The sequence below is a fragment of the Tamandua tetradactyla genome, chromosome 5 (assembly GCF_023851605.1).
Source record: "Tamandua tetradactyla isolate mTamTet1 chromosome 5, mTamTet1.pri, whole genome shotgun sequence".
NCBI classification, from domain to species: Eukaryota; Metazoa; Chordata; class Mammalia; order Pilosa; family Myrmecophagidae; genus Tamandua; species Tamandua tetradactyla.
In genome coordinates, this window is record NC_135331.1 from 133,091,246 (window position 1) to 133,163,334 (window position 72,089).

Below are 72,089 nucleotides of genomic sequence, written 5' to 3' on the forward strand. Positions count from 1 at the left end.
TGTGGAAGAGCCATCAAAAGTTCTTACACCTGCCAATCACTGAATTTCTTCCTCAGTTTTTTTCGTAACTTACATCTGTGGTTGTTGTTTTGTCTTAAATATATGCAACAGTTTGAGTCTAAATATATTTGAATTTAGAAGTCATGGCACTCCCCTGTGTGTAGTGGGAAAACTTCAATGAATCTGTGAAGCCAATGACTATGTATTGCTTCCTTTATATTTGTTCCTTCTTGCCAGGGCATTTTTCTCATTATGAGGTTTAGAATGCCTTAATGCATTATGATCTCATTTGTACTGCCATCACATCTTCATGGGCTTAGCAAAAAAAGTTAGGATTAAGGCATAAACTGAGTTATACTAGAAAACAATAATATTAGCGGTAAAATCTGGCAACCAAAAATCGATCATTCTTCAAATTTGTGTGCGTTGTTGATGCTGCAAACAGAATTTCAAAGATTTTCATTATGCACTGATGATAAGCCTAAAAGAGACTAAGGTCATCTTTATCTAAACAAAGATAACCCTGCTGTTCTAATTTGCTAGCTGCCAGAATGTAACATACCAGAAACGGAATGGCTTTTAAAAAGAGGGATTTAATAAGTTGATAGTTTATAGTTCTAAGGCTGAGAAAATGTCCCAATCACAACAAGTCTATAGAAATGTCCAATCAAATGCATCCAGGGAAAGATACCTTGGTTCAAGAAGGCCAGTGAAATTCAGGGTTCCTCTCTCAAGTGGAAGGGCACATGGTGAACACAGAGTTTCTATCTCATCTGAAAAGGCACATGGTGAACATGGTCAGGGTTTCTCTGTCATCTCAAAGGGCACATGGTGAACACAGCATCAACTGCTAGCTTCTTCTCCTGGCTTCCTGTTTCATGACGCTCCCTGGGAGGTATTTTTCATTTTTATCTCCAAAGTTCACTGGTGGGCTCTGCTTCGCGTGACTATGCTGTCTCGTGACAGCATAGTATCTCATTTTCCAAAATGTTTCCTCTTTTACAGGACTTCAGAAACTAATCAAGACCCACCCAAATGGGTGGAGACAAGCCTCTACCTAATCCAGTTTAATAACCACTCTTGATTGGGTTACATCTCCAGGGAGATGATCCAATTACATGCAGTATTGAATACGGATTATTCTGCCTTTACAAAATGGGATCTTGATTAAAACTTGACTTTTCTAAAGGACATACATCCTTTCAAACCAGCACACCGACCATTCACAGCTTTAGAGGAAATGTGGAACTATAGCTGATACATTTTGGTAATTCTGGACAGAAAATGAAAATCAAAAGCTGAGACATATATAATTAACTATCTTATGGGATACTAAAAACAGATTTAGCTTTTAGTTCAATTCTTAAAGTAAAGGCCATTTGGTTCATAAGGGTCTGCAAAGAGATTTTTAGAAATCTTAATAACTTGCCAAAATTAAAATGTTAGTATATTTCATATGCAAGCATCAGGCTTCTCTTTGAAAAAAATAGAAAGTTCTGGCAAAATTCATTACAGAGGAAAATTTTTATTTAGGACAATAGATATCCCACCTGTCTGACATACAGCAATGCACCTTCAGTAATTTATCTCACTGCAAAAGTTGTCAATTTGACTTCATCTCTCCAGTATTATTTGGGAAAATAGAGTGAGCCAAGTAAGAGCACCTCTCATATAATGAGATAGAAGATACACAGGGGCTTTTTGTTAAGTCAGAAAGAATGCTTTGAGGACTGTTGGAGGCTATGGTCCTAGGACAGAGATATAGGACTATTGAGTGGAAGTCAGCATTGAAAAGGAGAAGGCAACAGGATATAAGTATGTGGAGGGTAAAAGATGAGGTACTTGGAGTGTCATCACAAACTCAATGGCCAGGAGAGTTGAGAATGAGGGAGGAGGGTGGGTTGAGCTGTTCAGGAATTTAACCAAAAAAGGAAAGCAAGTACTGGTGACAATTTAAGGGATGCTTGGATTGGATTCCAGATGCCCATCTGTATGCTGAGGGACTCTGCCAGTTGAACAGCTGCACGAACAGACTGAAATCAGACCACTCTCTTAGGTAGGCAAGGGGAAATGCAGACAGGATAGGAAATAAGCTGTTAGTTTCTTAACATTCACAGTTATATTTTCAATTCAATACTAAATCAATACAAATATCAACATTTTCACAACCAGTTATAACTTCTCTGAAATGGTAAAAAGAAATCAATATTGATTTTCTCTTTTTTTAAATAAGTGAATACAACCATTTATTTTATATTAGGAATCATTTTATTTTTGAGATTTACAAGAGTAAAGAATTACATTGCATAATGGATATTTACATCTAAGAAAAATATTTTGTCTATGTTGTTTCATTCTAGTAGAGTATACAAAAATGAAGTCTGAAAAAAACAATTATTACTGGTATTGGTAATATTGATAATCACTAATGTAATGAATAAGGCACCAGGCATGCATTGCATCATCTAATCCTTGCAACAAGTCTACAAAGTAAAATGCATTATCCATATTTTATAGCTCAGGAAAGGAAAGCTTAGAGAGATCACAGACCCAGTGAATAGTGAAGCTAGGATCCCAATCAGAGGTGGTCTGATTCCACGACCATACACATTCATTAAGAGCAAAGAGGAAAATCATTGAAAAGGGCAAGTCTGTTGCCGAGACCAGCTCAAGCAATTGTCCAAACAGGGTCAAAAGAGGCAGTGGGAGATTGAGAAAAAACACAACACAGAGTTAAGGGGGGTAAGGTGGTTCATTGCCTGACTGAACACAATGACCCCGAGAAGCCAGCTCAAGTTTATTTTATATTGCTTAACAATAGAATGCTAGATAAGGCAGTCCAATACATGAGAATGTGCTTGACGTAATGAATAGGGATACAGAATTTTCTTGAGAACAGAGTGAACATTAATTAGCCTGTTTGAAACTGCAGAGGCAGGACTTTCTCACAGTAAGGCCGGATTAGATAAGGTGCAGCCCAGGCTGGACCTCATTCCACAGGAGACCAAGGGGCCGTGCCTCCAAGGTCATTCTTATGTGGCCTTCCCTGCAGTCAGAGGCCTGCTTCATGAAAAACCTGACCTGGGCCCCAACAGTCTGTTACATTGCTTTATTTCAAAAGTTACTTCTGATTTTCATGATTTTATTAATATTATCAGTGCACTGACATATGCTTTGGATATTTCATGGAGAAAGAAGTTGTTATGGATTGAATTGTGTCCCCGCAAAAGATATGTCAAGCCTTATTTCCCAGTGCATCATTGTGACACAATTTAAAACTAGGATCTTTGAAGATGTTATTAGTTAGGATGAGGCCAAACTGGATTATGGGGGGGCCCTAATCTATGGCTGGTGTCTTTGTTTCCTGGCAGCTATCACAAATACCACACAAAGGGGTGGCTAAAACAACAGGAATTTATTGTCTCACAGTTTTGAAGGCTGGAAGGCTTGTTGCCTCCCAGCATCGGTAGCATTCTGGCAGGCTGACAATCCTTAGGGTTCCTTGGCTTTTCCATCGCATTGTAATGCCTTCTCCTTTCTCTTCCAAGTTTCAACTGGCTTCCAGCTTCCTCCATTGGCCTTTTCTCTTCTGTGCCTAATTTTCTTTGCTCATAAGGACTTCAACTACATTGGGTTATGACCCACCCCCGTCAGTTGGAGCACACTTTAACTAATCACATTTTCGAAGTCCTATTTTTAAATGAGTTCACACTCATAGGACCACAGGTTAGGACTAAGAATATGTTTTTTTCTGGGATTCATGATTTAACCTACTGCAATTGAGAACCTTCTAGAGGAGCAAATTTGGACCCAGGAAGAGAGACAGAGACAGTGAGAGAGAGGGCAGAGACTGAGTTATGCTACCACAAGCCAAGGAGCACTGTGGATTTAGCAGCCACCTACCAATAGCCAGGGGAGAGGCTTGAGATGGATTTTCCCCTTTAAGAGGAGGCTTCGCCTTGCAAACACCTGGATTTCAGACTTAGCTCCAGAAATATGAGACAGTAAATTTCTATTGTTTAAGCCAACTAGTCTCTGGTAGTTTGTACAGAAATATGTGCAGGGGTATAAAAGATTGCACATACTTCTATGATTTGTTCCATGGTGTAGTTATTTTTTTAAGCCATATGAGAATATCAAGTACAAACTTTGTCTTCCTAAAACAATTTAATAAGTAGCTTATAGTGAAATTGTTATATTTATTTTGAAGTTATGAGTATTTTTATTTGATATTATTGTGCAACATCCTAGAGAACCCCCCAAATCTTTCCCGTAAGCAGCTTCCCTTTGTTAATGACATCATTGCTTGAGCTAAAATAACATAGTAATTCTTAATTCTAGCTTTTCCTTCACTACCTCCTCCCCTACCCATGCTTCCTAGCATACACACAAACTCATTGAAGCACATCCATATCTGATTGCTCACCAAGTACTAATAATTTTAACACCAGTTATTTCCCAATCTTTCCATCAGCCCCACTGCCACCACCACTGGAGCTTAAATCCTCACCATCTATTGACTATTCAAACAGATTGTTAATTGTTCTCTCTGCCTCAATTCTCTCCCAGTTCCAACAGATCTTTTTGTGTTTAGCAGTCTAAAAAGCATGATAATATACCACTCTCTGTTGGAGATAAGTTAACAGATCTTAGTGACTGGCGAAAGAAAGTCCAAATGCTTTATTATGGCAAAAGGCTTTGCACGATACGGCTCTAGCATGGCTTAAAAAAAAGGAATAAATAAACAAGCAATACTGTTTATTTAAAAATCAGCTTTATTGACGTATAATGTACAGTCCAGACAATCAACTAATTATAAGTATAAAATACAATATGACTAGATTTTATATGTATTACATATATACACATACATTACATGTATATGTACATACGCTTGTTAGGTTTTACACACACGTATATTTTACACAGATACCACCACAATCATACCATAAAATATTTTCAACATTCCAAAAAGATTGCTCCTACCATCAGTTTATTCCTCCATCCCTGGACCCTAGAAAATAATAATCCACTTTCTGTGAATACAGTTTTGCTATTTCCAGAATTTCTCATAAATGGAGTCATTTAGCATGCAGTCTCTTGTGACAGGTTTCCTTTACTTAGCATAATACTTTTGAGATTCATCCAAATTGTTGCATATGTCAACAGTTCCTTTTTATTTCTTCGCAACATTCTATTTAGATAAATATACCATACTTTGTTTATCCCTTCATAAGTTGTGGATATTCAAGGTGTTTCTAGATATAAGCTATTGTAAATAAGGATTCTATGAACATTATATACAAGTCTTGTATAGACTTATGATTTTTATTTCTCTTGGATATTTAGGAGTGGGATTGTTGGGTCATATGATAAGTAAATGTTTATGTTTTTAAGAAGTTGCCAAATTGTTTTCCAAAGTCATCTATAACATATCGCATTTCTACAGTAACATTTACAGCTTAATCTTGCTCCAAATTCTTGCCAACACTTTGTTTTGTCAGTCTTTTAAATTTTAGTCATTGTGGTCTCAATTTGCATTTTTTCAATGAATAACGATGTCGAGCAACTTTTTGTGTGTTTGTCACTTATATCTCACCTTTGGTAAGGTTCTGTTTGAATAGTTTGCCGATTTTGTATAAGGTTTTATCTTTTTATTATGAGGTAAAGGAATATATACATTCAGGTCCAATTCCTTCATCACATGCTTTTTGTATATACTTCCTTCCAATCTGTGGGTCTATATTTTTTTCCTCACAAAATAATCTTTTGAGGACCAAAGGATTTTAATTGTAGTGTTATCGAATTCATAGTGTTTTTAAAAAAAATTTTTATGATTCATGCTTTTAGCATCCTAAGATGGCTTTTCCTAAACAAAGTTGCAAAGATTTTGTTCTGTGTTTTCTTTTAGTAGTTAAATAGTTTATCATTTATAATTAGGTCTATGATCAATTTAAAGCTAATTAAATGAGGTAAGGATCAAGATTCATTTTTTTTCTAACATGGATATTCAATTGTTCCAATACCATTTTTAGAAAAGATTATTCCCTGTGGCAACTTTATTGAAAATCTGCTTCTAATTCTGAACCTTAACAAACTTAGTTAGAATATATTCAGGTATTATTTATACAAAAACAAAGTTTTTAAAAATGCTTTCACTGAAAAAGTTTTGTTATCTGCTGTTAACTAATTAGAAGGAGGAAATTTTCATTTCACACAGCTGTGCTTAATTATAATCATTTCATACTTGGCTCTATAAGGAGGCCCTAAACATGCCATCATATTTAAAAAAGTAAAGAATATGCACTTTTCACTCCTGATCATGGTCAGTCTATATAATTAATACAGTTTTTAGAATTGGAATGATTTAACTATTTTCATGATACACATTAAGCTATAGATGTCTTAGATCTCTGTTTTTTCTCATATAATTTTATAGTTTCACAATTCACCTTGAGGTCTTTAAACTCTCTGGGAAGGAATGTGGGTAAAGGACAGAGTAGGAAGATCCAGAACCCAGTCCTTCTATCAAAACAACTATTAAAGAGACAGAAGCTCAAACAACTATTTAGAAACTCCAGAGGTCAAAGAACACTGTACAGCATCCAGGCAAGAGCAAGAGAATGAGGCTGATAAATTACAATTAAGAATAGTAAATTATTCTCTCTGTGTAGCAGCTACTGGTGCCCATTCCCCACTCTTGCTGCAGGTCAACATGGAATCCAATCAATGGCTAGTTGCTGGTGACAGAAAGGAGCACAAAATTCCTGTTCCCCAAGAACACTTGTGGGCACAGTTGATCATTGATCACTGCATTTCATTAGCGAGTTCAGATCTCAGGTGGCCAGCTCTGAGGGCAGTCTTTGTTTCAATAGGGGTGATGATAGTGGAAACTAAAAGATGCTGCAGTTCCTCTGCATTGTGGGGGACAGTTAGATAACTGGCAGCATTTGTGGGCAGGCCAGGAATATTTGTGGGGAGTCATTAGAGAAGTTTTAGCACCTTTGCTGGTTTGAAAGTGTTACCCCAGAAAAGCCATGTCTTTTAATCCTGATTCAATATTGTATGGTGGAAACGTTGATTGGATTGTTTTGATGGAGGTGTGACACACCCAGTTGTGGATGTGGCCTTTTGATTAGGTGGAGGTATAACCCCAACCATTCAAAGTGAGTCTTGATTAGTTTACTGGAGTCCTTTAAAAGGGCAAATATTTTGGAGTTTTCCCAGAGCCACCACAGAGAGAGACATTTGGAGATGCAGAAAGAAAATGCCCCTGGGGAAGCTGTTTGAAACCAAAAGCCAAAGAACCAGCAGATGCCAGCCACATGCCTCACAGCTGACAAAGGTGTTTCATACCTATTGGCCTTTCTTAAGTCAAGGTATCTGGATGCCTTCCTTTGTACATTTTTATGGCCTGAGAGCTGTAAATGTTTACCTTAATAAATTCTCTTTATAAAGGACAATGCATTTCTGATATATTGCATTTCCAGCAGCTTTAAGAAACCAAAAACAGCACCTTTCCAGATCCCCAACTCAGGGAAGTTTGGAGCTGGCCAGCATTCCCTTTGTGGGTCCCTAGTCCTGTTTTAGCTGAGGAAGACTGATGTGGGCAAGTCATTTCCATTGCGTTTCCCTCCCAGACATGATGTGTTGCCCTCCATGAAAAGAAGCTTCAGACAACGAAAGGAGTGTAAAAAATCTATAGAGTGCATCGTCTGGGACAAAGGTCTGCCAATATCAAACACCTGTCTCTTGAAAAACACAGGTGACAACCAAACTCTTAAAAATAAGAGAACTGCAAAAACTAACAAGCAAAAGCCCATGATGAGACAGAGGCCCAGAAAAACAGGGAAAATCCAGCACTCTGCATTCCTCTCAGGCAGACTTTCCTGATAGGAGAGCTGAAGCTCAAGAAAATTTCTGTCTTGTCATTAGCTGGTTACAAAATCAAGAAACAGATATATCAGAGAATAAATCCCAGAATTAACATTTTTAAATATTAAAATGTATGGAGTACAACAATTCAAGACTAAGAAACAGGAAATGATGGCCCAGCCAAAGAAGGAGGATAAGAATCTAAACGACACCAGTGAAGAGGACTAGAATGTGGACATGTCAAACAAAGCTTTTTAAAAAAATGATCTTAAAAATGCTCAAGGAGATGAAGGAAAATACAGAGAAAGAACTTAAGGATACCAGGAAAACAATGAATGAGTAATGTGAGAATCTTGGTGAAGAGATAGAAATTTTAGAAAGAAACCAAGCAGAACTACTGGAGTTGAAGAACACAATAACTGAAATGAAAAATGCTCAAGAGAGTTTCAGGAGCAGGTGGGAACTGGCAGAATAAAGAATCAGTGAACTTGAAGACAAAACACTTGAAATGAGTCAGGAGGGGCAGAAAGTAAAAAGAAACATTAACAGTGAAAATAGCCTAAGATGCCTCTGGGACACCATTGAGTGCACTGATATACACATTATGGGAGTCCCAGAAGAAGAAGGAAGAGAGAAGGGGGCAGAAGAAAACTCAAAGAAATAATGACGTATAACTTCCTAAATTTAACAAAACAACGTGAATATGCATATCAAAGAGAACACCAAACTGGAAAAACTTAAAGAGAATACACCCCACCATATACTGATCACATTGTCAAATGCAAAGAAAAAGGAGAGCGTTCTGAAAGTTGCAAGAGAAAAACATGTTGCCTACGAGACAGTGCCAATTAGACTGTGTGGCAATTTCTCAGCAGAAACAATGGAAGCAAGAAACAATGCATTAAAATGCTTAAAAGTGCTGAAGGAAAACAACTGTCAACAAAAAATTATTTTATTTTATTATTTTATTCATTTTATTTTATTACTTTATTATATTATTTTATTTTATGTCAAACTCGGATAAACAAAAGCTAATAGAGTTCATCCTTAGATTTGCCTTGTGAGAAATGCTAAAGAGATGTCTTCAAAATTAAAGGAAAGATCAATAGACAGTTGTTAAAGAAGCATAAAGAAATAATGACCAGCAGTAAAGGTAACTATTTGGATAATTTTGTATGCCAGTATTATTGTATTGTTTGGTATATAACTCCACTTCTTACTTCCTATGGTGCTAAAATGCAAATGCATAAAAAGTAATGATAAATCTAGATTTTTAGATATACAATATGCAAGGATGTAAGTGGTAGCAAGTATAACAAATAGTGGTGGGACAGATAGGTATAGAAAATTACATGTGCATACTACTAAAGTTAAGTAGACATCAAACAAAATATGAGTGCTATATATTTAAGATGTAAAATTTTAACCACATGATAACCGCAAAGAAAATAGATGGAAAATGCATCCAGATAGAAACACGAGGTTCCCAATACAGTACAATACAGAAAATGTATTTTTTACGTAAAAGTCAGCACTAATGAAAGTAAGGAACAAACAAGTCCAAGACTGTAAAGGTTAAATAGAATATGTCAGGTGAATTAGTCTGTATTATCAGTAGAAATGCTAAATATAAATTAATTCCCAAGTCACAAGACAGAGGCTATAAGAATGTATTTTTAAAAAAGCATTATCCAACTATATGGTGTCTGCAAGACACTCATTTTAAATTCAAATATCCAAGCATGTTTAGGGTGAAAGGATGGAAAAAACAATGCTATGCAAGTAGCAACCAAAAGAGAGGTGGGTGGCTGTATTAATATTGGATAAAATAGAATTTAATCAAAATAGCTACAAAGGAAAAGAGATGGTTGTTTTATATTGATAGGAGGGACAACTCAACAGGAAGACACAGCAAGTATAAATATATATGAATCTAAAAGTAGTGCCCCAAAATAAATACTGACAGATTTGAAGGAAGTAACTGACAGCTCTACATTAATAGTAGAAGAGTTTAATACACCACTCTCAATATTGGATAGAACATCTAGTCAGAAGATCAATAAGGATATACAAGATTTGAATGAAAATCAAACAAACTAGAACCAATAGACATATATAGAACACTTGACCTAACAACAAAAAAAGAATATTCATTCTTCTCAAGTACACATGGATCATTCTCCAGGGATAGACAAAATGTTGGGTCACAAAAAAAGTCTCAATAAATTAAAAATATTGAAATCCATCAGTGTATACTGTATGACCACAAGGAGATGAAACTAGAAATCAATGAGAGGGAGAAGTGGAAAATTCATAAATATGTGGAAATTAATCAACATGATCTTGTACAGCCAATGGGTTAAAGAGGAATTCAGAATTAAAATTATGAAATATCTTGAGGTAAATAAAAATACCACTTATGAAAAGTCATGGGATGCAGAGAAGGCCATGCTGAAAAGGAAATTTACAGCTCTAAATGCTTACATTAAAAAAGAAGAACGCGGGTGCATGGTGGTTCAGTGATGGAATGCTCACCTTTCATGAGGGAGACCCAGGTTCGATTCCTGGACTATGCACCCCCCCCCCCCCCAGAAAAGAAAGACTTCAAACCAGAGAAATAACTTCAAAACTGAAAGAGCTAGAAAAAAGGAGAAATAATCCAAAGTGAGCAGAAGGAAGGAAAAAATATTAGAGCAAAGATAAATGAAATAGAAAGCAAAACGATAGAATCAACAGAACCAAATTTTGTTTCTTTTAAAACAGCAATAAAATCGACAAACCTTTAGTAAGATTGACAGAATAAGCAGAGAGGAGCCAAGTAACAAAAATCAGAAATGAAAGAGGGGGGCATTATTACCATTTGTGCTGAGATAATAAAGAACTAAAAGAGGATACTATAAACAAGTGTAAACCAATAAAATAGATAACAAAGATGGACAAATTCTTAGAAACACACAAACTACCCACCTTGACTTGAGAAGTAGATCTTAACAAACCAGTTCAGTTCTGGAAAACCCCCTAACAAATAAAAGCCCAGAACCAGGTGGCTACATAGGGGAATTCTACCAAATATTTCAAGAAGAGTAAACTACATTTCTGCTGAAAATATTCCAAATAATTGAAGAAGAGGGAACACTTCGTAACTCATTCTATAAGGCTAACATCACCATTATACCAAAGCCTGGTAAAGATACCATACCACAAGGACACTACAGACCAATGTCTCTTGAATGAATGAATGTGGATGCAAAATCCTCAACAAAATACTAGCAAATGAATCCAAAAGCATATTTAAAGAATTATATGTCATGATCCAGTGGGATTTATTCCAGGTATGCAAGAGTGGTTTAGCATAAGGAAATAAATTAAGGTAATACTCCACATTAACAGAATGAAGTGAAAAAAACAACTGGAAAAAAAAAACATGATCATATCAATTGATGCAGAAAAGACATTTGACTAAATACAAATTTAGTATTTATTGATAAGACAATAGTTAGAACACTAAGAATAGAAGGAAATTTCCTCAATCTGATAAAGGGCATAAATGAAAAACACACAACTAACATCCTATATAATGATTAAAATCTGAAAGCTTTCCCTCTAAAACTGGGACAAGACAAGGATGTCCACTATCAACACTGTTATGCTGAAAGTTCTTGTCAGAGAAATTAGGCAAGAAAAAGAAATAAAAAGCATCCACATTGGAAAAGAAGAAATAAAACTTTGCCTATTTGCAGATGATATGATCCTATATGCAGAAAATCTGACAACAAAGCTCTTAGACCTATAAATGAATTCAGCAAATTAAGCAAATTGGCGGGATACAATATCAATACCCATTGCTTTAATACGCAAGCAAAACAAATGGAAGAAGAAATCAAGAAAAAATTCCATTCACAATAGCAATTAAAAGGATCAAACATCTAGGAACGCATCTAATCAAGGATATAAATGGCCTTGTGCACAGAAAACCAACAAATATTGCTTAAATAAGTTAAAGAAGACCTAAATAAAAGGAAGGACATCCCATGTTTCTGGACTGCAAAACTAGATATTAGATATCAGTACTACCCAAAGCATTTTATAAGTTCAATGCAATCCCAATAAAATTTCCAAAACCTTATCTGTAGAAATGAAAAAGTCAATCATCAAATTTATATGGAAGGTGCACTAGAACAACTTTCCAGAAACCTACAACTCCAGATTGGTCCTTGGTTCAGATAAGTCCTGAAACCTAGCCCAGCCTCTCCAGAACTTCAGAAAGTTCAATCTCCCTACCCCATATTAGTGACAGACCCTTCCAATATGAAAAATTTAGAACTGCCATAGCCCAAACACCCCTAAAGAGAGAAATTGAAAGATCAAAGGTGATGGTGGAGTTCTGCAGAGAAGATAGGACTTAACAAATGAATATGAATGCTGAATCATTAAATTGATATCTCTTTTAGTCTCCACTATTTTAGAGCAACTAGAAGTAAAAACCTTTTACTTATGAAATTGCAACCATGTCAAACTCTGAAATATATTCTGCAACTAATTGTGGTGCTGTGCTTTGAAATTCATAGCTTTTTAAAAAATATATGCTGTTTTTCACAAAAAAAGAAGGAAAAAAGTTGATTTTCATGATAAAAAAAATATTTAAACCCTCTAGTCTCCTATATTCTGGAACAGCTAGAAGAAAAAATATGAGAGGATCGTATGGTAGCCCATGACAAACTCTGACATCTGTCCTGTAACTACTTGTTGAAGAGTACTTTGAAAACCATTGTTTTTATTTTTTTGATTTCTTTGCTTTGCATATATGTTATACTATACAATAAAGAAAAGTAAAAAAAATTAAAAATAAAAACAAATAAATAAGTAAAAAGAAAAAGAAGTCAGGGTAAGAGGAAAAAAATTATATGGAAGAGTAGGTGGCTCTTAATAGCTAAAGCCATCTTGAAAAAAGAATGAAACTGGAGGACTCATACTTCCTGATCTTAAATCTTATTTCAAAGTCACAGTAATTAAAACAGAATGATACTGGCACAAGGACAGACATTCTGACTAATGAAATCGAATTGAGAGCTCAGAAATCAATCTTCACATTTATTGCCATAATTTTTGACATTATGGGAAAGATCACTCAATTTTGAAAGAATAGTCTCTTCAACCAATTATGCTGGGAAAACTAGATCTCCATTTGTAAAATAAAAGGGGCACCCCTATCTCAAACCACATACAAAAATAAACTCAAAATGGCTAAAAAAAAACAACAACTAAATATAAGATCTACAACTGTTAAAATATTAGAAGAAAATATAGGGAAAAATTTTCAGAACCTTGTATTCAGCATCGGTTCTAGACTTTATACTCAAAGCACGAGCAACCAAAAAAAAAAAAAAAGATTAGATAGATGGGACTTGATCAAAATAGAAAAACTTTTTTTATTAAAAGGATTTTATTATGAAAGTAAAATGACAGCCTGTACAGTGACAGAAAATATTTTGAAACCATATGTCTGATAAAGGTTTAGTGTCCAGAATTATAGAGAAACTCTCCAACTTAAAAACAAACAAACAAACTTAAAAATGGGCAAAAGACTTGAACAGACATCTCTCCAAAAAAGTTATCCAAATGACCAGAAAGTGCCTGAAAAGATGCTCAATATCATTAACCATCAAGGAAATTCAAATCAAAACCACAATTAGATATCATTTCACATACATCAGAAAATTTGCTATCAAACCATTGGAAAATGACAAGTGCTAGAGAGGATGTGGAAAAATAGGAACATTCTTTCATTGCTGGTGGCAAAATAAAACGGTCTAGTCACTGTGGAAGATGGTTTGGTGGTTTCTCAAAAAACTATAGAATTATTATAGCACCCACCAATCCCACTACTATGTGCATACTCAAAAGAATTGAAAGCAGGAACTTAAGCAGGTATTTGCACACTGATATACATAGTGGCTTTATTCACAATTTCCAAAAGGTGGAAGCAACCCAAATGTCTATCAACCAATGACTGGATAAAAAAAATGTGGTATACGCACATTTTGAATAACCACATAGTTGAATATTACTCAGCCATGAAAAGATATGACGTCCTGATAAATAATGAATGGTGGTGACAGTAACACAACATTGTGAATGCAATTAGCAGCACTGAAATATATATCTGAATATGATTAGAAAAGGGCATGTTACATTGTAAATATCATAAAAAAGAATATTTTTTTAAAAGATCCATGTTCCAACACTACACAGACAGGGAACCCTAAGTTAAATCATGGAATTTAATTAACAGTACAATTATAAAAATGTGCTATCATAATTGTAACAAATACTCGATGTTAATGCAATGCGTTGGTTTCAGGACGCTGTATGGGAATCCTGTATTTTGTGCATGATTGTTCTGTAGACGCACAATTTAGCTAATTAAAAAAATTATCTGGAAGTCATTTTTGAGTATAATGTAATATTGATTTGCCTCATTTTATTCAATATAGATAATCAGTTTTTCCCAACACCCATTATTAATTTTCCCCACTAATGCATAATACAACTCTGTCAGACATCATGGGTTCACATAGGCAACACTACCCTTTCTCTATTGAATTTGGTTTCCATTATTTGTCAAAAATCTATTGGCCATCTCTCTTGAAGCCAACTTGGCAGATAAATTCACTGTTTCCCCCCATATGTGGGACATGACTCCCAGCACTGTAAATCTTGGCAATGTGGGTCATGACTCCCAGGGATGAGCCTGGATTTAGCATTGTGGGACTGAGAAAGTCTTCTTGACCAAAAAGGGGAAAAGAAATGAAGCAAATAAAGTTTCAATGGGTGAGAGATTTCAAATAGAGTCAAGAGTTCATTCTGGAGGTTATTCTTATGCGTTATATAGATAGCCCTTTTTAGTTTTTGGTATAATAGCTAGAAGTAAATACCTGAAACTGATGAACTGTATTCCAACTGATTCTTGAAGATGCTTGCATAACTATATAGCTATAGTTGACCATGTGATTGTGAAAACCTTGTGGCTGACATTCTCTTTAACCAGTATATGGACAGATGACTAAAAAGAATAAGGACAAAATGTATAAATAATAGGAGGGTAAGGGGCATAGGATATTTTGGATATTCTTTTTCATTTTTGTTTTTATTTTTATTCTTATATGTATTTGAGTAATAAAAAGTTTCAGAAAATGATTGTGGTGATGAAGACACAACTATATCCTGATACTGTGAACGACTGTACACTTTGATTATATGGTATGTGAACATATCTCATTAAAATTACATTAAAAAATCCATTGGCTATACTTCTAGGGGGCTTTTTCTGGGTCCTCTATTCTGTTCTATTAATCTATGTGTCTATTCGTTCCCAATCACAACTGTCAGAAGTACCATGGCTTTATGCTAAGTCCTGAAATAGAACTTACCATAAACAACTTTGTTACCATAACAAAGTTCTCTAACTTTGTTTTGTTGCTGTTGTTTTCAAAGTTGTTTGGATCCTTTTCCTTCCTTCCTACATATATTTTAGAAACAACTTGTGACTATGTGAAAAAAATCATTCTGGAATTTTGATTGTGATTGTGTTGAAACTATGGATCATTTCTGGAAGAACTGATATCTTATTGAAAATTCCTATTGATGAATATAATCTCCCTTTATTTAAAACTTCTTTTATTTTTTTGTCAGTGTTTTGCAGTTTTCAGCATACAGACTGATGTATATACCACTGCTCCATGACAATGAAGAATTTCATTTTGGGAGATGAAATTTTTTTAGATGTAATAGAATTTTTAAAATTTTGAATTGCAATTGCTTATTGCTATTATATAGATAGACAATTGAATTTTTATTAAGTATTTTCATCTACAACCTTAATAAACTCATTTCTTCCTTCTCACAGATTTTTCAGAATTTTCTACATGGACAGTCATGCCTTCTGCAAAAAAAATTAGGTTTGTTTACTTTTCTTCTGGTCTCCATGCTTTTATTTCTTTTTCTACATTATTCCACTTCCAGAATTATGTAAATAGTAGAGGTGAGAGAAGATTGCCTTGCCTTAATTCTGATCTTAGAGGGAAGGTATATATTCTGTCATCATTATGTGTAATGTTAACTGCAGGATTTTTGTAGCTGACCTTTATCAGGTTAAGGAAGTGATTGTCACCCCCCTGCACCTCCATTCTTCCACAGGGAAAAAATTCTTTAGGGGAGAGATGAGGAGCATGGGGGAAGTTTCTTCTCTCTTCTGCATGGTTGTTTTACTCCTCTCTTAGGGTTGCACTACAATTAAACTTCTTAGTGTTCTTTCCTTTGCTGATCTTTTATTTAAGTTCCTGGGGGTGGGGGAACTCACTGCGAAAAAGCTTGAAAGATGGTACACAAAACCCCAATTCTGTGCTCCTCTGGGAATTTACTCCCTCTTGCCAATTCAGTCTCATCCTTTACCAGTTTGTTAATTTTCTAGCTTAAATTCTTCTCGTAATTGTTTGCTAACATCTACTCCGGTTAGTACATGCTCACATCCTTCTTGGATTTGGGCCCAATTGGTTGCTCTGTGACCTCAGCTTTCCAGTGGTTTTGAAAAAGCACTGTTCCTTTCAGCACTCTACATCCTGCACAGAAACCAGAAATCTATATTTATTTAATCTGATCTAGTAATTTTGGCTGTTCTCAGAAGGAGGACTGCTGAAGTTATTTAGCCCACTATTACAGCAGAAATCATTGACCTGTGATCCTAATGCTTTGTACATGATCCTTTGATCATGGCACAGCATCTTCATGATAAGCATGTCTCTCCTTATCCAAATTTTGATCAATTTGCACAGCACAAACTAGCATATCACTGTGATAAAAAGTTCCCATAGTAAAAGGATAGCAATTGAGGTGAGAAAAGTCATCCAGGAAAGAAAAATCTTCAACTTGATATATGGACACCATCTAATAAAAAAAAAGTAACTTATAATAATTTCTAAACTAGTGGTTCATTCCTAAAATGTGATTCCTAGAATAGAAGCAGAATCATCACAGAGAACTGTCAAAATACAAATCTTGGGCCCTACTCCAAACATCCACACACAGAAACAGAAATTCTGTGGTGGGACCCAGTAATCTGTGTTTTAACAAGTCCTACAGGGGATTCAGATGAACACGGTAGTTTGAGAACCACTGGTTTAAAACATACCCCCTAAGATTCATAACATGTTTCAATACTTAAAAAAAGTATAGGACATAAGGAAAGCTTATTTTTCAAATTAAGCGTTCATTCTCACCAGCTCTTCATCCAAGTACAGAGGTGAATCAGGTTGTATTGAGGCTCTAGCAACTCTGAACTTAGGCCCCATCTAAAATGAGCATGCAGAAAAGTCAAAGTCAGCTCCATCTCATGGTGCTCTAAATGCTGGCACTTTACAGCTGCCTAGAATTTAGAAGTTACTGACTTTTTTCCCGACATATTATACATACTCACTCTTTAGCACATGGTTTTCCTATGTGAGTTCCTAGTTTCACCTGATATTCACACCTGTTAATAAGATCATTTCTTCTGGCCTTTGGATTTTGGCAGAATAACACATCTCATGAATAAGTTAATAGTGTAGGATGGTGGTTTTTGAAATTTGTGAAGCAGCATAATTACTTCTTCCAAATGAAACCTCACAAGAATTTCAATCTATAAAACTGATATGCTCAGAGCTACTATCAAGGAATGAAGCAGCAGGATAGCAGAAGGGGCAGTGAAGGCATATCCTTGGCCTTCTTTATGATTTTGTTTAACTTATTCTAGATGCACTCTGCAGAATTTTGAGCTTAGAAGAATATGTAATGAAAGCCACTGTGTGAGGGATCACTGAGAACTGGGTGAGCTTGAAAATTGGAAAATCTGAAAAACATGGACACTAATAAAACCCTAAGCCCAGTCTATTTTCAGCCAACCATGCCATTTTTCCTATAAAAAGTATCAGTTAAATGACCTTCTAACTTTACACTAAGGGGGGAAGGTGATGAATTTGCTTGGTCACAAACATTGAACACATTGTCCATGTTGAAGGTAGGATTCTCAACTCATTCTCATTCTCAGGGATGTAATCACTTCTTCAGGTTTGAGTGTTTGGCAGATTTTCCTTACTTTGGCTTATGAGAACGCTCTTGCAAACATGCCATTTGCATACTCACCCTTGTAATATTTTTTACACATTTAATATTCATGCACAGCATCAAAGTGAACTACTAGTACATTCCTAGGTTATATCAAACTAAGGTTAAATAGCCACAGCATTTCATTTTAATTTTCGTCATTATTTTTCTAGAACTCATATGTGGAAGAGAATGATGGTAGAATAAGCCCCGAACCCAAGAAACAAGAATGAATTTGGACAGGGAAATATGATGACATTGATAATGACGAATTCATTGTTCTTGTCTAGGTATTCACTTGAAAAAGATATGCACGGTCCTCCCTCAAGCATTTTGATGAGAGCTACTGTTTACTTTAAAGAAGTGAAAGTGTGTTTTATTACTGGGGAACTTTCATTACTTTCAGCCTGTAAGTGGAATGGTGTGGAAGATATGAATTTTTAAAAATCATAACACAGAGCAAAATGACCAAAACAGCAGATTGGTTATACACTGAAATTTAATTGTACCATCATGTACTCTAAAACTTATTAATTTACCCTGATTCACATACATATTAATATCTATCTACTTCCTCTCTCATTTTCTAGGGGAAAGTACTCAGAAAACCTTACTAATTTTCTGTTCTCCAATAATGTAAACAAAAATTTCTGAGAAATATGCTTACTTCCATAATTACATTCACATGTCACATTCTATTTTAAATTAATGCAAATTTTTAATTGTTGGCTGTAACGTCTCTTATTATTGTGTGAGGCACAACTGTCCAAGCATTATGTCTCAGATATGTATTTAGGGACCTCTATTTTAAATAATACGAAGCATTTATCATTTTACTTGACTCGTATAAGAGAAAAGGGATATATTTTCTAAATCCTTAAGTAATAATCAGAGAGAGATTTTTGTACCATCTCTGTAAAGCATATGTTAACAGCTTTCTCTTAGCAATATGAAAATGCAAGCAGTTCCCAAGAGAGATCAAAGAATCAGTAAGAGACTGAAGGAAAGAATTTTCCAGGCCTCTGCTAAGAACTGCATCATCTTCATTCATTGCAAGTATGTATTTAAGGTATGGACACACTTGGTAATAAAGCTGAATTAAGCATTCTTGTTTTCCTTTCGAAGCTGATGAATTAATTCATTTCTAGGTTATAGAATGGAGTTTGTTTTCTCTGAAAAATGCTATGTTTACTGTATACCCCAGATCTATCACATCAGAACTCAAAACTGTTAGGTATATAAAGACATCACACAGTTACTTGTTGAAATATAGGGAATAGCTGAGACACTGTGAAGAGTTAAAAGGGCTAATGATTACCCCACCTATGAAAACAAACATTTTCATGAAAAAAAAATTTATTTTTTTCTCTTTTAGGGAAAAAAAATAGTACTTTTGAAATTAGCAATTTAAAATTTACTTGGTGAACTGGATTGACTTCTATCAAAATGCAACAAAATATTTTTCTCAACTAATTGACACTTTAGACAAAAAAAAAAAGGGTGAGGTCTAAATTGGCTTTTTTGTGCTTCTCGTTAGTACATCTTTCAGCCCTTGCTATTATGCCAAACTTTAATCCTTTTCTCGCAATTTCTCCTTCCTATTTATTCCTATCATTTTCATTTCATTCACCTGAATGGTTCTCAGATTCAGGCCAAGTGTAGCACATGAGAACACTAACATGCCAGGCCCCAGCTTGTTAGTCCTGGGGCAGGTAACAGGGGCATTGGCAACTGAAGACAGGAAAAAATGAAAGGGAAAAGGACACCTGAATAAGGAACGGTATTCAGCTCAGGAAGGATTAGAATTACATTTCATACATAATACTATAAAAGTGCATAAGCTACATTCTGTTAGAAGAGAAAATGAAAAACAGGTATTACATGCTCATGGACATCTATAGGATTTTTTTTTTTTTTTTGGCATGGGCAGGCACTGGGAACATAAGTTTTTGAAGGGAGCCATACAGTTGAATTTGATTTCCATTGTTCCTATATTTTCTATATTTGTCTAATATTAATATAATGATAGTATTTATGGAGTTCTTACTACATACCATGTACCAGATAGGAATAGCGATATAAATTATAAGACCATGGAAATTGGAAATGAAATATTTGGGCAACAGGAGCAGAAAGTCTATTTTAAAGAATGACATTTGGACCAAATATAGGCGGAAGTCTTTCTGAAATTAACAAAAGACATCCAAGAAGGCATACCTCAGGTAGAACATCAAGGGAGTTTGGCCTAATGAATTCTGTGGTACATTCTGAAGCATGGTACAAGGACTTTGAATACCAACCAATGATCAGGGGTTGGAAGTCAGGAGAAGACTGAGGAGAGAATAAAAAACCAGCAATTATTAGAACTGTATATTTCACTAACATTCATTTAAAAAGAAACTCTGGAAGTAAAATGTATTCCCCACTTACAAATGAGAGCCTGAAGCTTACTTCATATGGGCTAGAATTGGAATTCAAACTTAGTTGGGCCTCATTCCAAAGCCTGTGTTTGACTCTTAGCATTCTCTGCCTCCGGACACCAACCAGAGCAGAGAGGCTGCTCTAGCCATTCCTGAATACTGTCTCCAGCCTGGTACCAGTGAAGACGGATTCTAGTAAACACCTGCACTGTGGTTATTCATGTCACACTGAAATACCAGGAATGTTTTTTTTCTAGTTGCTATTGACTGTCATTTGGGCTTGGGATCGATTACCAAAAAGATTGGATAACTGAAGGGTGAAAACTCTGGAATCAGGTTCTCTAAATTAATCCAAAACTGGATAAAAAGCAAGTAGTGGTCCATGTTAATTATCATCAAAGTAGGGCTGGAAGAAAGTTTAATATCCTTAATTGGAATAACAGTAATTGGGAATCCAGGTGGGTGAAAGTCCATCATGCAAAGACTATCTAGTTATTCATTCCATGAATCTTGGAATCATTGTTGAGACTCCCGTTTCTTTTATACCCTTTATTCTACTTTCAGGCAATTCTTTTGGCTCTCTACCTTCAAAAGGTATCCAGAATCTTACCATTTCTTGCCATCTTCACAGCTACCATCATCTCTCACCTCGATTACTATAGTAGCTTCCCTATAGATCCTCCTCTTTCCATGCTTACCACCTACAGCCTCTTCTCTATGCAGAATCTAATTGATCTTTTTAAAACTCAGTTGCTTCTTAGTTCAACACTCTTCACTGTCAGCCTACCTTACTCAGGGTAAAAGTCAAATCCTCATAATTGTTTACCAGGACCAGCATCATCTCTACCTCTATCCCCTTCACTCTCCAGCCTCATCTCCAATTATTCTCCACCTTGCTTCTTCTATTCCAGCCATACTGACTTCCTCACCATTCCTTAACCCCTTCGGTTAAGGAATTCTTTAACTGCCTTCAGCACATTGCTAGTACAGACATTCACTGTTAACTCCTTCAAATCCTTCAAATTTTGTTCAAACAGCACTGTATTAGTTCCTGTTGCTGCTGTAATAAATTACTACATGCTTGGTGGTTGTTTAAGTTTTCTAGTGTGCTCAAGCAAAAACCATGAAATGGGTTAGGCTATTTATTTGTTTATAGTTTCGAAGCTAAAAGAAAGTCCAAATCAAGATATCCTAACAGCGATGCTTTGTTCCCAAAGACTGTGCTGTTCTGGGGCTGGCTGTGGGCAATCCTTGGTGGGTGGATCCTCTGTCATATGGCAGTGCATATGGTGGCCTCTCCTGGTCTCTTCCTCCTCTTCCAGGTTCTGTTAAATTTGAACTTCTTGCTTCTGTGGCTTACTTTCTCCCCATCTGAATTTCATTCTGTTTATAAAGGACTCCAGTAATAGGATTAAGACCCTTTCTGATTGAAGTGGGTCACACTTGAACTGAAGTAACCTTATCAAGAGGTTCTACTTACAATGTGTTCACACCGATAGGAATATATTAAATTTAAAAACATGTTTTTCTGTGTACATACAGTTTTAAACCACCATGGTGGCTTGAAGCAACAGATATATATATACTCTTACAGTTCTGGAGGCCAGAAGTTTGAAATCAACATGTAAGAAAGACCATACTCTCTCCAAAGACACTGCAGGAAATTTCATTCATTGCCTCTCCCAGTTTCTGGTGACTCCAGCCATTCCTTGGCCTGTGAATGCAAATCTTTCTGCTCATCACATTCCCTTCTTCTCTATGTGTGTGATGATTTCCCTCTGCAGCTTTGTAAATAATACATGTGATTGCATTTAGCTTCTACCCAGAAAATCCAGGATAAACTCCATGTTCCAAGATCTTTAACTCAGTCATATTTTGGCCACATAAGGTCATATTTTCTTTTTTGCCATAAAAGGTGATTTTCACAGCTTCTGGGGATTAGGATGTATACATATGTTTGGGATCACAATTTTCCCATAGAATCAAATACTCAATAAGGTCTACCCTCACCACCCTATTTAAAATTGTGACATCCCTCTCTTCCAATCCTTATTATCATTCCCTACTTTTTTTTTTTTCCTGAAAGCATTTAACACTTTCTGGTATAGTATATAGCTTACTTATTTATATACCTAGAGTTTATTTTTTGCTTCCTCCTGCTCTAATATACACTAAATAAGAACAGATGTCCTTGCCAATTTCTTTACTGGTATTTCCCAAGCCTCTAGAATAGTGCCACACAGAGTATGTATTGAATAAATACACAATAGTCATCATCTGGGACCTTTCACGTGAACTTTAGGACCTCAGATATCAACCTACATTCAAAAGCAGGGCTCTAAAACTCAAAGAAGGTTAACAGTCTGAGAAAAATTAGGCACTAGAACTTATAAGATAAAGGTATTCAAGACACACCACCTAAATTCTAGTTTAAAAAATATCCAAAAGCTTAAAGCAGATGATTGGGGTTGAAGGTCTAGGAGCATTCAGAAAGGAGCATCATGACTGATAAGACAAAGTACCAAGGCCGAATTCTCTGGCATCTTCTAGTACATCAGACAGCCATCATTATCTAAGTTTGTGAATAATTGCAGCTGTATGTATCCCAGAAAAATACGTTCTTAAAGGTAATGCATTCCCGTGGTGTGGACCCATTGTAAGTAGGATCTTTTGGTGAGTAGGGTCTTAACTTAAGATGTGACCCACTTCATTCTGGGTGGGGATTTCCCTGGAATCTTTTTTAGGAGAAAGAAATTCAGAAAGAAGGGAAAAGTCAAGGAAGAAGCTGAAAGCAACAAGACCCAGAAGAGAAGAGAAAGATCAGCAGATGCCCCCATATGCCTTGTCATGTGACAGAGGATTCCAGGATCACCAGCACAGGTCTTCAGGAAGAAAGCGTTATCTTAATGACACCTTGATTTGGACATTTTCACTACTTCAAAACTGTAAGCTTTTAAGCTAACAAATTCCCATAGTTAAAGCCAATGCATTTTATGGTATCTGCTTTCAGCAGCTTAGCCAACTAGAACATGATATCTATTATCAGCTGGCTGTGATAACAACTGTTCAAGGTTTAACAAAGGAAACCCATGTCTGTGTCTAAGAGTCTAAATATTTATATTTTTATAAGTGGAAGAAAGTTACCAAAAACTCCCGGGCCCTGCCAAGATGGACTCCAGGTGATTTGCTGTATACATTTACACTAAGTTAAAAATCATTTATTTTTACTTTATTCCATGGAGTAGGTTCTTTCTTATGAAAATAAGAAAGCAGGAGTTGAGAAGAGAAAGATGAAATGGACTTCTGTGCAGGTGGTGACAATGATTTGTCACTGCATCCTTGGGAGAGAGAAGGGAAGCTGAAGGAAGTAGTCTGGTTCCTTGGGACTGACTTCTTGTGGATCAGGGAAGAGAGCTGAAGAAGCATTGAGCAGGCTGCAGGTGCCAGGTCAGACTGCTCTGCCCTGCTCCAACGTGCTTTAACAGGAAGTTGTATAGTTACAACTGCTATATTGGGGAGGGAGTTTGAAAAATATCCCTTGGATGCAAGTGAATATGTGCTCCTTAGCCATGCCAGGTAAGCAGGTCAGCTTGAGAAAGATTTTATTTTGCTGTTCTTATGTAAAGTATCTGCATCCACATTATTCTCTCTCTCTTGGGCTACACAGGCACTGACAGGTAGGATGCATATGAACATTCTCAAAGAGATCTGAGATAATAATCCACACACTTTAAGGATTTTTAAAGAGGGACTAGAACCAGATCAAAGTACAGTCCCGTTTTGCTGCTCTTTTTGACTACTCCTGGTAAGCATCCCCTTTAAAAATGGTACCCAGAGTGGAACTGTTTCTCATGTTGTCACTGAGAAACCAGTGATTCCATTCCTTATGGAACCCAAATGCCTAACATTACATACATTCATTTTAGTCCAATGTATTCTTGTTTGGAAGTATAAAATGAGATTCTGATAACTAAATATGTTTCAGGAGATCCATTAATATGACAGCAAACCTTGAAAATAGTCTCTCAGAACCATAAAAAAATATATTTTAACTGTCAAGAGTTCTGTAGATGCTGAAATTAGATCATTACTCTATAGATTTGTTCAAAATCCTCTTGGCTGAGAGGGGATTTTTTTTTCATGTGTGAAGAGGCCAAATATCTTATCTGATAATATAAACGAAATAAATACGATTGTTCTGAAGAGTTCTAGAAATTTTGCAATGCAATGTTTAGGGAAAAAGAAGAAATATTTAAAAAATGAAAAGGATCAGGAAGCTTTTATTCAACTGGACTTTATATTCATTCTGTTTAATACTAGGTGGGCATTTATCCATGGGTGCTTTCTAAACAGACATCATCATTGTAAGATAGTTCCACTAATTTTAGGTTTGTGATTATGTGAAAAGCACTGTAAGGGTTGGGTTTCCTTCCTCACTGACTTAAATTTAGATTGCCCTAGATTTGAAGCTAATAGGAAAAAAACTTGTTCACCAAATGTATTTATCAAGTTGCAGCAGCTCCAACCATGCTTTTATAGTAAACTGTAGCATAGCGGATTCCACGACCACACTGGCACTTTGCTTCAGCTGTGTGATAGGTTCTAGGTGGTCACTTCCATTATGGGAAAATCAGAATGACAAATTGAACCCTCATCAGCACAATGAATAGATTTCAGCCAAGTCATGCTATTAATTGGTCTTAACCTCCCACCTTTAATGGTAGGATGAGGCGTCCACCATCATCTGCCCACATGTATTCCAGGCTTGACTGAGGGATTCAGGGGAAAGCTTCCCTCCTTGTGCTCTCATCTCCTTTAGGGATCTGTCCGGATTCTGATCCAGCAGTGCTCTTCTTTCGGATACGTCTTTCTTGTTCAGTAGCTTCACCCTCAGTTTGTCTCCACATACTCGATGCTTCAGACTATCTTGTAATTCTTAAGACAGTCCTCACTGAGACTTTGACTTCAGTTACTCTTTGCTCCAGTGCCTGCAGCTGAAAAATACTCTTGCCTATTCCTAGGAACTTTTTGCAGCTCAGATTAAACCATAGGAAAGGTGAGATGCTTGCATTGTTGAAACTGTTCCTGTAAGGATGCCACACATTTGGGCTTCTGAGCAAAAGAAAACACATTTCTTTAAAAAAAAAAATCTCACCTTATTTATTACATTAGCTAGTTATATTTCTCTTTTGAATTTTAAAATCAGATTTATTGAAATAATTTGGAAGCAACAGTTTATTCTGACTAATCAGCTGTCCATAAGTTGCTGCTGCCATTTGCCATGCTTTTTTAAGTTACAAACTCCGTAAGTAGTATTTAGTAAAGTGTTTTAAAAGTGTTATCAATAAGATTTTTAGTAGATGTTACAATAGGGTAAGTTCTGAGAGAAAAAAAAATGGTTCAGAAGTGCTGGGTGCTGGTTTAAACCAAACCAATGGCTTTACTTCAGTTTTTTTTTTTTTTGTTCATGGAACCCAGGCTTCTTAGGGGAGATGGTAGCATGTGGCAGTCAGTGGAACTGGAGAGAAAAACATTGAGTTACTTGTTTAAATTGTTTGACAATTTTAGTAGCTGCAAATGGATGATAGTTCCCAAATCTCAAAGGATCAGAAAAGTGCTCATGAGAGTAAAAGCCTATCTACTTTCCTGTTTCATCTTCTTTTTCAGCAGCTATTCACACTGATTTTTATTTTCATCTCCATTTATATTCCAGAGTTAAATATGGCATGTAAAAACATATGAAATGGATCTGAGGGTTCATAGTCAGATTTAGGAAAGGCTATGATATCGATGAGCATTAGCTTATTCTTTCCTGCTTGCTGGTTATTTGTTTTATTTTAAAGGTCTGCAGTGACAGTTAACAGTGAACTAGGAAGTACATGAACCTGTCTGCGTGTGACTTTACAACAAGACAAGGGGAAGAATATAAACATCCTCAAGTAGACTGGGTGTAACTCCCAGAGCCATAATTTCTGATGACGATTCTTCACAGTAATGCACATGTGCTAGAATGTACAAATTCACGGTCTGCCTCATTCTCATGTCCGCTCTAGCCCTCTCTATGCTCCTATATTCTCCAGATAAGTAGACTACATCAAAAGACTCCTTGAGTTTGGCCAATGGAAAGCACAGGTATGAATTTGGAAGATGGAAGACGAGGAAGTTAAAGGCATTTATTTCACCAGGTCTCTGCCTTCCAATTTTGGATTGGCTGTTTCTGCATTCCTCTGTCAAAATCTGGAAGCCCAGCTTAGATTGCTCATGTTTCTGAGAAGCACATAGATGACATCTTTGCCAGGGTAGAAATAAGAAAGTGTAGCATGATGTGGCATTACCATTATTCACATCATCACACGTGGTGGCATGATATGGCCTGCAAATAGAAGAAGACATGGATAGATAAAGTAGCTATAATGCTTAGTCACAATCTAACCAAAATAGATTGCAGCGTTGAATGGATGCTCTGAAGGCTCCAGAATTCATGGAGAGGGAAATTGACAAACGGGTGATTTGAATGCTCAGTTCAGGATATGGGTGGATAAACAAAGTCTCTAATTTAGTCATGGAATAGTCCCTTCCTGTAGCTGTAGGGTAGATGTGGCTCTGGACCAAGTTCAGGGTCTAACTGTAAAGATATAGTTTCATCACCAATTATATGAGCAACATTGCCAAGTTTCTTATGGTATGATAATGACATAATGGTAAAATAAGGACCTTAGATGGGGTAGGAGCAGGTATGTAGACACAGGAAATGTTGAGAACTTTGAGCTCTCAAATTCTTCTAAACCTTCCTTGATGTGGAAGCTGCTCCTTGCCTCCTCCCCTCCTCCTTCTCACTTGTCCCCCACTGATCTGAGGAAACAGTCTTCCATTCTCCCCCTGAATAAAAGCCTTTCAGTGATTCACAGTTGCTCCACAAAGGGGTGGTGTTTTTCCTCAGGACCTCATTGCTTCTAGGCCTATAATGAAAGTTAGAGACAGTTCAGCACAGCCCAGTCGGAGAAATACATGGATTGGTTAAGAGACACTGTAAACTGAAAATACATAGAAGTAGATACATATTCCAGATACTGACTTGTCTTTACTCCTCATGACACTTCTGCCGTAAGTCATGGACTTACAGAACTCCTCTTCCCACACCATGTTATACCATTAGCATATTGTCTCTGATGAAATAATTCATTATATGTCAAAGAAAGTGTGTCAAGGACTCAGACCATGAAATAAACACTTGTATGTGTGCCATCACCCAAAGCAGATCCAAATACAACAGCAGGATGACTATGGAATAGGCCCTTAAAGAACCAGCTGGGAGAAAGCATCCTGTACAGTTGGGGTGCCAACCTAGAGTATGTGATGTATGCATTGAAATAGTAATCAATATATGGTCTTGCCTTTCCTATAGATAGTAGCTAATTCAGGGCGTTTTTTAACTTCTGGTTTCTGCAGTTTGTGCTTGGTGACTGGGAGGTTCTAGTGTATAAGAAAGGAATTGCTTCCACCAGGATTATACTCATTCTTTCATTAATTTGGAAGTTAACACTGCCACATGGTCATTTGTGGCTCCTTATTGCACTGAACCAACAGACAGAGAAAAAGGTCACTGGCCAGGAAAATTGATTTGAATTATTAAGGGGAAATTGGGTTACATTTATATAATGGGTGCAAGGGGACAAAGTGTAGAACCCAGAATATTCATTGGGGATTCTTTTAGGACTTCCTTTCTCTATGATCTTGATTAATGGAAAACCATGCCAATACAGTAATATCAAGAGTGGCAAGGACATAGATTAAAAAGAAATAAAACATCAGGTCATTCAAACTTGTCTAGCTATGGTACTAACAAGCAGAGCATAAGGAGAATATGGAATAGGTGTGGAAGGATAAAGCTCTAATTGTTAAGTCAGGCCTTTTGACCACCTATACGAGAGGGACCTATAGCAGCAAGGTATTATATTAAAATCCTCCTAGCCCCCACTTTTTATCAACACCTAAAGTTTCAGGTGTGAATTTGACTGAAATGGCCTAGCCCTGTGATAATACAGTAGCTGATAAAGCCTTGCATGTTCCTATATTTGGGGACTCACATTTTTCATCTGGGCAAAGGACAAGGATGGGTGTTGAGGGACAAAAGTGGCATGCATTGCTCTACCCTTCCAAATCCACTCTTCCTTTGCACATGTTCTATGCCCTACTATAATGCTTACCTTTCTAGAGGTGTCAGTAGGACCCCTTACCCTCTGGCTTCATGTTGAGTTCAGTGTCAGCATATAGAAACCACCAGCAGAAGACTGGAGAATGTGAAGACTGACAGGTGTTTATTTACCCACCTTCTCGCATGATAAGCCTGTTATTGGTAGTAGTTGCACTGAACTACCAAAGGGCATAGCTCTTACACAGCAGGCCCTTCCCAAAGCTAGCTATAGCTACTTTCTCTGAGTCCTTGGAACTGTTCCCCTTTCCTGCGCACTCAGGTTAACAGTAGTAACAGCAACCTACTGCCCCAGGGTGTTTACCATTCCTAACCCTGCCAGAATGTTTTGTTTTGTGTTTTTTTAATTTATCCAATTCTTGTAAATTTCTCAGCCATCCTCATTTGAATGCACCATATTTTTTACTGCAATGGTTAATCATTTTACTTGTACAATACATTTTTAAAAAGAAGATATTGCCTTTAGCTAATGTTCCTAGAGTCAAGAATTTCTGTACAGTTCTTTTATAATTAGAACTATTTCAGTTAGGTTATACCGAATTAATCATCAAAGTTGATGGGAAAAATTAACCTCTTTTGGCAAAGACAGTTTACAGCTTTAAGTGAAAATTTCCTTCAATAACACTTATACAAATGTGGTTTCCTATGACAAACATATTCCAGTTTAAGATTGCAAGTCAAGGGGACTTGAATCTAGTAAAACAAATCATTTAATAGTAAGAGATAGCTCCTTGCTCTGTTTATCAAACAGACTTCAATGGAACCTAACTTATGATAATAATGTAGACAAGTACATTAGTACATATTTACTTTACATTTTATAGTAACAGGTATGTAAATATTTACAAAACTCTTCTCTCTAGCAAGAAGCAATAGCTAATTACACTCTTGTCTTCTCAATGCCCCTGAGTCTATAGGCTCATTCTTTCTTACATTTTTCATTATTGGCTGAGACCTGTGCTCTGTTTCATTATATTCTATTACCAAAACCTAAATTTTAAAAACAAAGGATCATAATTTTCTGTTTCAACAATTGCTGTGCAACCATGGGTAAATTACTTAACAGTTCAGGTCCAGAATACTCATCTACAATACTTATCTTATTATTATACTATAATAAAATTTATCTCACAAAATGTAGGAAAGGAATATTTGATTATTATATGCAAAAGATTTGGGAAATATTATGCAAATAATGGATTAATATTCATAATAGCAAAATTACATACTTTGAAGGAAAACAGGAAGAAACCAGAGTTAAAATCCTAGTCCTTCTACATATTAACCTTCTTTTTCTATAAGACAAGTTACTTAATTTCTCTTCAGCTCTTTCCTCATTTGGAAAGATAGGATGAATAGCACCTTGCTTATAGGAGGTTATGAATAAAAATATTCAGTGCCATTCTTAGTACATAGCAGATGCTCAAGAAATGAGTCTCCCTCCTCGATAGCCCAGGCAGAGATTGTCCCCCTTTCTCTATGTGAGTCCTGGCCTGGGCATATACTTCAGTATGGTACTAAGGTTGCATGTTTCTGAGCCATTTTTTGAGGGGTTGAACTTGTATTAATTGAAGGCAGTGTAATTAGGTAACTGTTTAGGGATATGTTCATAGAGAAAATTAGGCCTGAGTAGAGCTTTATGAATAAGATTCTGTCATAGAATATGGGGCAAAAGTGTTTACGTCAGAGAAAGCAATATATGAAAAGTGAGAGTCATGAAACCACTGGATGTTTGAAGGTGAGCAGATAGTTTTGGGTTTGTTTCTTTCCTCATGGGTAAAATGTGTGCAATGATGACTGTAATGTGCATAGCGAAGCAGTTTCTGAATATGCAGAGCAATGTTCTTAGAACACAGGAGATACACAAGAAAAGTGTGTTTCCTTCCTTCTAGTTCCTCCATCAACTTTTTCCTGTTGGTTACAAAGCTTCACCCTTTATCATTTTCCATCCCAGACCACTTTTTACTTCATTGTTATATTCTTTCCCCAGAACCAGACTCTCTGCTTAGTTTGTCACTTAACCCATGATAATTAATGCCAATGCTTCAGTGTTTAGACCATATCATTGAGATATTTTACTCTTCTATATTGCCATCCACAGACTACTGCCCAAACTAAATAAAAAGCAGAAAAAGAAAGTTCAGAGCTGTTTGCAAGGGAGACACAGACCCATTCAGCTCAGGAAATGGAGTTTTAGTAGCCAGACTTTGGCTTTTCTAAATCTTGCTCCCCAGCAGCTGCCTCCTCCTCCCACTTAGTCAGGTTTGACAATGAACCTCCTCCCATCACTCTCTTCCGTTGTTCCCTAGGAGAGGTGTGGAGAATATACACTACTGAGATTAAATAAATGTTGTCCTTTCCAATATCCACATTTTATTTCCAATTCTGACTCATCTTTCTCTTGTTTTCTCTTTGTAATTATGGAAGTTGTCACCTCCTCTTCTCCTTTATTTAGTTGTTCTGTACTATTTTATTCTCTTCCTTGAATTTCCTGCTTTTTTCTTTTTGCTCTCAAGATCTAGTAAAGCTCATTTGGTACATATTTAGACTTCCCTCTTTCTGTAGACATTGACTATACCTGTTCTAGTTTGCTAGCTGCTAGAATGCAACATACCAGAAATGAAATGGCATTTAAAAAGGGGAATTTAATAAGTTACAAGTTTACAATTTTTAGGCCATGGAAATGTCCCAATTAAGGCAAGTCTATAGAAGTGTCCAATCTAAGGCATCCAGGGAAAGATACCTTGGTAAGAAGGCCAGTGAGGTTCAGGTTTCTCTCTCAGCTGGAAGGGCACATCGCAAACATGGTGGCATCTGCTGGCTTTGTCTCCAGGCCTCTTGTTTCATGAAGCTCCCCGGGAGGCATTTTCCTTCTTTATATTCAAAAGTCGTTGGCTGGTGGACTCTCTGCTTCACATGGCTATGTTGTTCTCTGCTCTCTCAGAATCTCCTAGCTTTCTCTCTTGTTGTTCTCTAGCTTTTTATAAAGTGCTTCTTCTTTTAAAGGATTCCAGTAAAAACAATCAAGACCCACCTGGAATGGGTAGAGACATGTCTCCACCTAATCAAGATGTGACACTTGATTGAGTCACATCTCCATGGAGATAAGATAATAAGTTTCCAACATACAGTACTGAATAGGGATTAGAAGAAATGGCTGTCTTTACAAAATGGGATTAAGATTAAAACATGGCTTTTCTAGGGTACACAAACCCTTCCAAACTGGCACATTACTTTAGAGCTTGACTTTGAAATAGTAAGAAAGCTTTTAAGATACTTTCAAAGTACTTTTTAATCACCCATTCATTTGGGTTGTATTCTCCTCTTCATAAAACTCTCAAACTCTATGGCAAATTTAAATTAATTATTCTCAGATTGTAGAGCCTTCATTAAATTGCTTTGCCTCTATGATATTGAGAAATTACATGATTTTCCCCCTCTTTTGTTTAAGTTTCACCAATCAAAATTTTGCCTGTAGCTACTTTTCCTCTCTCCTACTCTTCTCCATGGGCCCCCTAGAAAGCCCATTTTTCAGTTCTGTTCATAGCTGTCTCCTTCCACATTCATGAAGCCAATTCCACCCTCTCTTACACTTCCAGTTGCCAAACTTACATGAGATGGATATAACTCTGGAAATTACCTTATGCCAGCAAACAAATGAACCAATCTATGTATGGAATGTGCAAATATATTTGTCAGCTTCATGCAACTAATTTGAAAATGAGAAAAGGGATTTATATAATGTCTCTGCCTCACTGAGATGAAAATCCCCTAATGGCAAAAGCAAATTGTTTTTTTGCTATATCATATCCAATATGACATTAAGGGCAGTGTGGGTGTTAGAGCAAATGCTATTGTTAACAGGCATTATGAACTTTTCTGAAATATAATTTTTAAAATTTAGAGGAAAACTTTTCACTTTCATTTTAAAGCATCCAGCCTCTTATAAAATTGTACTGCCCACATATTTATGAATGTGACTGTTTTCTATGTGCAAATTACAGATTATCAGAGATTTGTCAATCACAAGTGCAAATCATTATCACCTATGATATTAATTACATTTATTCGCTAGTTTCAAAAGCCTAGAAATAGGATACAATATTAAATCTATAGCAAAGTGCTCACTAGGATTAAACTTGGGAAAAACAGCCATCGAGACTGAATTTTGCATGTCAGACCTACATTTAGACACACTGCACTGCCTCTTCCAAAACAGAAGATTCCCATGCATTATATCATTTATTTTCAGAATATTTCTGAAATTTTAAAACATCCTAAATGTTCCTTTTATTGAACCACTTAGGTTCTGGGGAGTGAGAAATCTCCTTTAAGACTTTCTTTAGAACATTCCACTCCTCCTTTCTTAACTCATCCTATATTGTGCTGGTTTGAAAGGGTGTATATACCCTAGAAAAGCCATGTTTTAATCAAAATCCCATTTTGTAGAGACAGAATAATCCTTGTTCAATATTGTATGCAATTAGATCATCTCCTTGGAGATGTAACCCAATCAAAAGTGATTGTTAAACTGGATTAAGGGAGATATGTTTCCATCGATTTGGGTGGGTCTTGATTGGTTTACTGGAGTGCTATGAAAAAGGAAACATTTTGGAGAATAAGTGATTCAGAGAGAGCAGAGCAGAACGACATAGCAATGAGAAGAAGAGAGTCCACTAGCCAGTGACCTTTGGAGATGAAGAAGGAAAATGCCTCCCGGGGAGCTTCAGGAAACAGGAAACAGGAAGGAAAGCCAGCAGATGATGCCGTGTTTGCTACGTGCCTTTCCAAATGAGTGAGAAACCCTGACCATGCTTCCCATGTGCCTTTCCACTTGAGAGAGAAACCCGAATGTCACTGGCCTTCTTGAACCAAGGTATCTTTCCCTGGATGCCTTATATTGGAACTAAGAACTGTACACTAGCAACTTACTAAATTCTCCTTTTTAAAAGCCATTCCATTTCTGGTATATTGCATTCTGGCAGCTAGCAAGCTAGAACATATATGTTAGCCCAAATCATGAAAATTAAAGACAGATGCTTAAATGGTTCTTAATATGTATCTATTGTCCACTACACTAAGTTTTTAGAAGGCAGGGATATTTTCTGCATTACTGAGTCTCCCTACTTGTCCAAAATCCATGTTTAATAAATATTTGTGGAACTCAACCAAAAATAAATGTATGATCCCATAGCAGTGTCTCAAATCCATTTTGGATGATCATGGTCATTCTAAGTCAATATACAGAAGAACATAATCATATTATAAAGATTATCTAAACAGAAACTGGTGAAATTTAAATTATGAGTAAAGGTCACAAAGAAATGAATGTAGTATGAGAAGGCTTTGTGGATAAGGCAAATCCTCTGAGGATAATTATTAGGAGAGTAGTTCTGTAGCAGACAGGTCTCCATGATATCCTAACTCCATCGTAAATTAATTGAGTGGCCTTGGATATGTTACCTCTTGATATGTCTGTTCTCACCTGAAAAATGTGAACCACAATGATGCTCCATAAAAATTAAATGAGATAGCATAGAAAATGCACTTAACATTTAGCTGTGAACAATTAGTAAGTAATGAAAATGGAGAATCACCAGACACGTATGCAATAGAATTTCTAACTGGAAAAATATAATGGGAGACACCGAGCTGGCATGGTAAAGTTTCTAGAATAGTTACAAAAGGACATGAATTGCTGTCATAAAGATATCATGGGGCCAGATTATAAAGGGTCTTGATTTTTAGGTGAAAATTTTGACTTTGCTTTCATAAAAGCTAGGGTTGAATATCAAGTAGCAATAGGTAATAGTAAATAAGATTTGGAGATGAATCATACAATGTGCCAGCTGACTGATAGACCCAGGAAAAAAAGTTTTTGAAGACAGCAGGATGTTCCAGGAAGTCCCTGCAGACAGCTATGGGCAAATGATGAAAGTCTCATGAATTTTGAAGGCTGCAAAAATGGCAAAACAAAATTGTATTCCAAGAGCATTTCTGAGGAAGATTTAAGATAGTTTAATAGGCGTTGAGGAATCTGTGCTCTATTCAAGCACCATGTATCTCTCAGTCTGATTGCAGCCGTTGTAAGTTGCGCTAACTTACACTAATACCAAAGGTCGATGTTGTCTCCAGAAAATAGAAGACCACTGATGGATGTAAATAATCCCAAAGTTGAATGTCTTTATACGTGGCGCTGTGATGTCCATGTCTGACTATGGAGATTAAACCACTCACTCACTTATTCCCCCAATAAGGTTGAATTTGCAGAAGAAAGAACAGACCACAGACACATTAAGTATTCCCAAACCTTTACTTTTCCAAGGAAATAAATATAAGTAAAAGAATGTAACTCTTTTTGCCTGTAATCTGAAGTATATTCTCAGTTTGATATTCACGGCTGTATTAGAAAAGGGCAGTTACAGGAAAGTGACCACTCTCTAAGTGAAAATTTGCATTAGATAAGACTAGATCAAAATAAAAGTCCAAAGAGAAAAGGAAATGTGAATAAATTCCACTACGTCATTAATATTAGAGAAGTTCAATTGAAGAGCTTTAAATAGAAGCAAATTGCTTGGTTTGCCAATCTAACACAGGCCTCCACATTTGTTTTCCTTATGAATGTTACAGTGTCAGAATATATATATCTAGACACATATTGGTAAAAAGATTAGGAACCATGTTCTTATTAGTTACCAAGGCTTGGTTCTCCAAGGTCTGTAGATTGGGTGCAAACTCCTAGAAAGGGCGGACGAGATATTCCTACCTTACCCTCATCTCCTGCTATGATTCCCAAGCATATCATGCTCTTCCCACTCTGGGTATCTTAATAGTCTTCTGGAAAATTGAAATTTGGTGTTCTGTTGTATATTTGGGATATAGAGTTAAGAGTGGAGGAAAACCAGTGCATGTGTGTGTGTGTGTGTGTGTGTGTGTTCACACACATGAACATTTAGTGGTTTGCAGAAATGGGAGAGGGGTAAAGAAAAGAGAGGAAAGAAAAAGCCATGGAAAAATGCTGATTTAGGAAATGTACTTTTCATCCCAAGACACAATTCCCTATACCCTGCCATCCCAAGTCTCCTTCCATAAAGACCACACTACTTATCAGTTAGTGTTTCTTTTCTATGTATAGGAGTGTCTATTCTCAAGTCAGTCCATATTTATTTGTATTTTATTCTGAAAGTCCTTATCAATCTTCTTTTTCATTGATCCCTATTTATTCTTCAAGATCCACCTTCTCTTTGAAGGCATCCACAATTTCTGCTGTCAAAACCCCTCTCTTCTCAGAATTTTGCACTGACTTCATTTTATAATTTACATTATCTTTTAATTATTTGCTTATCAAAGAAGTGTGAGGTCCCTTAAATTACAGGCCATGTTTATTTCACTCTATCGTATTCTCGTAGCACAGTGTCTGAAACATAGTTAACACCACTTGTTAGTTAACTATCGCTTCATAACAATATAATCACAAACTTAGCAGCTTAAACAACACACATTTATTGTCTCACAGTTTCTGTGGGTCAGAAGTCCAGGCATAGTTAGTGCCTCCTCTGCAATGTTGCAAGCTGCATTTCCACCATGACTGGGTTTTCATCGGAAAGTATAATTGCGGAAGGAACCACTTCCAAGCTTGTGTGGTTGTTGAGAACATTCGGTTCCTTGAAAACTGTTGGTTTGAAGAGTGCAGTTTCCTTCTGATTATCGACCAGAGGCTTATCAGGTCCTTGCCCCATGGAACCCCCCAACATGGCCACTTGCTTCACTGAAGACAGAAGGAGAGAGTGTCTCTTAGCTAGCAGTTGTTACAATCTTATGTAGCACAATCACAAATAGGATGTTTCATTACTTTTGCCATATCCCATTATTTAGAAACATGTCACAGGTCCCACTCACACTCAAGGGAAAAGCATTACACAAAGGCATGAGTATAAGAACGTGGGGATGAATGGAGGTCATTTTAGAATTTGTCCACCACAACCACAGAAATTCTTGTATGACCTATTTTAGAATTGGATGAGGGGTATAGAAGTGATGCAGCTGGATGCTTATAAGAATACAGAGAAGCAACTTCAGGAATTGGTAACTTCAGATGTAGCATTCTTCTGTTAATCTTTTCTTTTGGCTCTTCTTTCACAAGACCACCTTTAGTGTTCTACCTCTTGCCCTGTGTCGCTCTGTTCTCCAGGTATCAGGCAACCTAGAGAAGACAGTGTTCAATAGTAAGTTGTGTTAGAAAATGTTAAAGACAGAGTAATAATTTGCTAAATGCAGGATACAAAAGCTTACATAGAAAATGATTACAGCTTTTAAAGCCAACCTCAAGAATTAGTCAGAGAAAAAGGTTAGAAGATCATAAAAATATATAGAGTATTTCTATACTGTAAAGCTATGGGTGACTTGTTTTTGTTATTGATGCTCTTATTTCTAATCTTCTGGTTTTCCATACTTTCTCTTATATGTACATACAATTCTCAGAAAGGAAAAATAAGAGAAAAAGTTCACTTACCAATAAAAATTATTTGTCATATTCTATGTTGGCTATTAGTTTTAGTCTTATGAGTAAGGTATAAATAAACCAGAATTCTTTCATGGTAGCATCTTTCTTTTGCTGTGAACATGCACAGCACTGCTTTAAAAATACCTAAGTTTCTAATGCATTTATGATGGATATTAGTTTGAACATAAGCTATACTCTTGAGGACTATTATACTAGGGTCACTGGCATTCTAGGGAAGTTCTCTTAAACTTCAAGCAACTGGCATTCTAGGGATTCATATGAATCTCTAAAACTTCAAGCAAAAAAGAAATATGACACATAACTTGAGGCCAATGAACTAAATGGTAACTGTTTTGAGAATTAAGTTAAAGCAAAAAATTAAAGTTGCTGCAAAGCGTCTCATTGTCATATAGGAGGAAAATCTAAAGAAAGTGTCAGTTCTTGAAAAGTTCTTTACAGAAACACTTGAATACTACAAATTCTTCCATTAAGTCAGAGATTGCATTTGTTAATAGAGATGCAAGTCACAGGCACACCATCAGTCATTCCACAGAAGCCTTGTGCTATGAAAAACTTTTGACCCTGAGACATATTTATAGAGTTTGTTCTGGCTTTCAGCAATGAAAAATGCAGCTGTGGCTATCATGTTCTACTCCCAGAATGGTTGCAGAAAACCAAGGCCTTGAAACAATCACTGGCATCCCTTTTGTAGATCCTGGAAAAGATCAAAAGTGAAGAGAAAAGTAAATTCCACGTGGACAATGATTCACCAATTCCTTATATTCAAAGAAGACATGCTTCGTTGCGGAAGCAAATATAATTGCTGTTATATTCATGATCTCAATTTTGTAGGTCATGAAAGGAAGTAAATTCTAGCATAGGTTTTCCCTCCTTTCTAAAAATAGTGAAAGACACATTCTTATCCTGATGCCACAGTTTCATTGACATCAAAATGTCCTTATACTTTAAAAGCTTTTGGTCTTTAATAGAAATCTTAATGTAAATACTCTTGTTGTATTCTGTATTCTGTACCAATTTGTCACAGAAAGCTTAAACATCACTGTAGTTATTCCATTGTAGCATTTTTCTTTCATTTAAGTTTTATGACCTATTTTTAGCACCGAGGCAACTAGCATTTCTTTAATTCAGGACATTGAACTAGGATCAGAACCATTTTACAATTTTATCAACTAGGAAGGATGACTAGAACCTTTGATCTTTTCATGGGTCCAAGAAAAGTTAAAAAAAAACAATTATATGTGCAATATATATGTGTATATATATATATGTATATTTATGTATATGAGTGTGTATATAATTTAAATGTCTAAAGAAAATTGAAATTTGCAAATATTTAACTAAACAGCTACAATTTTTTAATGTTATACCAACTATAGTAGTTGGTTAGTATTAAAACAATTTAATAATATTTGAAAAGATGCCCATCACTAGACTAAAAACTCAGTGAAGGCAGAAATCGCCGTCTGTTTTCTTCTCCAATGTACCCCAAGCTTCCTGAGAAATAAGTGGGACACAGAAGAATCTGAATAAAACTTTTCAATAAATGAATGAATTTGTAGGAATAACTTTTTTCTGTTTTCATGTATCTGTGTGTATTCGCAGTGATTTCTGAGAAATCATAAGTAAGTTACACTAAAGGAGGAACTTAGCCTAAGAATTTCCAAAGCAAACTTTAAAAAAAACTTTTAAAAAATGTTCCCAAAAACATTTCTAGGAAAAAAAAATGCACGTTGCAAACAGACCTCTAAAATTAGAGTGCCTAGAGTCTAAAGTTGTCTTTCTAGGGACCCCAGTGCACCATATGGGACTATTACAAAACTGTCCATTAGTTCTGAAGGGGCCCTCTTCAGTCTCTATCAGCATAAAGAGAAAAGCAACAATATACTTGTATTAGCCTAGTAGAAGACTATACCATATAATTATTTTGGGTAATACAAAGTGCAAACATAATCTGACCTAACTAGTGCTTACTGGATGCCTGCAACATATCAACACTGTATAGACACGACTTACACAAAAACAGATTAAGTCATATAGCTCCGGTCCTCAGAGTGCTGGCATGCCATTTTGTAAAGATAAGAGAAGGATACATGAAAATTAGTCTGAAATCGCTTTTTCTTCTTCCCAGGAACAACACAGAGAATCTTTTGATAAATATGATTAATATGTAACTAGTTATCATCACCACCCATGCTGTATTTAAAGACACAAAATTACATGATTGTAGCTAATAAACAGTTATTTACGTTCACACTTTGGTCATTGAGTGAGCGCCTATCGTAGCTGATTGATCTTGGATTCGTGAATGATTTGTTGACAGTAGGAACAGGAGAACCATAACAAAAAAAGTTCTTTCCCATCCTATCCACACCTCCACCAAGATAGAAATGGAGATAAAAATGGCATTTGGCCAAGAAATTAATGGAATTCTTAAGAAAGGCAATTGCAAATTTTGGCTGGATCTTAATGTAACAGTCATTAAGAGATAACTGGCTCAGCAATGGGCCTGGATATTATTCCCTATGGGACTAAGGAAGTATTATTTACAAGTGCAAGTGAAAGTGGATTTGAAAAAAAAAGTAAAGGAACTTACACTTCTCCACCTAATAATGTGATAAAAAAATTCCATTATGAGAGAAGTGATCTTGTAGGTATGAATGAGATAGGACAATAGGTCTAGAGCTAGAGACCAGGAATATTGCCAAGGGTTCTGCTTTATTTGGCCAGCCCAGAGATTTTACTATTATTATTTTTTAATAAATATGAGAACTTTTAGGTTAGACACATAGTTTCTGGTCACTTGAGACCTTACCACTGCTTTTTACTTACACATATTCAATTCTGAAATTTCTATTACTTTTCTAGTTGCTCTAGTTTTCTAGCTGTTGGAATGTGATATACCAAAAATGGAATGGCTTTTAAAAGGGGAAATTTTTTAAATTGCAAATTTACAGTTCTAAGGCCATGAGAATGTCTAAATTAAAGCAAGTCTATAAAAATATCCAAATTAAGGCATCAACAAGAGGTTACCTTCACTCAAGAAAGGCCTATGAAGTTTAGGGTTTCTCTCTCAACTGGAAGGGCACATGGAGAACATGGTGATGCCTGCTATTTTTCTCCCCACGCTTCTTGTTTCATGAAATTCTCCTGGGGGTGATTTCCTTCTTCATTTCCAAAGGTCTCTAGCTGCATGGGTTGTTGGTTTTGTGGCCCTCTCATGGTTCTCTCATGGCTCTGTATCTCTCTCCAAAATGTTTCCTCTTTTAAAGGATTCCAGTAAGTTAATCAAGACCCACTGAAATGGGTGGAGTCACATCCCCGTGGGGCTGACTTACTCAAGTTTCCAATTTATAGTACTGAATAGGGATTAAAACAAATGGCTGCCTCCATGAATTGGATCAAGATTAAAACATGGCTTTTCTAGGGCACATAAATCCTTTCAAATTGGCACACTAGTCCTCTAGACATTCTAGCTTGATAATAAGGTCTTTGAGATTTAATGTTGCTCTGAGAAGAAGTCTGTGTGTGTGTATGTTTATATCCATGTGTGTTTTTTATCTGAGCATTTGATTTATGCAACATCTACCCATTGGAAAACCTGAAAAATAGAGACATACATTTGCAGTACTTATTGATTGATGTATGTGGCTGGTTGAGTAATATCAGAGTATTTGCTTGGTCCTTCTGTAAAGATGAACTATACTGTGTATACCAAAGTTCCCTCCCTGTTCTCTGGAATTGGACTGCTAAAGGTGACTGCCATTCACTATCTTACTGGGACTATCTTATAACCCGGCCTCATCCCGAGTTATTATTTGTAACTTGGAAGTTTTGGAGCCTGGAGAGGAAGCAGTCACTGTGTGGTAGGCTTTTAGAAAAGATAAGTGGAGAATCCTGCCCAGAAGTCAGAGCAGGGCTTCTCAACTCGGCTGCACATTAGAATCCACTAGGAAGATTTGAAAAACTCCAGTTGCTTGGGCTACCTTCTCAAGGATAAGAGTGCTGCACTACAGGCATTACAAAAAAACTGTCCAGAAAATTCTAATGGTCAGTCAGAGTTTCAACCAAAGCACTGGAAAATGATGGCACTTCTACAAGATAGAACTTGAGGCTGGGAAATTTCCATAAAAGTGTGTTTGAAGAGTATTTAATTTTGATATGCTTTTTGCTTGAATGGGAAAATCACAAATATGTGGTTTAAATTTTCCTCCTGTGTTGTAATTCCATTTAGTCACCCCAACCCAAAAGGTTGATGTATACATATACAGGGTTGCATACAGGAATTGGAGGTCTAACTTCAACCTACTTCTAGTCCCAGCCCATGGGCATCCATGTAGAGGAAGAAACAGAGAGTGAGAACTTAAAAGCCTGATGCCTTTTACTAAACATTCAAACTGCACAAGTGACTCCCTTTGCTGTTGTTGCACACTTACTGAGAACTATGTCCAGAAGTTCCAGGCAGTAACTCCTGGCAGAATGAAAGGTAGCCCATGGAGGAGCTGGGATTTGCAAGGTTTCAAACCTATAATCCTGGAGAGAAAGTACTTGATGAAAAATTTAGGAGTGATGTGAGTTTAACCTCTTCCTTCCCAATATATAACAAATTTTCTAATATTTATCAGAGCTTTGATAACAGGAAATTTCCTTTCAGAATAAACATAATACAGGAAGAGAAAGAAATCTGGCTCTGTGATCCAGTCACGTATTTCCTAGTGCCTGATCCAACTTTCCTACCAGGTATTTTACTAGTGTATCAGATTTACCATGTCCAATAATGAATTAACTTCCATTTGTCATATCTTCTACTTGAAGCCTCAGTTCTTGGAGACCCATTTCCTTACCTGCAGAAGAAGAGGTTTGAATTAAGGGGCTCTCAAATGTCCCTTCCAGCTCTGAAACTATGATCTGTTGGGCAAGTCTGAGTTTATTAGTAATGACTTTATAATTCCTTAGAACTTAATACTTTCAAACTATTTAAACCATTAATTTTTTACTCTGTGAATTATATATGGTCTACATTTTTTTCTAACCAAACAAAGTGAATTGAGCATAGCTGTGACTTACGTAAAGACAGAATGAGAAGTGCAGCAAGCTCAAAAGGAAAGTTACCACTTCAGGCTATGTACGTTCAGTTCTTTGGATATTGCTGCCCTGCCAAATTCCACTGAGAATGGCAACAGCTGTCCATACACCTATGCAACAGAAATGAAGCTTCCTTTATAAACTTTCTATTTCTCTGTACGTGTATGAGGACATTTCTAATTTTACCAGAAAAAATAAAATAAAACAGTTTTGCTGGAGAAAACTGTCTTCAGAGCCCTTACTGCAGAAGAAAATAACAATGGTTTCCCAAGAATAGAGCTCCGGGTGCACAGCAGGCTGGCCTATCTCAGGGTAGGGCTGAGTGAGGGAGAATGAAGAAATGGTGCAGCCCGCGGCAGGTGCACAGTGGGGAAGCTCTTGCCACTAACCCTGCTTCTGCTCTCTGTGATCACAGAGGACCCAAGGGTTCTATTTGTACATCAGAGCTTGATATAAACCATGAATGCAGGTATAATGGGATACTGAGAAGAGTTCCCTCAGTCTAACAGGTTTACTTTTTAAACACCTACTTCTAGGACAGACATTAAAGTAAGAATCAATAGCTTTTAAGCCCTAAATTTAATCTTTCCTAGGTAAAGTGCTTCTTGACTACTAGAACAATTTCTCTTCTTCCCTCAAGTTATCACAATGAGTATCAGAATGGGTTGTGGTTCCACTTAGGTGGCTGTCAATTCGCCATTTTTGTAGATTTTCACCCAAATCTAAAGAAATGTTTCTACATCTGGTTTTAAGAAGCACAAATTATAGTTCTTCTTGTATTTTTATCATTGATCTGAAACTGTCTTGAAAAAGTTAGCATTACATGAAGCATGAAATATTCCAGAATACAAAAACAACAGGAAGAACTAAACGACAATTTATTACTTTACGATAAGAAATACAACTACTTTGTAGTGATCTGACTGAGAATCTTTTTCCAGGCTGCTCATGTGAAGCCAAATTAAAGGAAGGATTCTCAGTAAGTGTGGAACAACAGCAAAGGGAGTCACTTGTGCAGTTTGAATGTTTAGTAAAAGGCATCAGGCTTTTAAGTTCTCACTCTCTGTAATGCGACCAGACCTAGCACAACGCACTTGAATACTTCAGTTGTCCCATAAACTGCTTGTGGTTGACATTGCCTCCCTCTTCTACCCTTTCTACTTGTCTGTTTTTTTTGTGCCTTTCGCCCAGAGGCCCTCAAAGATCAAAAACAATTCTCTCTCTTTTGGTAATATTTGTTATTTTATCCATCCCTTACACTTATTCTATCCTACAAGGAATAATCTTATTTTCCTTATTTCCAAATTCTTAGGCTGCAACCTACTATTCTCAACCTCTGCTTGTATTTTCCTTGTTCTTTCTATTTAACATTTCTAATAGGCAGATAAAATTATAATAGGTGCATAATGTATACCTTCCATTCCCACGGTATATGCAGACATTTTATGTTTCCTTGAGTAAAATATATTTCAGCCAAATCTTTCTCTATAAAAAACTTCTGATTTTCTAGTGCAGTGCCTATTTATGTTTGTTGTTGTCAAATATGCAATGTGATATAGTAACTCCCAGGAGACATTCTTCTGAAACAAAAAAAAACAAGTCTGGAAAGGGCCCTAAAATTTTAATATCCTGTTGTAGTGTTGAGCATCTCAAAGAGCGGACCCTTATTAGTAGAAGACTGTGATATAGCAACAGCAATTTTTTGCATGCTTTATTGTTCCTATTTCACTAAATTGGGATTATTTATCTCAGTGATTAGTACAATGAGAACTACGAGTGTGCATTTAGTTGCTTGAACAATGAACTGGTGGCATGGAATACACCCTTTCATTTATAGTCCTTACCCCCTCTTCTTGATTGTAAGTTCCTCAAAAGCAAAAGCTGTGCATTATTCATGTTTGAATATCCAGTGCCCCAAAATATTTACTGTTGAACAGAATATTAGTTTGAATGCTTTACTTTAGTATCTTCTTACATTAAGCTGTACTTATCCCGTCAGAATTCTTCTGAACTTCAGAAGAATTATCGAGATGAACTTATTTTGGAAGATTCTGGTATAGTGGTCATGAACCACATTAGAACAAATCCCATTCCTGGTTCCATGACCACTTCTTGTCATTTTATATTTCCCTTAGGAGCTCAGATATTCCATCTGTAGAGAGGAATGAATTTATGTATAACTGTAGCTGCTCAATGTCAAACATATCCTTGAATGAAAATGTGAGGCTGTTTAATACAAAATATTATTTGCACAAAACATTTAAGTTGCCAATGAGAATTTATCAAATACAATTTAAGATAATTTAAAGCAATTACACTTTCTCCAAAACTATAAATTGGTAAACTCTTGCAAACAGTTATTGCTCTGATATAATTTCAATATGAAGCTGCCTAGTTATTTACATAATGGCAATCATGTGTGTGTGTGTGTTGTGTATGTGTTTTCACATGTGCAGCTAGGATCTCTTATCTTGCCTGAATGCATCCATTTTAAGTCCTTGTCACAAATTATGAGCTCTAGCTTAGCCATTTTCAATTTTGGGTTTCATAAAATCTTCCACTGAATTCCACTGACTTTTCAAATAGACTCCACCCTCCCAGAGAGCTAAATCTAGGCTCTGATAAAAAATATCCCTCAGAAGATGACCCCTTTAGTCTATTGACAGGTATTTTCTATTTTAATACCACATACTGTTGATTTCCAAGTCTGTCAGTTATCGCCAGAATCACTCAATCATACCCAGAAAAATAGCCACTTGGCTATAATTATCATCCAAGATAATGATAATAATAGTAATAAGCTATGTACAAAATGTTTAGTTTTTCATTGGGTGCTTTAGAAATATTAAGGAAAAGGCACTATTCCTCTTTTGGGGGAAATTACATACTGTTTGGGAAGAAAAAAAAATAAACAAGGAGTTAAGTAATGTATTTTGCCCAGAAACTGGTCTACCCTGTATTTAAATGTATCTGAAAAGATATTATTCAAGATGGCCTAGGTTATGCTGTGATAACAAACAACTCTAAAATCTTAGTGGCTTATACTAACCAATGTTTATTTCTTGCTTATGAGCATGCCCAGTGTGTTGGCAGGCAAGTTCTTCTCTTAGTTTCACAGGTATCTGAACTGATGGAAGCTCCCAAATTTTCAAGGCAAGGAAAAAAGACCAGGCAGCATTTCATACAAGGGCTCTGAGAGCCCAGAAATGAGACCCAGCATTTCCTCTCTCTTTCCTTGTCCAGAACGATAGGTGTGGCTATGCTTAACACCTGAGGGCAGGGAAGTGTAATCCAACAGTTGCTCAGGAGAAGAGAAAGATACACAGCACTGATGATAACAACGGGGAGTGGAAATGTTGGAAGGAGGAGAGAAAAAAATGGACAGGGAGGCAATGAAGAAGGGGAAACTCCATCATCAAGACAGCATGTAAAGCTGCTCAGATGCCAAAGCCATAGGGATGCTAGATATTTCCATGTTCTTTAAATGAGTTAGGACTAATGTAAATTCCTTCAGGCAATCATCTCTTCAGTTAGCTTGTATCATCTAAGCTATGTATTTTTTTCATATGCTATATGGTGGGGGTCACATTTCATTCTTTTTCCATGTGACTATCCCGTTATTGCAGCACCATTTGTTGAATTTTGTTTTTTAGTGGGGGCAGGGGAAGTGCATGGGTCAGGAATCAAATCCGGGTCTACCATATGGCAGGCAAGAATTCTACCGCTGAACTACCCTAGCACTCCCTAAGTTATCTTTTTTATACAGAAGCAGTAATTGTTTAGTCACTGCCCATCATTGCAAATTCTTGCTATAAAAAATACTTAATGTGAGCACATTACTATTGGTATTAAAAACATGGCAACTTGTATATAGTGATAATTTCTGGAAAGGTGTCAATTAGCTAAAATTAAAATAATGCATTTCAAAGTGACTGAAATCTAACTAAAATCATCATTTATTAATTCATTATTAAATAAAAAACACAAGGCAATAATTCTGTGCTTATTGCCAAATGGGAAGAGAAAACTTCAAGGTCACTTGGGATTGTTTCCTGCCTGGTTGCAAAGGAGCTGGCATGCGTATATTTCCATAAGCCTAGAAAGGGGTGGAGAATCGCGTACAGGTGGACATAATTCTACCTCACACTGTTATTATGGGCTTAACCTGGAGAGAGTTCTTTGACAAGAGGCATTAACTTAAGTAAGAGCAGGATATACTATGTGTATTCTTAGAAAAGCTCAGCTTACAGCTCATTTTAAAATACATATAAAATGAAATTCCCTAATCTTCTTTTGACTCCAGACTCTGTTCCATTTGTCAGTTTTCTCATTTATTAAATGAGAGACTTAAAATAAACGCTCACAAAGTCCCCTTCCAATTACCCTATATCGATGTGTGAAAAAAAAAGTTCCATGAATCTGACTATACACCCCCATGATTATTTTTGTAACAGCTCAGTTTCCCAAGTAGAGCTGTAAGGAAAAGGAGGATGCACTGTGGAACTGGGTGCCTCACAATCATAAGGACTCTGTAAATGTATTAAATGAATCCACAGACAGCTAACATGAGGATGATGATCAACTTTTATCATGGTTTATTTGGGGGTAGGTGTAGCAGGTGGAAGTCGTAGCAATATAAATTGACTGCAATTATAGAATTTCAGTAACAAAGTGCATTTTAAATATCATCTGGTTCAACTCATTCTAAAATAAGGAATCTAAGGAACTAAGAAATTGAAGAATTTTTCTGAGGTTATACCAGCTACTTGTATGGTATGCAGCCCAAGCACAAGGCTCTTCCCTCACGTCCCAAAGGTGAGAATACAAATCACTCTCTCTATGCTGGTAGCATTGCAGTCTACACCACCATTAGTGGCTCTCCCTGTACTCCCGGCAGCTCTCCCTCTTTCTCTTCGCAGATGCTACCTGCAATCAGAATGTACTTTATAATGTATCTGTCCTTGATGGCATCAGTTAGTGTGATCTTCTTGTTAAAGAACCCTGGTATATGTTATTATAGAACATTGAAAGTAGAGCTCTGGATTTGTTCCCATTTGCACATATTGTTCTTGGTCATTCCCTGTATAGTTACTTAAAACAATGAAAAAATTGTTTTTCTTCCACCCAGTGAACTTTCAAGTACTTAAGGATATGGAGTATATTTTATATGCCCTGTCAAATGCTTTATTCCAAACTAAATTTACTAAATTCCTTTCACAGTGGTTTATATGGCATGTTTTTAGAGGGCTTCGTTATTCAAATCATATTATTCTAACTTCACTTCCATTTGTCAAGATCACCTTTAAGAAGTTGTGCTGCACTTCAATGTCATCTGGCATGAGGGACATGCAATAGGATTCATCTTTTATTTTCTGAAAACTATGCTGGCTTTGCATCAATTAACATAATCCTGGTTTTACATTCCTGTTCTTGGTCGTCATGTCCCATTGTTGGCTCATAATAACTGCTGTTACTCCAGAGTTCCTCCACTTTACTTAGGAAATCTCTATGTGAGTTCTTTTTAATTGTTAATTTCCCCCACTTGGAACACACACAAAAAACATACCCCAAGAGAAATAATTCAATTAGCATAGCTAATTCGCATCATTTCTTTTATGAGGACTACAACCCTAATGTCAGGATCCCAAATTTAATCTAATGAACAGTGATTAGGAAGATAAGGCAGCACTCTTAGGAAATGTGTGGGTGGGGAGACAGAAGGGCAGGGAAATGTTCCCTTATGAGGCAAACATGGGCATGGTGCACATGTTTTCTTAACTGGTAGTAGACTCTTTTTGAGACGTTTCTCCAGGTCACAGCAATCCCCACCTTTCTGATGCATACTTCATTTTCTCATCCACAGTGCTGAGCACCAAGTCCACATGGAATTCGTGACAACTTTTTTTCATTATAATTATACCCATTTGACCACTATTGATTAGCCAAGCTGCATATGCTCAACTCTTTGAAATGTATGTGCCCCAGAAAAAAACATGCTCTTAAATTTAATCCATTCCTGTAAGTGTACCACTACAATGGTGTAAGTAGGACATATTATGAAGTTACATCAGTTAAAGTGTGGGCCAGCCTAGTCAGGTCAGGCTTTAATCCCATTACTGGAGCCCTTTATAAGTAGAAAATATTCAAACATGAGAGAGAAAGCCACAAGAGGCAAGAAGCTGAAACAGTACCCAGAAGAGAAAGGGAGGCCAGGAGACACTGGCAGGTGCCTTGTCATGTGACAGAGCAACCAAGGATTACCAGTCGCCAACCCCAGAATACCACAATCTTTGAGGAGACAGTATTGCCTTGATGATGCCTTGTTTGGATATTTTCCTGGCTTCAAAACCATGACTGAATAAATTCGAATTGTTTAAGCCAAACCAATTCATGGTACTTGCATGAGCAGCCTAGGAAACTAAAACAAAGGAGTCTGTGTTATAGTTATTTTGGACTCTATCTATTGCATTGGTACCTCAGTCAAAACTAAAGAGGAACAATTCCATTTTTTTATTTGATTGTACTCATATCTATAATTAATCTTATAAAAAGGAATAAAAACATACTTTTCAAATAAATATTCTTTTTAAATCACTTGGTTAAAAGATCAGTTTATAATAATATATTGAAAGAATTGTATTCAAATGCTAAATATGATTATTCCCAAAAGCTGATACTCTGGGCCTCTGTTATCCTCTGACTACTTTGTCTCTTTGATAGACTAATCCTACTTGTAATCTATCATTGTGTAAATTACTTTTACTAGAAAAGACCAATTAATTCATCCAAAGTTTTACTTCCATTTCTGCCATGAGATAAACTATCAAATCCTGAAGAAATGCTCCATAATAACAGTCTTTTCTTTCTAAAATAACAATATAAAGAACATGATATCTATTATCAGGGATTGAATCATGTACCCCACAAAAAATATATTCAAGTCTTAATCCATGTTCCTGTGGGTGTGAACCAATTTGTAAATAGGACCTTCGATGATGTTGTTATCATTAAGGCATGGACTCATTTTTCAATAGGATCTTTGAATATCCAATTGAAATGAGGCTGAATTGAATCAGCATGGGCAGTAATCCATATGACTGGAGTTCTTATAAATAAAGGAAATGAGAATGCAGTCAGTCAGGAGAAGCAAGAAGTCAGTAGAAGCTGGAAGTCAGTGGAAATCAGAAGAATAGGCCCAAGAAAAAGATTGCCATGTGAGGGAGGATTGCAAGAATGCTTCAGACTCTGGGAGAAAGAAAACGTGTGAGACAATAAAGTCCTGTTGTACATGCCAACGCATTGCATGATATTTGGTATGCAGCCATGACAAGCTAAGACCTCTGTGATTTATATAGCACTTCACATTGGCCTTTCATAATTCGCAGTTATTTCTTTTTTTTTATTTAACTAGTTTTTACCTTTCTTTATGAAAGGTAGGCTTGAAATGTGTTCCACTTCCCCTGGAAGGGCTAAAGTTTGTGAGCTAAACTATGCACTGCAAAACTAGAAATGAAAATCATGATTTTTTTGCTCACTCATGCTGTATTTATCCTGTACTTCTTTGTGTAATACTGGCTCAAGTGTATTTGATCACCAGACACACAAAGCTTTCAGAAAAAATTATGTCCTTTTAGTAAACTCCCAAATAGATCATTTCCCCATTACATAATGAACTTTAATCCTTTAAATCTCACCAAATCTCACCAGAAGAGCAACGTCTAGAACTGTCAGCCTCCATGACCTTTCATGTTAACCAATTTACTTCCAAGAAACCTGGTATTTGGCTTAGAGACTATGTTTCATGGGGGGAATGTCTTTATTCATTGATGACATGATTTCATTTTCTGTGAAACCACTCCCCAAAATAACCTGCACACACACAAACCATCTGAAATTAATACGAGTGCAACAAGTACACACGATACAAATTCAAAACACAAAATCCCACTGGTTTCCTATGTAGTTGCAATAAATAATTAGAATTTGAAATTAAAAAATAATACCATTTACATTAGCATCAAAAAATGAAGTACTTTGGGATAAATCTTACAATTTTGGACTTCTCCTAACTTCAAAACCACAGGCCAATAAATTCCGATTGTTTAAGTCAACGCACTGTTTGGTACTTATCTTAGCAGCTAGGAAACTAAGCCTCTAAGTCATAATGTTGTTAAAAGGATGAAATGTCTTAATATAAGTAAAGGAGTCACAGCAGTGGCCTGTGTGGTAGTAAGCACTACATGTGTTAGTTATTGTTTTCTTCTATCGTTCCCGGTACTACTCTGTGCCCTTTCTCCTCACCATTCTCTCTTTGTGGGCATATGTACTCCACCAACTTTTTCTCTAACAGGATCTATTTTGTTTCCCGTAGCGTACTGTTTCTAAACTAAGGTTAATTTCGCTCTTCCTGCATATGCAAATGTTTAGAGACATTTTCGGTTGTCATAACTGGAGCGGGGCGGGGGGGAGGAACTACTGCCATTTAGTGGCTAGAAACCAGGGGTGCTGCAAACATAGGAGTTTAATTATATTCAAGTCTTGTATTTTGGAGCATAATAAAAATACTAACATGAGGTAGGCTGTTTTTAACTGAGATTGCAATGTATAACTTCTATTGTCACCAGTAAACTGATGATGCTAAAAAGCATCCCCAAAATGCTAATAAAGAAGACAAAGATGAAAATTTTTTTTTAATGTATCAGATTAGTACAAAGGAACACAGGAAAGAAAAATAAAGGAAAAAAAAATAAAGTGGACAAATAGATGCCAGACATCAGGATGCTAGGTTTAAAGCCTTTGATATCATAACTGGATGAGGTGTTAATAGAAGAAACAAAAACACAATGATTTCAGACTGGATTATAAAATAGAACCCAAACACATATGGCTTTCAAAGAAATTAGGAGAAATAAAGTAATATAAATGAGTAGAATTAATTAAATAAAAGACAGATATTCAACAAAGAAAATTTAGAAAAAACCAATGTTGTTTTATTTTTTGAATTATTACCAAAACCATCAAACATCTTACCAAAAAAATTAAAAAAAAACAGCCAAAAAAAGTCACAGAACATACAAATCATCAATATCAAGAAGTTTAGCAATGCTGACTAGAGTTTCTACAGACTTTGGGAAGATGAGGGAATTTCATGAAGAATTTTATACCTATAAATTTGACAACTTTCATGAAACGTTCAAATTCCTTGAAAATCACCATTTGTCACAGTGATCAAAAAGACATATGTTTATGAAGCAGATGTAATTATTAATATATTTACTTTTAATATTTAATAATATTATTCATATATTTTGTATTAAATAATATTTAATAATTTTATTAAATAGTCTATTGAATACTTTTAATAAAATTGATATTATTTATTTATATAATTGCAATGTGTTTGATACCCTAAGGAAATCAAATTTAATTCTTTAAAGAACAAATGCATCAATCTAACTTGCCCTATTACTAGGATACATGATAAAATACAGATACCATATCAACAGATTTGGAGAAAGCATTTGACAGACATCAATATTCATTCATAATGAAAGCTCTCAGCAAATTTATGTTATATGAAAATTTCCTCCAATAAGAACATTTACTAAAAGATGCACTTATTGTCATACTTAATGGTGAAATATTAAGAAGTATTCCCTGAAGTTTGGGCATAAGACAAGGTTGTCCGCCCTCACTACTTCTATGCAACATCATATTGGAAGTCTTAGGATGTTCGATATAGCAAGAAAAAATATTCATGAAGTTTAGAAAGAAAAAAGTAAAACTGTTTTACTGGTAGATAGCATAAACAGATAAAATATAGCAATTGTTAAGGAATCTATATACGCATGAACACAGGGATAAAAGTATATGAGTGTTGAAGTTAACATGATTTAATTTTCACCATCCAAGAAAAATGATATGTTAAAATAGAATTTGATCCAGAAATTGACTTATGAAAAATTTCAAATATAAAGGCTTTATTCTTACACTCCTTACCCCACTCCAAAATAAAACTCAATTTTCTTACAAAATTTCTTCAGTCAATACATTTTCCCTATTGGAATGGCAATGTACGAAAGATCCATCTCAGGATTTTCTACACACTGATTTATCATATACATGGTTTGTTGAGTTTATATGGCCTCACAATTTGTTTTGCCACATATTACGTGGAATAGGTGTGAGAAATCACAGTTCTCATTAGGAAAATTAACAAACAATTATTTTGTTAGCAATAAAATTATAATTGTTAGCAACAGCAACTAAACTATTGCTCACACTTAAGACTTGCCAGATCATCACACCTCTCTCTGTTTTAAGCATTCAAATGATTCACTCAAAATAATCATTTTATTTATTTATTTACTCTTTTTTGTACAAAATAGAAACAAGGTGTGTACAACCTGAGTCAAAGATTCATAGTGATTCTTAATATTCAATAAGCTATGAATTCAGAAGGACATTCTAGTCCTCACCAAAAACTTTGCGTTTTCTTCAGTACTAAAATGTACTGCATAATAACTGTATATTAATCCTCTCAATATGAAGTAGTTTAAAAAATATTAATTGCCCATATATTTAAGAACTCAAAGTTAATCCTGTCTAAAAATGAGTTTTTTTAATATAACATTTCTCCATTTATTGATTTCTTCTCCAACAAGATAATTTTTCTCTGTCAACTTTTTTCCATCCCAAAATGTTTCCCTTACAATAAAACCTTCCCAGCTAACCAAAGAGATTAACATTGAGTTGATAAGAGCAGCAATTACTAAAGCATCTGTGCCAGTTTGAAAATATTACATACCCCAGAAAAGCCATGTTTTAATCCTGATCCAATATTGTGGGACCAGCCATTTCTTTTAATACTGATTCAGAACTGTAGAGTGAAACTTTTGACAAGATGATCTCCACAGAGATGCGATACACTCAATTGCTGGTGTGACCTTTTGATTAGATGGAGATGTGACTCCGCCCAACCAAGGGGGGTCTTGATTAGTTTACTGGAGTCCTTAAAAAGAGGAAACATTTTGGAGAAAGTTAGAGCTAACAGAAGCAACAGAACGAGAGAAGCAATAGAGTCAACAGAAATGAGCAGAGCTGACAGGCAGAGGGCACAGATATGGATGTTTGGAGATGGAGCCTGGCAGATGTCACCATGAGATGTTAAGCAAGCCAGAACCTGGAGAGAGCCAAGGGAAGCCAGGAGATGAAAGCCAGCCCTGGAGAAGCAAAGTAAGGAACCCTCATAGGAATAGAGGCTGAAAGCAATGGAACCCATGAACAATGGACCAGCAGATGCCAGCCACATGACTACCCAGTTGACAGAGCTGTTCCAGACCCACTGGTCTTCTTGAATTAAGGTATCTATCCCTGAATGCCTTAGTTTGGACATTTTCATAGGCTTAGAACTGTAAATTTGTAACTTTTAAAAGTGTTTCCAGTTCTGGAAGCTTGGAAACTATCACAGCATCTTACAGTGTTTTTTCCAGCAAATCTATTCCCTCCCTACTCTGTATTCCCTAATAACTAGTTATATCTCTTTCCTCATAGGATATTTTTTCTTTACATAATGGTTTTCTAAGCTATATATATTAGCTAAGATATCATAGTGTTTTAATCAATAAGGTGTATCTGGAGTTAGATAACTTGGATTTGAATCCCAGAACTTACACTTAATAGTTTTGTGATCTTGAATAAGTTGTTTAGTCTTTCAGTACATTCATTTACTTGTTTGCAGCATGAGGATAATGATTGTCTTATCTCATAGGAATATTATGAATATTAAGTGAGAGACATGTAAATGAGATAACGCATGCAGAATACTTACAGGAGAACATAGTATAGGACTCCTATAGAACACAGAAGTTGGGCATTTCCAAAAGTCTAACATTCCAAACTTAACATCAAATGGATCAACAAATGAACCATATGAGCTACAACAATAAACTATTATAGGAAATCATAAGATTGTAGCTTCATTACTTCAGATACAGCAGTAGATTCTTAGACTTGACACCAAAATCACAAGCAACTGTTTTGGTTTGCTAAAGCTGCCAGAATACATTATACCAGAAATAAATTGGCTTTTATAAAGGGGATTCATTAAATTACAAGTTACATTTCTAAAGCCTGAAAATATCTAAATTTAGCACCAACAAGAGGATAACTTCTTGGAGGAAAAGCAGCATCCAGGTTCCTCTGTCACATGTGAAGTTACATGGCAACATCTGCTGGCCTTCTTGGGTTGGTTTTAAAATGGCTCCCTCAGCTTCTGTGCGTCCTTCTAGCTTTTGCATCTCCAAATGTCTGTGTCTAGGCATCTGCTTTCTGTATTGGCCCTGAGCTCTTTCTCTCTTCATGAGCTCATTTAAGGACTCCAACAAACTAAGTAAGACCCACCTTGAGTAGATGGGGTCACATCTCCATTAATCAAAAGGTCCCATTCACACAAAAAAAGAAGCAAATATAAATAAATAAATAAAAAGAGAAAAAAAAAAAACCTCTGAAAGGCAATGTTCAGAAACCTTAGTTTTACAATTATTGTAAACAAACCTGGATTTACAAAAAACTGCCCCAAGAATTTCCCTAAGGCAGCAGAAAACTGCGAAAAGACTGCCTCTGAAAGAAAAAAGAAAAAAGCCAAGACCTTTTCCCATGGTCCTGGTCCCAGCTTTTAAGGCATATTGTAATGTAATCATTGTGCGTTCAGAATATAAAGTGTATAAATGCATGGCTGTGTTCCTAACCCAAGGGTAACTTTCTTCCTTCTTCCATCATTTTATAATATCTCTGTCTCTTCCTCCCTTCATGAATACTGTTATTGGAAGGACATGTGCAAGTTCAAAAGCTTTGTGAATTTAATATCAAATTCATTTCTAATTATGTGCAGTATGGATAAATAAAACTTGTAGGTGACAGAATATTTAACAGAATGGATTTTGTCATAGTAATTGTTAACTGTAAGCCCTGAAGGAATACAAAAAGTGATAGAGCTGGAAGTGAATTTTGTTTGTTATAGTCATTGTTGATCACGAGCCCTGAATGAATGTAGAGAGTTATAAAAAGGAATTTATGAAAATAAATTCTGTCTGTCATAGTGCTGATAAAAATTTGAAAAGTTTGGTTATCATATATTTCAAAAAGAAAGCTTTTATGGCAAGCCAGATAGTCACACAAAACTAATGTTTAGTTTTTTTTTTTCCTGTTAAGTTTTTCTATCTGTTAAGCTCTGCTATGGCTTGCTAATATAAAACAACTATCTGTTTTTATTTCTAAAAATAGCTTCACTTAAAAATGTTTATAAAAATTAAAGCTCAGATTATAAACTTTAACTGCTATCTTTAAATTTCAAAATGCTTTACTCTTTGTATAGACTAGTAGTTCCCTGGAACCTTGTGACACATGAAACTCAGATTTAGTTCTCCTGCTCTGAAAAATCAGCATGGGTCTATACAGCAACTGCTAAAAGCTGCAACTGAAAAAGATCACACTCTGAATAAAGATGTGATTAAACTGATCTGATTAAAACTAAGGTAAAGGGTAAAGAATAATACTGTCTGTATTTTAAAGTTTTAACTATTGTGTGAGATGAAAAGAAAAATGTTTATTTTGTCCAAAATTCAAGTTTTCTATAGCATACATCAAATTAAATCTGTGTAGTCAATTAACTTAAACAACCTAATTGAGCTTTCTTTGATAATGAACATGGAATAAGGAATGAAATCTCAAATTCTGCACAAATTAATGTTATGCAATGATGCATTTCAGAGTATTTTGAGCAGAAAATGAAAAAGTGTTTGCAAAGCTCCTTGAGGAGCCACAAGAAAACAATCATTAAATAATCCTGCCAGTACTGGGATCCAGTAAAGGTAAGTAAGAGAATTATAATACCGTGTAGTAGAATAAAACTGAAACTGGGACTATGCATTTAGGCATATTAGCCTCATGCTATGAAAGTATCTACCTATTTTATTTTTTGTTTTAGAATCTTAGTCATTGTATTGTGTTTATATTCATCTCAGAGTGATAGGCTTCTCCTTAAAATTTAAAATACATATTAATGTGTATATATTTTCTCCATATACAACCTGAAAAAATCTTTTTAAATACTATTCATGCCATATTTGGTTTCTTTTTTTCAGTAGCTCTTATTTCAAAGAGTGTTATTTTTCTCCCAAATGAGTTGTATGGTAGCAAAATGCATTTAAATATTAAATAATTAAATATTAATTCCTCTACAATACATAAAAGATTCAAACACATAAAAATCCCAAACAATTTATTTTTCTTTCTTTAGTTGGTATTATCTAATTCACATCCCCTAATATTTTGATCATGAAAGATTTCATGATTAGATGAAAGCAGAATTAACAATGGTAAAATTTTAAGTACAGTTCTAATGAAGGATGAACTGGGATTTAAACCCAGAAAATTTTTCTTTAGTTTTTCTTTGTTTCTGTAAATTCATGCCTTGTGCTCTAACTTCCAAATACATAAACTCTAGACTATTATGTCATTATATATTTGGTTTGGTAGGCAGAACACAGTGCTTTGAATTCAATCAGATTTATTCCAACTGGCCAGGTGATCTTGGACATATTATTAAATCACTGTGAGCTTCAGTTTTTTTATCTGAAACACAGAAATTATAAAACATGTTCCTCACAAAATTTTCCATTCATTTATTTATTTATTTACAATTTTTATTAAGGATCTTCCATAATATCTGATAGTCAATATATAATAAATTAAAATGTAAATTACCATATATAATAAAACGGTAGCATAATGAATGCACTAAAATGTTATCTGTTATATAACATATAATTGTTAAATTATAGATACATGTTTATATACAAAATTAGCTATTATCGAATTATCTTGTTTTAATTATAAATTCTTATAATTATGCATTATATATAATATAAATATAGTTTGTGATGGTTGGCTCATGTACCAACTTGGCCAGGTGATGGTGTCTAGTTGTCTGGTCAAGCAAGAACTGGCCTAACCATTACTGTGAGAACAATTCATCGACTTAAATCATCAATCAGTTGATCATATCTATAGCTAATTACATCTACAATCAATTAAGTGGAGTGTTTTCTGCAATGAGAATCCAATCAGTTGGACTTAATCCAATCAGTTGGACTCAGCCTTACTGTTGGATATAATTCAATCAGTCAAAGACTTTTAAGGTGAAGCTGATAATTTCACAGAAAGAGAGAACTTTCATACCTACTTATGGGAGCCATCTTGTCCTGGGAATTCATCAAAGACCTTCATCATTGTTGCCAGCTCACAACCTGCCCTAATGAATTTGGGGTCAGGCATCCACACACTTGCAAGAGACACTTTTATAAAATCTATTTGTAGATATCTCCTATTGGTTCTGTTTCCCTAGAGAACCCTGATTAATACATATATTCATAATTATATGTACTATATTACATATATATAATATATATAAATCTTTATATATATATAATCTAGTAATTACAATTTCCATTTTAAACAAGCCATGTCTTAAAATGAAGGTGTATAAGGCATGGCTTTGATGAAGTCAAAGCAAAATTTTTAGATTCAAGTAGCTTTGGCTTCATATTAAAACTGTCAAAATCCAGCTCACGGAGATTTGGATGATTTTAGGGGACATTTTGGTCTCAGAAAGAAGGATAATTTATAAGCTATCTGGCTGCCCCATGAATGCAAATTTAAGAAAATTTATACAATTATTTGAAAAAACAAAGCCAGTTGTATTAGTTAGGGTTCTCTAGAGAAACAGAATCAACAGGGAACACTCACAAATATAAAATTTATAAAAGTGTGTCACGTGACCGCAGGAACACAGAGTCCAAAATCTGCAGGGCAGGCTGTGAAGCCGACAATTTCGATGGAGGGTCTGGACAAACTCCACAGGAGAGGCTCGCCAGCAGAAGCAGGAATAGAGTCTGTCTCTTTTGAATCTTCCTTAAAAAGCTTCCGGTGATTAGATTAAGCATCACTCATTGCAGAAGACATCTCCCTTTGGCTGATTACAAATGGAATCAGCCATGGATGCAGCTGATGTGATCATGATCTAATTCTATGAAATGTCCTCATTGCAGCAGGCAGGCCAGCACCTGTCCAACCAGACAAACAGGTACCACAACTTGGCCACATGAACCTGACCATGACACCAGGTTATAGTAATACTTCCAATTGAGAGATTTTTTTGTTTTGTTTTGTACTATTCTTTAGTTAAAATGGTCCATTCCTAGTGGGTATGACATTGCTTTTTTCATCAGAATGCTGAATGAACAAGATTATGATGACATCCTAGTTACAATGTGGAGAAAAAGAGTCAACACATTTTTTTTTTCTGAGTTCTTACTCTTATGGTTTCTTTTTGGTGTCTGGATGTTCTTAAGGTTATTATTTTTTTTTTTTGAACCCTGGTGTAGCAACTTTTAAAATTATTATTATTATTATTATTATTATTATTAGTTTACCACCCTGATCCTACATCTAAGACAGCACCCACTATTATCTAATATTAGATACATGTATAGTCTTCTCTGCACATTCATCTAATTCATATGCATCTGACACATGTATGCCTGGGTGTAAATGAGAGGAAAATGTTCTCAGAGGATTCATATTGAACTGGAAATGATAGTGCCTCTGGGTGAGCAATACAAGTAGTGAGTAGGGAATGAAGGGTTACTTTGCTTTGCTTTTTCTTTTTTATAGAATCTTTATTATGAATGGTCAATGCTAAAAATGTGAAACATATGGAAGCCATTGCTTGTGAAGTCATTTGCATACTCTCTTTGCAGAGATGCAACATCCATTTCATTGCTGTATATAAGTAGAGATTTTCTTCCTGGGTCATATGATTTGAAGTTTGCTCTCTTTACCAGAGTCATAATACTGAAATTATACTATATCTCTCCGATGTAGTTTTCCAAGGAACCGCCAAATTGTCTTACACAGTGGCTGCACCATTACACACTAAATAAAGTAATATGTTCAAAAAATGATCATTTTAAATTTCCTTTAAAATTAATTTCAGAAAGAAACAGAGATTTGCATCATCTAACCTAGATCAGTTAAATGTAGAGAAATAATAAGATGAAAGTTATAGCTTTTTGGTTTTTCTGTTTGCCATCACAGTTTTAAAATAATAGTTCAATAATCCAGGAGCCTTGATTCTTGAAGATGATCATATAACTATAGAGCTTCTAAGATGTGACCATGCGGTTGTGAAAACCTTGTGACTGACACTCCCTTCATCCAGAAAACACAAAAAGACAAAAAAATAAATAAATAAATAATGGGCGGAGGGAAGTATGGGATGTTTTAGGTGTTCTTTTCATTTTTATTTTTATTCTTATACTATCTTAGAGTAATGAAAATGTTCAAAAATTGATTGTGCTGACGAGTGCCCAGCTATATAATGATACTGTGAATCACTGATTGTACAATTTGGACGATTATATAGAATATAGATGCATATCTAATAAAATTGCATTATAAAATGCAGCATCAAAATAAAATGCAGTATTTCCAACATTGGTAATTTCTTTCATTATTATTAAATTATTCTTTATTAAGTGAAGTCAATGCATTTTAATTGCACTTAAAATAAACTTAAATTTTTTAAATAACATATCTATAGACATATTCATCTTAGTAGTACAGGAAAAACACCTTTCACAGAAAAATACCTCCCTCCTTTCTCTACTCTGAAATTAATGAAATTATTAAATTGAGTAAGAACTTTGTACCTCAGAATGGAGAAGTATAGATAGGAGAAAGTCTTCCCCTAATGATAAATTTAGCAAGTTTTATGCAACTCCCTATCAAAATGTCATGTTAATTGCACTAAGCCTAGCTTTGAAACCGACATAAAAGTTAAGCAAACTTCTAGAAAAGAGACAAAGTTTGCAAAAGAGGCACAGCCCAGCACACCACATACCTACTCATCTACTGTCCTGGGCTCCCTCACAGGCAACACTCATGGACTTGGGAACAGAATATATTTAAATTAAGGCACAATATGACCTGTTTTAATCATTTTAGAAATATGAAGTTATTATTATACTTATGAATCATCTAATTTTTAATACATAATTTCAAGTGAACTCTAATAAAATAAGTAATTTGAATGATAGTTTAATTTCACACTCCCTAAATACTTGCATATTTTAACACGCTTTTTTAAAAAGGAAGAGGACTTGGGTTTCTATATCTGCTCACTTAGAAACTCTCAATTATTTCCGCGAGCAGTATTTGAAAACTCCCCATGCACATGAGGCAATAGAGAAGTAAAAGTGTTTGTTCTACTTCTCCAAACATAGCAAGTTATAGCAAAGAGACAATTTGGAGAAAGATCCAAACAGCATCACTAATAAAGACATCACAGAAAAAAATGCCCTTTGTGGCTTGACAGTATGACAAAAAGGGCATAGACTCATGTCATTTATCTCTAAGCTTAAATTCTGAATCTCCACATTTTAATTATGATTTAATATCTCTGTGTCCATGGGAAATTCAGGTAATGCATCTAAGTCTCAATTTCCTTCCTATAAAAGAGGGATAACAATGTCAAATTCATTGAATTATTACTGAAGACCAATAGCACCATTGTATGAAAAGTACCAAGCATAGTATCTGGAAAATAATGTTTTTTTGAGTAAATTCTAGTTCTTTTCCTTCTATTTTTATGGCAATGTGAGAGCCACACTCAAATCTCTTTTGCCTATTATTTTGTATAAATCACTGATTTTCTTAATTCCCCTGGCCTACAAAACAAAACATCCACAGTTGGACTATCCACAGTTGGAAGCAAAATACTTTTTCCTATGAGAAAGTGAGTTCTTTTTGTGTGTGTGTGCATGTGTTTGTGTGTGTGTGTGTGTGTTTCGGGGAGCTAAGGACATAGGTAGGAGAACAGCAGTAAGTATAAAAATTATGTGACATAAAAAGAAAGTTTGAATTAAAACTATAGTGAGATTAATAAGCAGCAATGACAGCAAAGAAATTAAAGTCTGGAAGACTCCTGCAATTCTAATACTAATGAGAGAAAAACAGTTATAATCAATCTGGATGTTGATGCCTGATGTGCTACAATTTTACTAGCATTTTCAAAGTCAACATAATTACTTTATTCCTAAACATTAAAAAGAAACAAGTCATGCACACATCGTGCTGGTTTGAAAAGATTATGTAAACTGGAAAAGCCATGTTTTAATCCTGATCCATTTTGTGGAAGCAACCTTTTCTTTTAATCCCTATACAGCACTGTAGGTTGGCAACTTGATTAGATGATTTCCACAGAGATGTGGCATGCCTTTGATTAGAGGAAGATGTGACTTCACCCATTCCAGGTAGATCTTAATTTGTTTACTGGAATCCTTTAAAAGAGGAAACATTTTTTGGAAAGAGCAACAGACCCATGAGAACCACAGGAGCCCATGCAGCCAGAGTCCTTTGGAGATGAAGAAGGAAAATGCCCCTGGGAAGCAGCGTGAAACAAGAAGCCTGGAGAGAAAGCTAGCAGACGTTGCCATGTTTGCCATGTGCCTATACAGTTGAGAGAGAAACCCTGAACATCATCAGCCTTCTTGACTAAGGTACCTTTCCTTGGATGCCTTAGATTGGACATTTCTATAGCCTTGCTATAACTGGGACATTTTCACAGCCTTAGAATGTAAACTTGCAACTTATTAAATTCACCTTTTTAAAGCCATTCCATTTCTGGTATTCTGGCAGCTAGCAAACTAGAACATACCAAATTATTTATGTATGTAAACATGATATTTTATGTTTATGTAGTGAGACACTGGCATGGAAGTTATAACAACAATGATAATCTACCTTTCACCCCTTAAATTGGGAATGACAGAAAAACAATAATCAGCGCCTGCATGGATGTGGTGAGATAGGACTTGCTAATCCATGCTGTTAGTAGTATAAACAGGTATAAAGTAGTTGGAAATTAATTTGGCAACAAGTGTCTTTTTTTTTTAGTTTTAATATTTCTACATTTTAATCCGTTAATACCACTTCTACTAATATCTCACCAGGACATAATCAGATGTGTCACAATTCTATGAACAATGCTGGAATAGTCTAATCCCTAACTAAAAAGTGCCCCCTCCCCACAGAGTTCTATTTCTGGACAGGCCCATCAGTGAGAAAAAACTTCTGGGAATAGAATCACAATCGAACAGGACATGAATAATACAAATGTGGGAAAATAAAGATGTAAGCAAAAGTGGGGGAAGAGTTATAGATCCAAAATACCTAGGAAAATAAGCTGCCATACATTTGAGCATTGCATTAAAACAATAGAAGTGGTAGTTGTGTAACATTATCAAAGCTTTCTTGAAATACGATTCATAGTAAAGCTTAGAAAATCAACTTTTACATGTAAATAATGCAAATTATTAAAAGAAAAATAACAGGGAGCAGAAAAACACTCTATAGATAATGAAAGCATGCAATAAGGATAATGCCCACAAAACATGCTAAAACATTAGAAAGCTGTACAAGACAGTTAAGAATGAAAAATATAATATACAGAAATTCAGAAATGAGGTATCAGTCCTCAGGAAGAAAAAGTAAAACAATAAACATCATTCTTTTGAAAACCTTGCTAAACCAAAAAAACTACAAGAGTGAAAAAAAGCCTAATACTTTAAGAAAGCTAGAAGGTGTAAAAGTAAATTTTAAAAAATAAAAGAAAAACTAAACCAAATTAGATTTTTAAAAATTGGAAAAAGTTGGAAGAATTGAAGATTTGGAACAAAGACCTAAAGCAAAAATAATTGGAGTTTCTGGAGACAAAAGTCAAGAAAGATTACAAAACAAATACTATAAGCAATAAGCCAAAAAATTTGCGTTAAAATAATAATAGATTAAAATATTTGAAGCTATATATTGAAAGCGTTCACCAGGAACATGAGAATATTGCCCAAGTATCAGCCATACAATGCACATTCTAATAGAATTACTAGAACTTAATGAATTATTAAAAAATATCCTTTTTGTTTCCAAAAATACAGCACATAGTTTACAAACAAAGCACATCAGGTTATTACAAAACCTTGACCTTCACATTTGAAGCAAGACAAAAATAGAAAAAAATATATATTTAAGAAAAGAATTCCATAAGCCAATGATTTTATATACAGCAAAACTGAGTTTCAAGTTCAAAGAGCTCAGACAAGATTTTATCAATATGTAAGAACTTAAGGAATATTGTTCTCATGAGCATTTCCTGAGAAATCTACAAAAATAGACCAACATACAACCAAATTTCCTGAAGAGGTAGTGATGTAAAGACTAATGTTGTGCATTAAGTTGCCTGTAGAATTAAAACTAAATGGGAGAACAAGAGTGAGAGAGTAATGACTATATATTCTGACAATTTGTTTATAAGTGAGGAGTGTTGTAGAATGGGGAGATATAAGTTAAAAATTAATGTGTTCATAAGGGCAATTAAAGGATTAGATGTGAAAGAGGGAAAAGAATATATAGATCCAACAAATAAAACCCAAAGGGTAAGATGATGGATTCAAGAAATGCCTTTAGAGTTAATAACTTTGAATGTTAATGGACTAAACTTACCAATTAAAAGATACAGATTGGCAAAATGGATTAAGAAATAAAATCCAGCTATAACCTTCTTACAAGAGACTCATCTTCGACACAAGGATACAAATAGATTTAAAGTGAAAGGAGGGAAAAAATGTTCCATAGAAGCTGTAACCAAAAGAAATCAGGAATAGCTATACTAATATCAGAAAAAATAGACTTTAAATGTAAAGACATCATAACAGACAAAGCATATATTAGTAAACCAAGAAGAAATAACAATCATAAATGCCTATGCTCTCAATCAAGGAGCTCCAAAGTACATAAGCAGACATTGGAAAAACTGAAGGGAGAAACAGATGCTTCAACAATAATAGTAGGGAATTTCAGCATTCCCTATATGAGTATAGAGAGAGCATACCACTCTCCTCTATAGAGAGAACAATCAGACAGAGAAACAACAAGGAAATAGGGAACTTAAACAATTTGATAGATGGATTAGACCTAAAAGACATATATAGGTTGTTACATCCCAAAATGTGAGGATTACATTCTTCTCTAGTGCCTATGGAACATTCTCCAGGATAGATCATATGCTGGGGTACAAAATAGGTCTTTATAAATTTAAAAACATTGAAATTATTCAAAGCACTTTCTCCAATCACAATGGAATGAAGCTAGAAATCAAAAAACACCAAAGAATGAGAACTTTCACAAATATATAGAGATTAAATAAATTAAATAACACACCCTTAAACAATGAGTGAGTCAAAGAAGTAATTGCTAAAGGAATCAGTAGCTATCAAGAGATGAATGAAAATGAGAATACAACATATCAGAACTTATGGGATGCAGCAAAGCTTGTTGAGAGAGAAAATTTATTGCCTTAAATGCCTATTTAATAAAGAAGAAAGAGCAAAACTTGAGGACTTAACAGCAAACCTGGAGGAACTTGAGAAAGAACAGCAAACTAACCCCAAAGCAAATAGGAGAAGAGAAATAAGAAAGATTGAAGCAGAGTTAAACAAATGTGAGAAAAGAAGAATATTTCAATATAAATAAATGTGAGAAAAGAAGAAAAAATCAATAAAACCAAAACTTGGTTCTTTAAGAAAATCAATAAAGTTGATGGCCCACTAGCAAGGTTGACAAAATAAGAGAGAGGATGCAAATAAACAAAATCAGAAATGAGAAGGGGGGTCATTACCTCAAACCCTGAAGAAATAAAAAATATAAGAAGAAGATAATATGAACAATATGCCAACAAATTAGACAACTTAGATTAAATGGAAAAATTCCTGGAAACACACAAACAAGCTACACTGACTCAAGAAGAAATGGAAGATCTCAACAAACCAATGACAAATAAAGAGATTAGTCATCAAAAATCTTCCTGCAAAGAAAAGTCCAGAGCCAGATGGCTTCACAGGGGAATTTTGTCAAGCATTCAAAAAGGAATACACCAATCCTGCTTTAACTTTTCAAAAAAACTTAAGAAAAGGGAACACTAATTCATTTTATGAAGCTAACATCACTTTAATATGAAAACTAGTGTGCTGGTTTGAAAGGATTATGTACCCTAAAAGCCATGCTTTAATCCCAATCCAATCTTCTGGGAGCAACCATTTCTTTTAATCCCTGTTCAGCACTACAGTTTGGAAATTTGATTAGATTATTTCCACAGAGGTGTGACTCACCCAGTTGTGGGTATCAACCTTGGATTAGAGGGAGATGTGACTCCACCCACTCCAGGTCGGTCTTGATTAGTTTACTGGAATCCCTTAAAAGAGGAAACATTTTGAACAGAGTCCTTTTGAGAGCAACAAAGCCATGAGAAACATGAGAGCCCATGTAGCCAGAGACCTTTGGAGCTAAAGAAGGAAAATGTCACCAGGGGAGCTTCATGAAATAAGAAGCCTGGAGAGAAAGCCAGAAGATGTCACCATGTTTGCCATATGCCTTTACAGTTGAGAGAGAAACCCTGAAGTTCTTCAGCCTTTCTTGAGTGAAGGTAACCTCTTTTTGGTGCCTTAATTTGGACATTTCTATAGATTTGCTTTAATTTGGACAATTTCATGGCCATAGAACTATAAACTTGCAACTTAATAAATTCCCTCTTTTAAAAGCCATTCCATTTCTGGTATATAGCATTCTGGCAGTTAGCAAACTAAAACAACTGGGTAACAATGCTACAAGAAAGGAAAACCACAGACCAATCTCTCTAATGAACATTGTCTCAAAAATTCTCAACAAAATATTAGCAAATAGAATCCAACAACACATTAAAAGAATTATACACCACAACCAAGTGGGATTTATACAAGGAATTCAAGGATGGCTCAACACAAGAAAATCAGTTAATGTAATATAGCACATTAACAAATCGAAATGGAAAAATCATATGATCATTTCAATTGATGCTGAAAAAAGCATTCAACAAAATTCAACATCCTTTTCTGATAAAAACACTTCAAAAGGTAGGAATTAAATGTAACTTCCTCAATATGATAAAGGGCATATATGAAAAACCCATAGCCAGCATCATACTTGATGGTAAGAGACTGAAAGCTTTCCCCCCAAGATTGGGAATGAGAACAAGTATGCTCTCTATCATCACTATTATTTGACATTTTACTAGAAGTTCTAGCTATAGCAATCAGGCAGAAAAAAGAAATAAATGTCATCAAAATTGGAAAGGAAGAAGTAAAACTTTCATTATTTGCAGATGACATGATACCATACTTGGAAAATCCTGAGAAATCTACAACAATAAACCTAATTTATTTATTAGGTTACATGACCTAATAAATAAATTCAGCAAGGTGGCAGGTTATAAAATTAATGAGCAAAAAATCAGTAATTTTTCTATACACAAACAATGATCTTAATTGAGGGGTCAATTAAGGAAAAAATCCATTCAAAATCGCAAGTTAAAGAATCAAATATCTAGGAATGAACCAGGAATGTTAAGGACTTGTATACAGAGAACTCTGTAACATTGCTAAAAGAAATCAAAGAAGATCTAAATAGGTGGAAAGATATTCCTTGCTCCTAGTTAACCTTCCTATCTAGAGTTCCTAACTACAGTTGTCAATTCTACCCCAAATTGATCTACAGATTAAATGCAGTACAAATCAAAATTCCAACAACCTACCTTGAAGACTTGGATAAGCTAGTTACCAAATCCATCTGGAAGGAAAAGAGACACTGAACAGCTAAAGCCATCCTAAAAAAGAAGAAGGAAGTAGGAGGATTAACACTCCCTGATTTTAAAACTTATTATAAAGCCAAAGTCATTAAAACAGTATAGTACTGGCATAAAGATAGAAGTATTTACCAATGGAATCAAATCAAGAGCACAGAAATAGACCACCAAATCTATGGTCAACTCTATCTTCAACAAGGCCCCCAAATCCACTGAACTGGGGCAAAATAGTCTTTTCAATAAATGGGTATGGGAGAACTGGATATCAATAACCAGAAGGAAGAAAGAGGACCCTTACCTTATACCCTATACAAAACTCAAACTGGATCAAACACTGAAATATAAGAACCAATACCATAAAACTCCTAAAAGAAAATGTAGGGAAACATTTTCAAGACCTAGTAATAGGAGGTAGCTCCCTAAAAATTAAACCTGAAGCAGAAGCAACAAAAGGAAAAATAAATGGGAACTCCTCAGAATGAAAGGTTTTTATACCTCAAAAGAGTTTGCCAAAAATGTGAAGAGGCAGCAACTCAATGGGAGAAAATATTTGGAAATCACATATTGGATAAAAGTTTGATATCCTATACACATAAAGAAATCAGATAACTCAACAACAAAAGAACAAACAACCCAATTATAAAATGGGCTAAAGAGATGAAAAAGACATTTTCTGAAGAGCAAATACAGAAGGCCAAAAAGCACATAAAGAGATGCCATTCTTATCAGCTATAAGTGAATTACAGCTCAAGACTACAATGAGAGGGCGGGCCACGGTGGCTCAGCAGGCAAGAATGCTCGCCTGCCATACCAGAGGACCTGGGTTTGATTCCTGGTGCCTGCCCACGTAAAAAAAAAAAACAAAAAAAAAAAACTACAATGAGATACCATTTCCTACCTATAAGAATGGCTATTATTAAAAAAATCAGGAAACTACAGCTATTGGACAGGATGTGGAGAAATTGGGACACTTATACACTGCTGGTGGGAATGTATAATGTTACAGCTGCTATGGAAGACAGTCTTGCAGTTCCTCAGAAAAGTAAATATCAAATTGCCCTATAATCTTGTAATATCACTACTTGGTATATACCCAGAAGAGATGAAAGCAGTGTCATGAACAGAGATTTGCACACCGATGTTCATAACAGCATTATTTACAATCACCAAAAGATGGAAACAACCCAAGTGCCCGTTGATAGATGAGTGAATTAAGAAAATGTATACATACTATGGAATATTATGCAACAGCAAGGCGAAATGACACCTGAAGCACGTGACATGATGGATGGCCTTGAGGACATAATGCTGAGTGAAGTAAGCCAGACATAAAAGCATAGATGCTGTATGATTCCACTTTTATGACCATGGTAATGGTAAAATCAGAGGTTTATAATACAGAATATAGGGGGCCTAGGGATACATGGAAGCTTGGGATGGGTGAATAGTTTAACTAATGAGGTTGAACTTAATTGTAAAGGAATATATAGAAGTGAAGGTGGTTCACTTGTGGATCTATGAGTAATATTACATATTGAAGCTGAACATGATTGAAAGGGGTTCTATAGAGTCATGTGTCCAACTGATTAATACTACAAATATAAATAAGTTCTTGCATGAACTATTGCAAAAGTATGAATCTTGTACAAAGAGTGTATAATTTCGGGGTATAGGAGGAAAACTGCTATTGCATGCTATGGGCTATATTTAATAGGAAAAAATCAACAATATCACAACAATACCAGGGGTATATAATAGGGGAAGGACGAGAATTATGGGGAGGTTTGGATTTTCTATTTGGTGACAGTGTGCTTATTGGTTATCTTTCTCTTGGGAACAATGAAATTATCTAAAATTGAGAGGGTTCATGGACTGTTGACTTTGAACATTGTATGTGAGGCCCAGTAGATGGAGCTGATTGAAAGATGCACTGACTGAGAAGTGACTGGCAAATGATGGTGTATACAAATGATCGAACATTGTGCTGCTACAAAAAGGAATGAACTTGTGAGACATGCCATGATGTGAATGAACTTGTGGGACATTTAGTGAGGCAAAATAAGCCAGAAACAAAAGAGAAATATTGTATTATCTCATTTAGAAAATACTTACACAGAAATTGGATAGATTATGATGGACAACAGTGGAATGATGCAAACTTTACTAAGTAGCAGCCATGATTACAGATTCTGTGCCAAACGTGGCATCTTTTTTAAAGCAGATTAAATCAGCTTCTGGTGTATACACTTATTGATTTGGCTAATGCATTATTTTCCATAAACCGTTAGAGAGGATCATGGGAAATAGTTCAAACTACATAAGATGGACAACAATATACATTTATGCTTTTGTCACAGAACTCTTTTAACTTTCTGGAGGTTGCTTGAACATCTGCACACTCCTCAAATCATCACATGGATTTACTATGATGTTGATATCATGTTACCAGAAGGAGGAGCAAAATGTGGCAAGTAGCATCGTAAGACACACAGATACCAGATTTGGGATATATAAACTCTATGAAGATTCAAGGGCCTGCCATATTAGTGAAGTTTTATGGATAAAGAAATCTAAGTTACACTGGGACATCCAATTCAAATAATCACGGCGTGCAATTCTCACAAGTAAAGAAAAAGCACAATATTTGGTAGCTTTCATTGAGTTTTGGGAGCAGCATATTGTTTACCTGGGAAAATGGCCCCAATCCATTTTCCTGAAGAACATGAAAGTCTATAATTAGCTTTGAGTGGGGCCTAAAGCAGGAAGGGCTCATTAGTCCACCTTGGTCAATGACCTAGAAGACCTTATGGTTCTGCACCATTTTTCAGTAGTAGTGTCAGCAATAATGAGATTGTTTTGCATCTTCACTATCCAATATGGCAACAGCTAGCCACATGTGACTACTAAATACTTGAATTGTGGCTAGTGCAAATAAGGAATTGAATTTTTATTTTATTTACTTAATTTAAATTTGCATAGCCACATGTAGCTAGTAGCTACCATATTGGGCAGTGCAGTAGGGATACTTGTTGAAAGAAAGATATCATGTGGAGTTAATGAAAAGCTTAACAGTAAATCACTATGTAGTGTTCTAGAGCAAAGTCATGCCATATGCAGGGAAATATGCACTCTACCAAACATAGCTCCTGGCATCCTACTGGCCCTGGTAGAGATGGAGAAACTGACTATGGGAGATCATGTGATCATGTGGCCAAAGCTGTCCATCACAGGCTGGGTTCTGTCACACTCACTATGTCATAAAGTCAGGTGAGTCTGATAGCAACCCATTTTAAGATGGAAGTGGTACATGTGGAGTCATGCAGAAGCAGTTTCAGAGTGCCCAGACAAGTTGCATAAATAGGTTGCCCAGACCACCAGGTCATCCCCCAGTGGTACACAAGCACTTCATCCTCAGCTCAGACAGAATATTTAGGGACAGCTAATGAAGAAGGAAAAGGAAGAAATTTGGTTTTCATAGATGGATCTCCTTAGTGTCACATGAGGTATCAAGGGAAGGCAATTGCACTATAGACCCCATCAGAGATGGCTGTGAATGGCAGTGGTAAGGAATCCTTCAAAGGAAAGGACTTTTGATAAGGGATTTGATCATTGACTTTGGATGGAGAGACATGGCCTGAGCTAAGGATGTACACAGATTCATGGCAGGAGTGGAAGGCTTGTGTGAATGGTCTGGAATCTGAAAGGAAAAAGACTGGAGACTTGGAATTTCAGGGAAAGATATGTAGGTAGAAATATGGGAATATGAGCAAATGTGAAAAATTTTGTATAGCATGTGTAGTAGTTAGGTTCAGGTGAAACTTGGCCAGGTGACAATACCATGTTGTTTTGTTGCTGTGGACTTAAATCATCAACATGTGAATCTCATCTATGGCTGATTACAACTGCAGTCACCTAAGGGGAGTGCCTTCCTCAATGAGTGAGGCCTAAAAGAGAAAAGTCAGAAGAGAGCTTAGCAGATCAGACACAGACATTTGGAGATGCAGAAAACACATGCCCCAGGGAAAGCCATTTGAACCTGGAGTTGGAAGAGGAGACCAGCAGACATTGCCATGTGCCTTCCCATGGGACAGAGAAACCCACAGAAAAGTCATGTGCCTTTCCTCCAAGGAACTATAAATTTGCAACTAAATAAATCCACTTTATGAAAGCCAGTGCATCTATGGTATATTGCATTCCAGCAGTTTGAGCAAACTACAACAGTTTGCTCCTTCCAAGAGCATTCACGTCAATTTGGGACTGTTCTGAATGTTCATATTAGCTCAAAACACCCTTTAATTGGCACAAGATCTCTTTTGGGATTGTGAGCCATCATCTTTCTCTGATCCTTCCTTCCTTACTTTCATACAAACTTATATCCCAAGTCTGCTCTTCAAGAAACTTTTTGTAGGCAGCTCTCTATCTTATGTCTGTTTACAGGAAACCAAACCTAAGGTACATGCCATATCTCAATAAGAAACAAAAGTTTATTAAGGACACAGACAAAATAAAAATATTATAAACACAATGCTAAATCACTGATAAAAGGAATTGGGTACCGATGTCTTTTAATAAATGGGGAGATATTCCATGTTCAGGGATTGGATGTTGAAATATTATTAACATTTCAGTTCTTCTCAACTTGATCTTTAAAGCCAAGGCAATCTCAATCAAAACCTCAGCAAAGTATTTTGTAGATAGAGTTAAATTAATTCTAAAGTTTATGTGAGAAAGTAAAAGACTCAGAAAATCCAGCACAATAATAAAGATAACAATATTGGAGGACTCAGACTACCCAATTACAAGATTTATTATAATAAAGATTTATGTAAGCTACAGTATTTAAGACAGCATGATAGTGGTGAAAAAACATAGACAGGCAGATTAATGGAACAGAATAGAAAGCTCAAAAAACACCCACATAAATATAACCAACTGATCTATGACATAAGCACAAAGACAATTCAGTGGAGAAAGAATGAATTTTTCAATAAACAATACCAAAACAATTGGATGGCCTTATATAAAACAACAAAACTAGACACGGCCATT